A 69,436-nucleotide genomic window follows, 5' to 3' on the forward strand; every position below is an offset into this window, starting at 1 on the left:
GATAGCCGTACTATTAAGAGGAGTGAAACTCGTATCGGAATGCGGTTATCAAAGTGCCACTAGATGCTCTAACTCATTACATATGCATTTAGGATCTAGTGGAGTGCTAACACCCTTGATAATATTTGTGAAAATATGCTAACACATGTGCACAAGGTGTTTGCAGGGTTGAGATGGGTTTGAGTCCCTCTCTCCCTCCCGCCGAGCTTGCGAGGCAGGATTCAGCGCTTTCGGGAAAATAAAATGTCTATTTTCTATTGCGCCGGATGCAAAATTCTTGGTGGTTGGCACATTTGATTAAGGGTGAAGAAGTTAGAGTTGAAATAGAGTTGGTCGAAATGATGCTGGCGTCGGTCTACTGACCGGACGCTGGGTCACTCAGCGACCGGACGCTGAAAGGCTGCGTCCGGTCGAGCTGGCAGAGAGGTCGCCAGTTTCGGTGTTGCACCGGACGCTGGACCTGAGATGCACCGGACGCTGGTTTCTGCGTCCGGTCAAACTGACGGGTCTGCACAGTGGCTAAGGGTTGAGCACCGGACGCTGGCTGCGTCCGGTCAAGGTGGACCGGACGCGTCCGGTCGGAAAAACATGCCTCGGGGAGCTTACTGGAAACGACCGGACGCTGGAGCTTCAGTGTCCGGTCAGTTTTGACCGGAGCGTCCGGTCAACTTCGTAGCCGTTGAAATCTGACGAACAGCGTTTGAAGCTGGTGACACGTGGCATCCATCGGGCGACCGGACGCTGAGGGCCAGCGTCCGATCGGTATGACCGGAGCGTCCGATCAGAGCGCGTTTTGCCCAGTGAAGGGGTACAACGGCTCTATTCGATAGGGGCTCTATTTATAGCCCCATGGCCGGCTCAAGGGACAACTCTCGCTCATTTTCATTGACATAACAACCTTGTGAGCTTAGCCAAAGCCCTCCCACTCATCTCCATCATTGATTCATCATCTTTGTGAGATTGGGAGAGAATCCAAGTGCATTGCTTGAGTGATTTTATCTAGTGGCACTTGGTATTCGTGTTGCGCTGCGGATTTCGCTTGTTTCTCTTGGTGGTTGCCACCACCTAGACGGTTGGAGCAGCGGTGAAGGATCGGCACGAGTTGGTGATTGTTCGTGGCCGCCTTCGGTGATTGTGAGGGGAGTTGTACCTTCCCGGCGGAGCGCCGAAAGGTAACTCTAGTAAATTGCTCGTGTCATTGAGTTATCTCACTTGTGGGTCGGTTCTTGCGGTGTCCAATCGTGTGGACGAGGTTTGTGAAACACCTCTTAGCCGCCGAGCCACCAAGTGTTGGTCGACACAACGGGGACGTAGCGTGTTGGCAAGCACGTGAACCTCGGGAGAAAATCGATTGTCTCTTGTCTTTGGCATTCTCCCGGTGATTGGCTATATATTCATCTTGTGATTGGTTCATCCCCTACACGTCGGTATAATCACTCTACTCACTTATTACATTCTTGCAAACTAGTTGACACAAGCTCTTTAGTATAATTAGAATTGAGAGCTTGCTTTATTATTTATATTCATCTAGTTGAGCTCTTTAGAGTAGCAAGGTTGAGAGCTCTTAGTGAGTAATTACAAAGCAAGTTTGTGTGCCTAAGTAATCATTGCAACTAGAATTGTTGGATAGGTGGCTTGCAACCCTTGTAGAGCTAGAGCAAGTTTGCATTACGCTATTTGTCATACTAATCAAATTGCTCTAGTTGATTTGTAGATTTTTTAAATAGGCTATTCACCCCCCCTCTAGCCATATTAGGACCTTTCAACGGGGGGGGATGATGGTGCGGGCGCACAGACCAGACGATGGAGCAGGTCATGGAGAGGAGATCGCACGGGGAAGGGAGATCACACGGGGAGGTGATCTTACGGCGATCGATGATGTAGCCACAGGTGCATCCATCGGTAGGCAAACGGTGGATGATCCATTGTTGTTGCTTCTCCACTACACGACGTGGAAGAAGTAGGGGCGGCTCGATCGTGCAGGGGCTTGAGGAATGGGGCGCGCGACGATTGTCTCCGTGCAACGACCAGTGACGCGCTTGAGTCCTACCAAGAAGACGCGTTCGATCGTGCAGCGACGAGCGACGATGGTCTTCCGTGTTGGTAGCGCATGCAAATCAGGGTCAAGAATTTCATATTTGTGGCACGAGGGTAGTATGATCGAGCGTGAGACGTGGGCGATCGCTTTCCTTGTTTGAGGCAATTAGGGTCAAGACTTTCCGTGTTTGTAGCGCATGCAAATCAGGGTCAAGACTTTCTGTATTTGTAGCGCATGCAAATTAGGGTCAAGATTTCCCGTGTTTGTCGCAAGAGGGCGGTGCAAAGGTAAGGCGAAACTTTTGTCGCACCAAACGATTGTCTTACTTTTAGTCTTTTTATTAGTTGTAGGAGATTGCAAACTATTTTCAGTTGGCACTGGCCAGGACGGTCTAGATGATTCTAGAGGTGTTGCATAAAGCAATCAAGTGTCTTCCACGTCTTTATGGAAAAAACTAAACTGCAATGGAAAATATAATACGAGTATGTTTCTCCTACTTAAAAATGGAACACGAGTGGTGATATTTATAGTATTTTTTTAACAAAGTGGTACCTTACTTACAAACTTTGCTAAAAATATAACGATGACTCTGTCGTTCAGAAATTGTACCACTACTTTTCATGGTCTTGAAATGATAGATTTCATTCAAAATGGTAAAAAGGTGAAATGATGGATGAAGTCAGTCTGAGTAACCCTAAAGGTCTGTTTGGTTACTTCGGAATGGACACATGAAACAATTTTTAGCTGGAACGATTGTCTAATTTGTATACCATTAATCCGCGGGAATAATTTCTACCCTCATTTCGCACTAACCGAACAGGCCTAAGTGTGGTTATTAGGCTACAAGTCTAGACGAAACAAAAATGAACTAGAAAACAACTAAGCAAGGTTAGGTCTAGTAAACGAAAGAACCGCAACATTCTTTTGCCAACAAAACAAAACAAAGAACACAACTAAATAAGGCAAGCATCTGCCACGTTGTTTTTGGCAGCAAAAGTGAACGTGAAAACAACTAAACATGATGGTGCCTAGCACACAAACACATCTACCACTCTTTTGATAGCAAAATGAATTAGACAACAATGAAACCAGATGTGGCAGCCAAATATACGATCACAAAGCAAAAAACGATCTAAGAGCAACTCCAAAAGAGTTGCTATTCCTAGTATGGAATCACATTTAGACATTTTGTGCTACAAAATAGACTCCAATAGATGTTGTATCTGGAGTTGTAAAATACCCAGCCGTCTATTCTGTGAATCTCGGTGGCCAAAGAAAGCTAGCGAGCACCGCTTGCTATCTCGCTTTCCCGTGTGGATTCGCACACATGCAGCCGGTTGCCGCGCTGTCCTGGCCGTTCCCCGTCGCGAGTCGTCGACTCGCCGGCTACCCTTTTCCGGCACTCCACACGCATGTTCCTCATCACGCTGCCCCGCCCCTTCGAGCTCCTCAAAAAATCACACCGTGGCACTACGCAAGCTTGTCGCATCCGCCATCTGCAGGAGCTCTGCCCTGCGTTGTACGTACTCGTTCCCCATCCTTCCTAGTCAGAACAGTGCCAATCCCTTTTCCAGGCTACATTCGATTTTGATTGGGCGACTCCCCCGAGTGCTAGCCAAGGCCGGATGCACGGGCGTCAAATACGTAGCATGGCCGCTGCTGTAGCTTGGGTGCAATTAGCCAACGAACCGAGCTACCACCGTGATGGTTGTGTCTAGGTGGCCGGTCACGGAGGAAGCAAAGGCCCGGTGACGTTCCGGTGGCGGACTACTGCACCATGGAGCCTCAAAAAAGATGATGTGGTGAGGTATTTAGAAAGGCTGTTGCAGTTCACTTGCTTTTAAGAAGTTTTCTATTTTACATAATGGCTAAATCAAAGAATTTGACACCTATTTTTAGCAGATCTCTTAGAGATGCTCTAAGGTGGCGAACGCAAACTTCAACATGGATAAATGGCTCTTAGACCGAAAACCATGCAAGCGTTTACGGTTTTTGTTTGGTTCACTGCACGAGAAACCATGCAATCGTTTACTGCCTAAATCGGACGCAATCGATTTATTGAAGCTCAGGATCAATTGCAGTGCTATCGGATCTCATCGTAGATGAAACAAACGAAAACTAACGCTATCAGCTTAGTGATCAAACCACTCCGAAAAATGCACCAACCGAACAACATCTAAGCAAGTACAGCGCGCTGAACATATGACACTATTCATCTGAAATCAAATCAACACAACTGAAAAAATAGCTACACGTGCACTTAAAAAAGTTTCTACCTCGAAGAGAGGTTAAAAAACGATACTGAATATGAAAACATCATCATGTTTGAAGATCCTCGCTGCCTATACGAGTGGGCGATTTCACAGATCGACAAGCGGTGACGTGCTTTTCCTTTGGGCGGGCACGGAGTCGGTGACGGGTCGGAAGTGCTAGATTGCTTGGACAAGAGTGTGCAGGCCGACCAGCTTTGGGTGGGCTAGGGGTTGTGGATCTCCGTTTCTTCGGGTTTGTCCTACGTCTACGATGCGAATGGCTCGCTCTCCACAAGCGCCTATGGACTGCCTCGAGGCGCAAGAGGCATGGTTTGCAAGATGACGACGATTGCGCACCAGAGACGGTGGGGCACCTCATCCTGGGTTGCGTCATTGCGAGGCAGCTATGGTTCTCGCTTTTATCGCCAATCGGCCCGGCGACGCTAGTGCCGGAGCAAGAGGACGACACTGGTGAATGGTGGCTGCGGCAGCGAAAGCGCCTGGACTCGGCTGCGCGTCCTATCTTTGACTCCGTGTTCTTGCTCGTCGCCTGGAATCTATGGAAGCAACGGAACGCTGTCATCTTCCAAAGGGTGCCAACATCTGATGTCACGGTACTACGGCAGGAAGTCGCGCAGGAGGGTGAGGGATGGGTCGAGGCAGACCGTCAGGACTGTGGTCGCCAAATTAAACGCCTGTTTGGAACACAGGAATTTTATAGGAATCGCACAGGAATTTCACAGAAATCAGTTTAATTTCACAGGAAAAACGCAGGAATAGGAAAAAAATCCCGCATTCCAAACAGGCCCTAAGGAGTTACTCCCTCAGTCATGTACTACAGTGCATTCTAGCATTTAAAATTTGTCTTCAAATATAATGCATTCTAGAGGATAAAAACCAATTTTATAATAAATACTTTTCATTTATCAATCAATCACCATTAATCATATCGATGATTTGTCCTAAAATTCCTATAATGCACTGTACAACGGGACAGAGGGAGTACGTAATAACGACGGGTGTATCCAGTAGTTAGGGTGGCTTCTCACCACAATCTAAACAGCTTTGTACAAGTTCACCATCGAGAAAAAAATATTTGAAACCGGTTTGGAGGGAGAAAAAAAAAACTAAAATGTACTCCTCGTGTTTGGAACCGTATATCCCCGTGGGGTCACGGTCTCACGGACCACGCATCCCTCCCTTCCCTTCCCCCGGCTCCCTCCTATAAAACTCCACCACCCCAGTCCTGGGCGGCGAGCACGCCGCCATCCACCTGGTCCAGCCGACCTGCCTCCCGCCGCCGCGACCCCACCCCGACGCCCTGTGCCGGCAGCCCCGTCCCGCGGATCGGTTGGCGCCTCCCCTTGCTGCTGGTAAGGAAGCCCTGTCTTCCTCTGCTTGTTTTTTTTTTTTCCTTTCGTGCTGTTCCGCGGTGGATCTCACCCTTCGCCGTGGGTGAGCGCTCGAACCCGACCAAATAAATCCTTGTTGCTGGTACGCGCGCCCCGACCCGTCTAGCTCGTCGCGGATTCATTCGCTGCGCGGGCGGAAGTAGTAGCTGGGAGCGGTTGATGTCCAGAACTTAATTTGTGTTAGGATTTGTAAAAAAAATGTTTATGGGGAAACGGAAAGGTTGTGCGACAGCAAACTGCAGCAGGATTAGGGAATTTCCTGCGGAATCGGCTGGACACACAGATTCTGTTTTAGTGATTATTAGTAGTAGGAGTAGCCTTCTTATGCTTGAATCCGTGACAGAATCACTGACCAGATGGCTGACGGCGAGGACATCCAGCCCCTTGTCTGCGACAATGGCACCGGCATGGTCAAGGTTGGCGCTGCTCCGTCTCACCGGTCCATACAAATTTGTTGCCGGGCATTCACGGTACTGACCCTGGAATGTTGCTTGTGTTCTGTGCAGGCTGGTTTCGCTGGTGATGACGCCCCGAGGGCCGTCTTCCCGAGTATCGTTGGGCGTCCGCGCCACACGGGGGTGATGGTGGGGATGGGGCAGAAGGACGCCTACGTCGGCGACGAGGCCCAGTCCAAGAGGGGTATCCTCACCCTCAAGTACCCGATCGAGCACGGCATCGTCAGCAACTGGGACGACATGGAGAAGATTTGGCACCACACCTTCTACAACGAGCTCCGTGTCGCCCCCGAGGAGCACCCCGTGCTGCTCACCGAGGCGCCGCTGAACCCCAAGGCGAACAGGGAGAAGATGACTCAGATCATGTTTGAGACCTTCAATGTGCCGGCCATGTATGTCGCCATCCAGGCCGTGCTTTCCCTCTATGCCAGTGGACGCACGACAGGTGATTAACTGAACTGAACTATCTGTTTTCATGAATGTACATTCTGCAATGTAAGGTTCTTCCATTCCAGCTGGACTGACCTTTTTGTTCCTGCAGGTATCGTGTTGGACTCTGGTGATGGTGTGAGCCATACCGTGCCAATTTACGAAGGGTACGCGCTTCCACATGCCATTCTCCGTCTTGACCTCGCTGGTCGCGATCTCACAGACAGCCTGATGAAGATTCTCACTGAGAGGGGTTACTCCTTCACCACGACTGCTGAACGGGAAATTGTAAGGGACATCAAGGAGAAGCTCGCCTATGTGGCACTTGACTATGAGCAGGAGCTGGAGACTGCCAATACCAGTTCCTCTGTGGAGAAGAGCTATGAGTTGCCTGATGGGCAGGTGATCACCATTGGGGCAGAGAGGTTCAGATGCCCTGAGGTCCTCTTCCAGCCTTCGTTCATTGGTATGGAGTCGCCTGGAATCCATGAGACCACCTACAACTCCATCATGAAGTGTGATGTGGATATTAGGAAGGACCTCTATGGTAACATTGTGCTCAGTGGTGGCTCAACCATGTTCCCTGGTATCGCTGACCGCATGAGCAAGGAGATCACTGCCCTTGCACCAAGCAGTATGAAGATCAAGGTTGTGGCACCGCCTGAGAGGAAATACAGTGTCTGGATTGGAGGGTCCATCCTTGCCTCCCTTAGCACCTTCCAACAGGTCAATAGTACACTTCTTGCTCAAATACCAAGTTTTCCTATGTTGCGCTAGGCCTTTTTTATGTCGGTATACTAACAGTATGATTCGATGTTTATATTGGCAGATGTGGATCTCAAAGGGTGAGTATGATGAGTCAGGCCCAGCAATTGTTCACCGGAAATGCTTCTAAGCCCTGGATTCATTGTCTGTCTACTTTATTGGGGCTGTTCTTTTGTCGAGGCCTAGCATTTGAGATTGCCGGGGTTCCATTGAGCGATATTGTTGGATTTATTGGTTGCGTCAAAACCATGTACTTTTAAGACTCTTAATATGTTAAGTGGCTGCTATTGTCGACCAGTTATTGATTCATACATTGTGTTTTGGAGTTCGGCTGTGATGGCAAGTTGGTGCCAGTGTTAAAGAGTATTGAACTATCTACTAGCATGTTCTGTAATATAGTTTTCAGGTGACCCGTTATCTTTTCTATTGTACATTCATTCTGGGATGTGATCTATTGACATTGTCCAGTTAATTCATGATTTCTTCCGTAAGCTTTATGTGAGTTTTGGAGTTGTAATCATAACAGCGCCCTTGTTGATCCTGTCACTCAAAGAATAGACCCATTAGTGGCGTCTTGTTACATCTGTTGAGCGTCTTGGACGGCTGGACGCATTGTAATGATTTCTATCATTGTCTGATCTGCCAGTTTGGCTATTTGCTGTCGTAACCAGTGTTGCCAGAAACAGCTAATGGTTTCTGATTCCACATTCTGCTGCTTTGGTTCTGGTACCCAGAAGGCCAGAACATGGCGTGTTGGCAGCACTGATTCCTGAATGCACATTCTGCTGGTTTGGTTCATCTGGTGGTACCGAAAACGTGTCATGTTGGCACCAGTGCTTTTTTCAATGCATCAAAGGCAGGAGCATGTTTCTGTACTTGCAGAACATGGGGTGTTGCTTTGTGAAGAGGAGGGGAGGAGGGGGTCATTGCTGGCTGTAACTTTTTCATGTGCAACCATTGATTGCTTCATGTGATGCCCTTTGGGTTTGTGACTTTGTTCAGATCTGTAGCAGTGTAGCCTTAGATCTTTGCTTATATATGTAGTTGTAGGAGTTGCCTCTCTTTTCTAGTTCATGTGAATTCTGAATTTGTGACGAGTCATTTTCAGCTCTTCTTTTCGTGTGTTCTTTTCCGACTGCTTTTTGTGGATGGTATATGTTCAAGTGGCAGTGTGGCACTGGTTGCTCTCGTGTTTGAGATTTGTGGTGCAGGTTTGCTCGAAGTTGCACACCACAAAGCGAGTGGGATGTGTGGATATGTGTGGAATGGTTCATGCTTGAACTTTATATAAATAGAGAGAGAATACGTAGCCAGCGAGTGGGATGTATGGATATCAGGATATGTCGTGCTTGAACTAAGAGAGAATACGTAGCCTGTCCTTGTTCATGTGATGCCTGTGTCTGTGGCTTGGCTCGCTATCTTTTGTCCAATCGGCGTTGTGTGGCTGATAAAGCGAGCCGTATTTGCTTTCTCCTCCAAATGGGAGACGTGAGGTCAGTCTGGATCAGAGGTAGGGATGTCAATGAGGAATTTCTCTTTGGGGGTAGCTCTTGTCCCCGTTCCTGTTGCTATTTATACAAGGTTATGTGTTGAGTATTTTGGTAGAATTTTAGTAGGTCAAGAGCCTAGTTTAGAGTAAGAGCGAGTTCGGTACATGGGGTAGGCCCCATCCCCCATTTCCGCGAACCCGATGGGACCTAACTTTTTCTTGTTTCAATCCCCGTGAAGATTAAGTTGAACGCATCCCCCTATTGCCATCTCTAATTGTAGGCAAACTCAAGGTTAAGTTAAGCTGAGGTGGCAGATCCAGCTGAAATACATAAACAATAACAAAAATAAAATCACAATATGTTTTTACCCTAATAAAAGTCCAATATACATTATCATATCAAATCAAAAGAAAAAGAAAAACCAACCTGCCGAAAGAAAAACAATGAGAAACAAAAGAAAGTTGGCGTCGGGCATGGCAGGGCCATCCAGAATTCCAGATCCAGAGCCACTGCGCCAGAGTACCAAACAGGCCAGGCCCAGTTGTTCTGGGCCAGCAGTTTTACTCGGCCCAATGACTAAAACAGGTGACGACGACGGCATCGCGCGCGCGCCCGGTGATCTCCGCTTGGGCGCGGCGCCGGCACGTCCGCGTCGGCACCTGAACCCGAGGGCCGAGGGCCGGGCCGCCGGGGGCTAGGGGGGTCTAGCGCCGCGGGTTACCTGGCGCGGCCACCCCACCCAGCTCTAGTGGTGTGGTGGTGGGTCGGCCCCTGCGGCCATGACAACGCGTCCCCAGCTCCCCATGGCACCGCCCTCGTCCCCAGCAGCCACACTCAAGCCGGTGCTGATCCACCTCCTGCGCGGCGCCTCCGACCTCGCCTCCGTCTCCGCCACGCACGCCAAGCTCGTCAAGACCGGCATCGCGTCCCCCCTCGCCTCCTGCAACCATCTCCTCGCTGCCTACTGCCGCTGCGGCGCGATGGGCCGCGCCCGCGACATGTTCGACGGAATGCGGGACCGGAACGTCGTTTCCTGGACGACGCTCATGTCCGGGTACGCCGCCGCCGCCCGGCCCCGTGACGCCATGTCCCTCCTCCGCGCCATGGGGTCCAGCGGCGTGCGGCCTAACGCGGTCACCTTCTCGACGGCCGCCTGCGCGTGCGCGCGCCTCGCGGACGCGGGGCTCGGCAGGCAGGTGCACGCCCAGGCGGAGGTCGCCGGGTGCGCGCGCGACGCCGTCGTCGCCACCGCGCTCCTCGACATGTACGGCAAGGCCGGCGGCGTCGAGGACGCGCGCGCGGTGTTTGACGCCATGGCCGCGCCAGCGAGGAACGCCGTGTCGTGGGGCGCCATGCTCGCCGTGTACGCGCAGAACGCGCTCGGGAACGAGGCGATCCGGCTCTTCGCCGAGCTCAGGACGCGTGGCAGCGGTGGGGTGGCGCCCAACCACTTCATTCTGGCGACCGTCGTGAGCTCGTGTGCAGGCATGGCGCGTCTGGGCATCGGCAGGTGCGTCCATGGCGCTGTCCTTCGGCTTGGGTACGGAAACAATGATGTGATTTCAGTGGCTCTGGTTGACATGTACTCCAAGTGCGGGTGTTACGAGTATTCAAGAAAGGTGTTTGACAGGATTGAACAGCCATCCGTCGTCACTTACACCTCCATCATTGTCGCCGCAGCAAAGTATGGCCGCTGGAGATGCGCGCTTACTTTGTTCGACGAGATGGTAGATCAAGGTGTGCAGCCAAATGATGTCACTCTGCTTGGTGTCATGCATGCTTGCAGCCATTCTGGTCTTGTTGACACCGGCCTTCAGCTCCTCCGCTCTATGCAGAGCAAATACCGCGTTGCTCCATGCCCCAGCCACTACACATCTGCGGTTGACATGCTCGGCCGGGCAGGGCGGCTCGAGGCGGCATTTGAGCTGGCCAAGGAGGCACAGCTTGAAGGCTACGATGCCCTCTTGCTGTGGAATTCGTTGCTGTCAGCTTGCCGGACACATAAGAGCCTAGACCTAGCAACCATGGCTGGCCAGAGGGTGTCTGAGTTCAATAACCAGCAGGATGTAGCAGGTGGGCTGGTAGTGATGTCAAATGCATATGTTTCAGCCGGTCAGATCGATAACGCTGCTGCCGTGCGATCAAGCATGAGGCTGCGCGGCATACGGAAGGATCCCGGGTGCAGCTGGATTGAAGTAAAGGATACCCCCTATGTGTTCTACGCTGGCGCGATATCATGCGCTGGCGCGTGGGCAGGTGAAGTTCTGATGTTGCTAGATGAATTGGAGAGTAAGATGAGGGGGAGAGGTTACAGAGGGAGATTAGGGAGTGCTAGAGTATCTGATGCACATGAAGATGATGAGGAGGAAGGGAAAGGTGTGATGGTTGGAGTGCATAGTGAGATTCTGGCTCTAGCGTTCGGTTTGCTAGTTGTCCCAAAGGGGATGACAATCAGGGTGATGAAGAACCTGAGGATGTGCAGTGATTGCCATGAGGTGTTCAAGCTCATCAGCGGCATTGTTGAGAGGGAGTTCGTGGTCAGGGATCTGAATAGGTTCCACCATTTCAAGACGGGGTCATGTTCTTGCAATGACTACTGGTGATCCGAAATTGTAATCTTAGCGGTCCTGCTGTTCATGGTAGAAAGAACAATGTTAACAGATTATCAGTTATAAAAAAAAAGTTAACAGATTATCTTGCTGCAGATGTTCAGCTGACTTATTTTTGGGTACCACTACCAGAGCATTGGTGAGTGGTTGTAGCATAATCCAACTTTGCCCTGTGTAGTTAACCATGCAAAGGATGGCCAGACTGCACTGTTGGGTCTTGAGAGGGAATCGGTGATCAGAGGAGAGCAAAAGACATAATTAATTTGAGATGATGATATAGCCTCGAGTTTTTTTTTTCTGGTATTCTGATGTATATATATAGACACAAGTCTATGCTCTTTATAGGACTGGCTTGAGTGCTTCACTTGAAAATGCAAACTTTATTTATTACTAATAAGAATAAAGAAAAGGATTACCGTAACATAGTCGACTCTAAGAGTTTTATATCTATCTTATAATTTATAAAAATAGATATTTTGATGAAAAATATTTTCCAATAACTTTTCTAATTGGATCTCCAAATATAAATATTCTCTCTTCCCGGTTTCTCGATAGCTAAAGATAAAGAGCGATGATGATTCTATAGAATAAGCACAAAGATATAGAAAAGCTGCTAGAGGTTACAAAAACATAAAAAGTGATTTTTACTCAAATGACATTTCAAATAATAATTTAGAGATTAATAAATTTTAGAAAAACTCTTAGAGATGCTCTTACGCTGCCAAGGCATTTGCCAATTCCATTCGAACTTTCAAGCGCTGGGGATGTTTGACAGTTCGTATGGTGAAGATATTCAATAGTAGATGAAAGGCTGAAATCAAAACAACGATCTGGCAAACGTACCTTAATTCAGTGTTAGGTTAGTTCATGTGGCGACACTTCAGTTGCCATTGCCTTTGAAAATTTCATTTATGTATCATCCTATCTGTTGTTGCGGCAAACGGGTTATGTGATTCACATTACCCCTCGTCTCTAAATTTGTGTACAAGCTTCTCGCGGTATTTTTTTTTATAGAAATAAAGATTTTTTTGAGAGGGATTTAAAGCTTGTAGAGTTTTGTTGGTGACTAAAACCTGCCACGCCAAAGGTTCGTCGTGCCACAGTTGCTTCAGCAGCTGTTTGGTTCACCGCCACACTTATGGCACGCCACACTTTCTTAGCACTTTGCCTCACATGTTATAGATTCATTTTTGTACCAAACCTTGCCACAAGTGTGGCTTTGATTTTAGTCGCCACACTTTCTTTGACAGCCACTGTCCGACAAGTTTTGGTCACCAACCAACCAGGCCCGCAGTGTTAAGAGTTGAGCCAATTACCATCCGAACCAAAAACAAGTGGTGGTATATGTAGCTCACCTGAAACAAGTGGTGTACTCTCTCCGTCCTGTAGTACAGTACATTCTAGCATTCAAAATTTGTCTTCAAATATAATGCATTCTAGAGGATAAAAACTAATTTTGCAATAAATACTTTCTATTTATCAACCAATCACCATCAATTATGTCGATGATAATGTTTGATTAGAAAATAAAATAAAGATACATGTGTCTTTTATGTTCTCTCTTAATTCATCTTAAAATTCCTGGAATGCACTGCTATACTGTAGTACAGAGGGAGCATGTGTAGACAAAACTCGCCTGAAGATCCAATACAAACCAGGGCCTTGTTTAGATCACTCCAAAATTCCAAGTTTTTTCACTCTCTCTCCGTCACATCAATTTTTGGACGCATGCATGGAGCATTAAATGTAGGTAAAAAAAATAACTAATTGCACAGTTTAGTTGGAAATCACGAGATGAATCTTTTGAGCTTAGTTGGTCCACGATTGGACAATATTTACCAAATAAGACGAAAGTGCTACTATTCATCGGGTTGAAAAAATCTTCGATCTAAACAAGGCCCAGCTAGTTTTATTTATGAAAAGCTTCTAAGTACAAACCAGCTAGCGATTAAAAAATAAGATTACCCATTCCCCGCGAGTCCGTGACCTGGAGCTGGTGGCACGGTTGTTGGAATTGGGATACTGGGGTGGGGTGCGGACGAAGCGCGGCTGCGATTGGCCGGCCGGCCGCACACTCCCGTACGAGCACGCAACTACGGAAGCCCACCGCCGACCCAAAGCCGCCGGATCCTCCGCTCTTTCGCCCACAGCCGCCGCCGTCGCCGCCGCCGCCGTTCCTCCCTAGTTGTTGTACTGGAGTGGAGGTCCGGTCCGACGTTCGGGCGTGGACTCGAGCGGCGCCAAACCGAGCACCCCAAACCCTAATGTAAGCTATCTGCATTCGGATCTGATCTAATTACAAGTCGCCGCCGGTAGTATTTGACTGATTAGGAGTGAGCCCACGGTGTGTATAGATTGACGTACTAGAGACGGGGTTGTGCTGCGAGTGCATTGCTTTTGCCTCTGATAGGGTACTAATTTAACGGCGATTCATTAGAGTCTCGAAGCATAATTGAATGATTTTGATCAGAATGATTCTCTGGATTCATGAGAGTAATTTGTGATCTTGTTGGAGTGCTCACTTAGTCATATCTCATATGTGCAGTCTGCTCAACACTGTCTAGTCTCGACGATTTTCTTCAGGTGGGGCTGGAAAACAAATAAGGAGTGCTCGCACCAATCTCTGTTTGCTTGTACTACATGGTCGTATTAAAAGGGAGTATTAATGGCTGCATGACCCTTTTGAGGGAGTATTAATGACCGCATGATCTTTTCGAGGGAGTATTCATGACTGTGTTATCCTTTTTGGCACAATGGAAGGAAATAACACACCGTCTGGAAGCTTGATGCAAGGAACACCTTACGGTAATTTGGACTTGCATCATCACAGCCATATGCAAATGCCTGCGCCAAGCTCTGGAAACCAGGCTTTCAACCACTCTCAGATGCCCAGCAATTTCCCCATTTGTCTGAACCAGGTTACAGATTCGGATCAGCTGCCTGAGTTCCAATTTGGAGAGCACGGCAAGGTCAGTCACCACCATCACCATCACCAACAGCACGCGAAGAATAACTTGAGTGATGATGAGGAGCATGGTGTGCATGAGGATGCCACTGATAGCCAGACGGGCAAGGGAAAGAAGGGTTCTGCATGGCATCGGATGAAGTGGACTGATTCGATGATTAGGCTTTTAATTACTGCAGCATCCTATACCGGGGAGGATCCAGGAGCTGATTCAGGAGGTGGTAGGAGAAGCTGTGCGATGATGCAGAAGAAAGGGAAGTGGAAGGCCATATCGAAAGTCATGGGCGAGCGAGGCTGCCTCGTGTCGCCGCAGCAGTGTGAGGATAAGTTCAATGACCTCAATAAGAGGTATAAAAGGCTTACAGATATCCTTGGTCGGGGTACTACTTGCAGAGTTGTGGCGAATCCAGAACTTCTGGATGGCATGACTAATCTCTCAGATAAGATGAAAGATGATGCGAGGAAGATATTGAGCTCTAAGCACTTGTTCTATGAAGAGATGTGCTCCTATCACAACAATAATCGGATCAGTTTACCTGAAGATCCTGCACTTCAGCGTTCATTGCAGCTTGCTCTTAAGTGTAAAGATGAGCATGATGCAAGGAAGAGAGCAAGTGGCGATGCTGATGAAGATGATCAAAGTGCAGATACTGATTATGAGGAAGAGAATGATGATGAGCATCCCATGGTGCATGTCAATAAGGGGACCCTACCCATGCATAAAAGAATGCGGTACATGGCTGCGGATATGGAGGATGCAGGTTTCGGCAACTCTTCCAGCTCACATGACTGTAGCAGGAGATCTGACCCCCATAGCATTACAGTGGACATCAACAAAGCTTTTCCAGATGGAACTAACTTGGCTTTGGTGCACAAAGACTTGGCTACACAGTCTGCGGAGATTGAGAAACAGCGCATGGAAATTGAAGTTGAGGCATTGGAGCTTGCAAAGCAACGTCTCAAGTGGGAGATATTTAGTAAGAAGAAGGACAGAGAGCTAGAGAAGATGAGGTTGGAAAATGAACAAATGAAGATCGAGAATAGACGTTTGGAGCTAGAGGTAAGAGACAAGGAGTTGGAGCTTGAACGCAAGCTACAAGGCCATGGCAGTCATGCAATGACATGATAACATCTTTGAAATTGTGAAGACTGAAATGCAGGATGGTAAGCTTAGTCTCCAGTTATCACTACCCATAGAAATATATTTGAGTAACTCATTTCTAATTCCATCACAAAATCCTTGGTATTGATGTGCTGCTAGAGTGCTAGGTGCTATTTGGCATCAAACACTTCACTCATGTAGATGTTTCAGAGAAACGAGAACTTGAAATATTTTGACTGATTTGCACTAAGAGTTCTACTAAACTTAGTGATCGATCTTTGTTAGACTTCTCAATAACAATGCAATCCTCTGTATACTCACATTTTCCATAGACCGGCTATGGATATTTTACATCCTCAAAATGGCAGAAAAGCACAGTAGAGTCTCATCGCGTGTCATGGGCAGTCGACTAACCCTAATGGGCCTCTCATACTACCGACCCGTCCCATGGGCAGCCAGATGACAAGGGCAGGGGCAGGGATAGAAGGGCACTGCCCCTAATAGATTGATATTATTCTTGCTTGCCTTGATTGATACATCCCCTCTCCTTATATAGGGAGGCTTACTTGACTCCTAAGCAAGATGGCTAATCTTATCTCCAACCCTAACCCTGATAGGCCTCTCATACTACCGACCCGGGCCGTAAGGCCTAGCCTACTGTGCATGACATCATGCATTACAAGTACACTTTGGTGATCAATTATAGATGTTTGCTACCAAATTGGTTGGCTAAGGATTGTCAAAAGAACTTCACAATGCTTCTCTGCCTGCCTTGAAGAACTGTAGAGTCCTTCCATGGGGCAATATTATTTTTTTAAACAAAAGTTAGCGTAATTTAATATGCATTTTTTTTTCTTGTTTCAACAATCAACATCCTATAGCTTGACGAACTAACAGTAGTCTGAATTGCTGGAATGTTTGATGGAGTATATAGCACTAAACAGTCATATCATATGTACATTGCCTAATATCCAGTGCTGTGTACATTGCAGACTTTCTACATAACGTAATTCCACAACCAATCGATCAGGAGTTAGGGATTCTGAACTATTCTTGCCAACCATTTGTCAATCTATGTGCTGCCTATAATTTGCATGAAGATAAAAGAAAAGTTTACTCAAGTAACTAAGAATGAAGTCTTAGTACTGCCTATAATTTGCATGAAGATAAAAGAAGAGCTTACTCAAGTAACTAAGAATAAAGTCTTAGTACCCAACTGACAATGATATACATACTACATAAGGAGATTATATTGGCAACCTGAAAAATGACCTATATTCTTTTGTTGTTGTATTTGAAACCTATACTGAAGCACCGTGGTGTATAATGTGAATATGCAGAGTGTGTCCATGGCATATGTCGATATACTGTAGTCGACCACTTCACCTATTAGCTATGTTCTTTTGCTTAGTATAATTTGCGTGGTGGGGAACAAAATTGCCGGCTGAATTTAGCACAGGAACTTCCTCATTATAGTAATACTGCTGTCCATGGCATATGTCTCATGAGTAATCATCCTTACTTTTTTGGTGGCAGGTGTAGACATTTTTTTTAGTACATATAGGAGTTGTTGCAGAAGTAACACCAGGAGTCAGAAACATTTCACATGTAGTTTGCTATCTTTGCTCCATTTCCTTGAGGCAGCCAGGTTGCTCCATGTGCTGATACTTGATAGTGGTGTTACTAAATACCTTGCTTCCACATTTTGGATTACTGAAACGAAGTCTGAAGACCTCAAAGAATATGCTATGGTGCATGCAGACCTTACCTGTCAATTGTCTTGAACCTACACTGTTGTCTGATACCATATGATTTGTGAAAAATGCCAGCATCGCATCATTTTTGCCCCATATTTGGCTTGTTCGTCTTCTTTTTTCAGCCGGAACAATGTTTTTCTCTCACAACAATTCAGTCAGAACAGTGTTTTTCAGCCAGTTTCAGCCAAAATTCTGCCAGCCGAACGGGGCCTTTGTTTTTTTCCCAGCTATTGTACAGTGTCAAGTTTTCCCCAGATTTTCTTACCCTTTTGGTCCTTTCAGGTTGCTGTTGGCATTGATGTTAATTGTCAGAGCAGAGCACTGCAATAAGATTGACTCGCACAACGTCAACCATGCATCTCTTCATGGATTGCAGCCGAGAAGAAATGGTTTTATGATGTCAAGGATGATGATTCTCTTCATGGATTGCGATATTCTTTGTATACTGGAGGGGCAGGATTTTACTGCAACTCCGAAGTCTAAATGGGCGCTAGGCTCTGACCAGTAACCACAAATTATCCAAGTCAATTAACAACAACATGCCACGTACTGTTATTTTTGTTGTAAATTTTCGCGTACAGCTGTAATAAGGCCAGATTGTTCATCCAGAATTTCAGATGCAATTGAGTCTTAGCTTTGTTTCCTTGTATCATTGTGCCATTTTTTGAAAGAAAGCAAACAAGCACAGGTACAGTGCATTTAATTCCATCATATTCCATACCTGTACAAATGGGTCTATCAAGGGCAAACCAGCTGATTAATAAATAAACAAAGAGCATCTGAAGTTCAGATTAGACTAGCTGGTGCCAAGCAAGGAGGCTCACCCAAGATTCCAAGAACTTGTGCTGCTGCTGCGCTACTGCCTCTGCCTCCCAAGTAGTAAGGGGGTGTTTGGTTTCTATAGGAAAATTTTAGTCCATGTTCTATCGGATGTTTGGACACATGTATGAAGTATTAAATATAGACGAAAAAAATAATTAATTGCACAGATTGTGGCTAATTTGCGAGACAAATTTTTTAAGCCTAATTAGTCCATGATTTGACAATGTTGTGCTATAGTAAATATGTGCTAATGGTGGATTAATTAGGCTTAATAAATTCGTCTCGTAAATTAGTCTAATTAGTTTTATAATTAACTCATATTTAGTTCTTCTAAATAGCATCCGAATGTCCGATGTGACATGAACTAAAATTTAGTCCATGAAACCAAACACCCTCTGATACGTAGTCAATGTAGGGAACAACTCGAGAGCAGTAAGATGACAAACAACTGCACCAAATAATCCCGATTTCATCAGGAAAACAAAAACCGAGGTCTTCTGAATAACAACAAATCGACCCCAAAAAACCATTCCTAGCACGGGGGAAAAGAAGAAAACGACTCCAATTCCATGAATGATGGGAAAAGATGCCCACCACCGCCCCTTTCTTACGGTAGTCCGTAAAATGTCGACAGATTCGAGCGAAAAACACCCGCAAACTCGTTTTTGTTCTCCCCACTGTCGCTAAGGGCGTGTTTGGTTTCTACAGATCCTCCTAAAATCTCTATCATATTGAATGATTACACACATGCATAGAGTATTAAATATAGACTAATTACCAAACTAATTACTTAACTTGCGACTAATTTTTGAGACAAATCTTTTAAGTCTAATTAGTCTATGATTTGACAACGTGGTGCTACAGTAACATATGCTAATGACAAATTAATTAAGTTTAAAAAATCGTCTCACAAATTAGCCTCTGTCTATTAGCCTCTGTCTATGTAATTAATTTTATAATTAATCTATATTTAATACTCTTTATTAATATCTAAATATTTAATATAACATAAATTTTAGAAACGGCTAACTAACCAAACACCACCTACAAATTTCGTTTTCACCGGACGGAGCTTCGCGGAAAATTCCCGTCACCTCACATGCGGGGCCCGGGGGCCGCTAGCGTTGTCTGTTGTGGTCGCTCCGCACGTGACGTACACTTGTCCAGCGGCCAGCCACCACCACCACACCCTTGCCTTGTTCTTCCCCTTCCTCCTCCTCCTCCTCCTCCTCCCGTCGGGTCGCCTCCTCTTCCTCCTCCCCCTCCTTTCCTCTCCCCGGGATCCGCATGGCGCCTCCGCAGCCCGCGGCGCTCGGCCGCCCGTAGCCGCGGCTCGGCCCGTCCCACCGCCCGCCGCCCGTCCCAGGTGCGTGTCGCGCGGATCCGTGCCGCCCCCCCTTCCCCTTCCCCTTTCCTTCCTCTTGGATACGGATTCGTGCTGTCGGAGCGGGGACCGGGCTCGCCGGTGGCGGGAATGAGGGTTGTTCAGCTGGGTAGACGCGTTTCGGCTCGTATCGTAGCGGGATTTGGTAGACAGGACGCGGCTTTAGCTGCCGATTTGGCATCGAAATTACTAGCTGTCGATTTGGCATCGAAATTACTGGGGTTTGGGTGGGTGTCGAGAGGATGCTCTTGCCCGAGCATCCTACGGGGCTAGCCGTAGCTGCATCCGCTGAATGCCGTGCATTGCGCTCGGTAATAATCGATTATGTGTGGTGTGGGTAGGCGCATGCAAATCTTGCGTTGTGCGTGATTTTATACGTGGTCAATTCGATGCAGGCGTGGTTGGGGGAACCGAGGCGTACCATACCATGTGTGCTGTTTTGTGCTCCGGCGACATGCCTGGAATTAGTATTGTGGCGTTATTTTCCGCAGACTCTGCTATGGTGTTAAATTTGTATTGGATCTTCAGTGACGCCACTATAGCTTCAATCGAAATAGATGAACTAATGCGTGCACTGCTCGTTCTTGTGTGTTCTTTCCTATTCCATCGGTTCCAAATTGTTACTCGTTCCGGCTCATAGCTTTTGTTATGTACCCATTATGTCTAGATACATAGTTAAAGCTACGTACCTTGAAAAGATAGAACAACTTACAATTTAGAATTGAGGGAGTAATTTATTCTCTCCTCTCTTTCTTAGAAAAATTGTCACACAACCTGCTTTGAGCTACACACCATTTCTAGCTAGGTGTGCTTATTTGATGCATATGGTGGCATGGTCACAAGTCAACTCGCAACGCACAGCAGTTAGCTGAGTGACCCATACATTATTGTTTTTTTTTGTGTGTGGTTGCGATGATTGCTGTACTGTGTTGGCACAAAAGAAATGCAAGAGGATAGGTTCTGCCCCGTTTACATTGACTGATTGTACTAATGTATTTGAGAAATTATATGATGAGCTTCAAATATTGAACAAGGCATGTTTTCAGGGTTGTTGCTTCTCTGTTATTTTGAATTAAGCAGCATTTCTTTAGTCTTACCAGAGAGAAATTACAGAGGATAACACGAGCTTTCTTTTCCATTGTTAGGCAGGCTCATCTTTCCAGTCATTGGAGGACTTTTGATGTTTCAGCGCTTGTGACCTTTAGTAGATGTCTTTCCGCAGCATTGTGCGTGATGTAAGGGATGGCTTTGGGAGCTTGTCTCGAAGAGGGTTTGAGGTGAAGCTTCTGGGCCACCTCAGAGGGAGATCTCATGGCGCTGTCCATGAGCTGCATGATCCAGCCCCGGTGTTCCAGAGCAGTTGTTGGGCTAATTTGCCCCCAGAATTGCTTCGGGATGTGATTGAGAGGTTGGAGGCCAGTGAAGCCACTTGGCCTAACAGGAAGAATGTAGTCTCTTGTGCAGCTGTTTGCCGAACCTGGAGAGAGATCTGCAAAGAGATTGTTAAGAATCCAGAGTTTTCTGGAAAAATCACTTTTCCTGTGTCCTTAAAGCAGGTGACGGTGCTCTCTTTGATCCTTACAGTTTCATTTCCATTTTTGTAAATAATTTCATGTAAGTTATATATACTTTTCTATCCTTGCCGTAACTTGTATTTGGGAAGTGGCATTATTAAAACAAAGAAAACCAAGAATACATGTAAACCACTTTATCTATACATTAATTAATACTGTTTTGTTGGCCATATTCAGCCTGGGCCTCGAGATGTAACCATCCAGTGCTTCATCAAAAGGGATAAATCTACTCAAACTTACTACTTGTATCTGTGCCTTAGCACAGGTAAGCCTTTTTCAAAGCATTATTATACTTCCTTTCTACTTGTTTTAATTTCTTACAAAGCATTACAGCCATCAGTTCTGGTATGATGTTTGTAGTCATTTCAAATATTGTAAGATGAATACATGACCATATTTCTAGTTGTGTAAACCTAGACATGTAGCATTGTTCTTGCGGTATAAAGAGCCATGCTCGAATTACTGTATGTATTGAAGGTACCATTTTACCCCACTATCCTCTAGATTCATGTATGCCTAAGCCTTTGGTACCAGCATAATAGTTGTGCTGTTAGATTATTATTACTTACTAAGTTAATATACACCAATGTACTATACATATAAATCATTTGTGCATGCTTCATGACTGGCACTCTTGACTGCCTATCTAACAAATCTAGAGAGAGAGTCCCCTCATTTTTGCTCTTCCAGAGTATGCACTCTGTTGGCTTTCCAGTAGTTATGACAACTGATATTTTAAAATAAGAATATCAGCTGTTTCTATACTGTCTGCTAAATCTGCATTTCCCACTACAATTTAACCTTAATGAAGTGCCCACCTGCGGGGATTGGGGAACTCTAGAATGCATGGACATAGTCAATCTATCATCTTCATAGCGGTTTGGTTGCTGGAATCCAATAAATTTAGACATTTACGCTAGCCCTGTTGGTATTCTATCACTCTGAGGCTAAAACATAATAGCACTTACCAATACTTAAGGACCTAGGACTGGCATTCTGCTATCAGATGTCAGCCATTTTTTCTGTTTCCATTTCATTCCTTAATCTTTCGATATTCCACTTGCAGGTCTGCTTGGTACTCCTTTTTTTTGTTTTGTCTCTGATGCTATTAACATAGTCTAACCTATTTTCTACAGCTGTGCTTGTTGAAAGTGGCAAGTTCCTCCTATGCGCGAAACGAACCTCCCGTCCAACTTGTACAGAATATACAATATTTATGAATTCTGAAAATTTATCTAGGTCAAGCAAAATGTACATTGGAAAGCTGAGGTACTAACTCATACACTGGCCAAGTTCTTTTAGGAACTACATAACCATTTTCTAGTATGTATGTGTCACTAACATATCTATGGTACTGAACATCTAGGTCAAATCTCCTCGGCACAAAGTTTGCAATATATGATACCCAGCCTCCATGCAATACATCACAACCAGGGAAAACAAGCCGTAGGTTCTACTCCAGGAAGGTGTCGCCAAAGGTCTCTTCCAGGACCTACAACATAGCACAGGTTTCATATGAGCTGAATGTCTTGGGTACTCGGGGCCCTAGGCGGATGAACTGTGCTATGCACTCTATCCCTGCCTCATGCCTTGAGGCTGGTGGCACTGTTCCATGCCAGCCTGACAGCATCCTTGCTCGCTCCATTGATGAGTCATTTGGTAGCATTTCCTTCTCCAAGGCATCTGTTGTGGACCATTCTATGCGTTTCAGCAGCACAAGATTCTCTGAAATCTCAATGAGCAGCCACACGATCAGAGACACGGCATTGGGAGACAATGACGAGTGCAAGGAGAGGCCATTGATTCTCCGTAACAAGGCCCCAAGGTGGCATGAGCAGCTGCAGTGCTGGTGCCTCAATTTTAGGGGCAGAGTGACAGTTGCATCTGTCAAGAACTTCCAGCTTGTTGCCGCTACGCAGCCCGCTGCTGGAGCCCCAACCCCATCACAGGCTACCCCGGTGCCGCCGCCTGAGCACGAAAAGGTGATCCTGCAATTCGGGAAGGTGGCCAAGGATATGTTCACAATGGACTACCGTTACCCACTGTCAGCCTTCCAGGCCTTTGCAATCTGCTTGAGCAGCTTTGACACCAAGCTGGCCTGCGAATAAAGCCGTCATCATGGCTGAAGGACGATGATCTGTTTCATGAAGACGGCGGCCCCAAATTTTGCTGGGCCGTCATTCTGTTGTATGTTGTTGATGCCTTCTTAACTTACCTAGAAAGCTGTGTTTAGCCATTTCCACCTGATCTACAGCTGCTGCTGTGCTGTCTGTCCTGATCGCATTGTTTTCAATAGCTTTGTTCTGTGGAGTAGCGTCTTGGCCTGCCCTTAACTAGCCGGCAGATTTAAATTGTTTTTTTCATACCATGGTTGTATTAACTGATAAGAGAATCTGACATTTTTCGCTTGTGCCTAGCCGTCGTCTGCCTGTGGGATATGCAAATGTGCATCTTGTAAAATTCTGAATTGCTTTGTTGTAAGTCATAGCAATAAAAGAATTAGCTTTCATTTGATAGCCTGCCTGTCTGGGTACGTGTTTCTTCAAGTGAAGTTGTGCAGCGGCGCCGGCGTGGTGAACTGAAGACCACCGCCAGCGGCGACGCCGGCGAGGCGTATAATCTACTTTTTACTTTTCCTTGTTTAAAGTGCTTGTTTTTTTTTTAATTATTATGTGATGCTTGTGTCCGAAAAGACTGGTGCTTTCCACAAAAGAAAATTCAAAATTTTAAGAGGTCAGATCCACTTTACACCCTTAAATAAGCTGTACAGAAATTCTGAATTTTGACATTCAACCAGATATTTTACGTCCTCTAACGGTTAAAACCAGATCAAAATATCTGCTACCATTGTTGTAGGTTGGAAATCATAATTTGACGATAGCTTAACTACGTTAGACTCCACCCAAAACTAAAAAGAATTATGAGCAATGAACATGTATGGGAATGGGCGTACCTTACTGCCATGGTAATTTCAGACTATTACTCAAAAAGTTGTAAAGTTAATAATACTTTCTTCATATGCAATGATACAAACATACAAAGGGCGGGTGAGTTGAAAAGGTAGCATTTTATCCCTATTGATCCTACAGCAGGGTGCCAGGGCTCTGTTCGGCAGGATTTATTTTGGCTCCAACTAATTTGTTATGAGAGAAAAACATTGTTTTCTAGCTAACTCATTCTGGCTGATAATTTCAAGCGAACAGAGCCCTCCAAACACTAGAGGAGAGTTGGATGCCTCCCCCACTGGGGTGAGTTGAAAAGGTAGATGGAGGAGCATTTTATCCCTATTAATCCTACAACAGGATGCTAGATCACACTTGGATGTCTCCGCCACTCAGGGTGAGTTGAAAAGGTAGATGGAAGAGCATTTTAAGCCACTGGAGTGAGTTGAAAAGACAGATGGAGGAGCGTTTTATCCCTATTGATCCTACAGTAGGATGCTAGATCACCCCAAAAACTAGAGCAGAGTTGGATAAATTGGGCACTCTTTGATGTGTCAGAATATAGCTCATCTTCTTGGATTATATGCTCCACCGGCTCTAATATTATTATTCGGTTATGTAATTACGTTATTGGACTCTGAGATATTAGGATCTTTTAGGCTGCCAGCTGGTGAACTTTAGAACACCAAATGCTACTAACTCCGTTTATTAAAAAAAAATACATGAGTCGAGCGGAGCCAGCACAAACTGAGCGAACCAGCAAGCCAGCTAGAACACAAGTCACAACTCACAGGTACTCCCTCGGTCTCTATTTAAATGTTGCTATGAGGTGAGTGTTGCTCAAACTTTCTTAAATTTAATTATGTTTAGCAACATTTATATTTTCAAATGAGTTTATTATAAAAATAAATCTAATAGTCTATCTAATAATACTAATTATGTACATATATATTTAGTTCAAGTTGAATTCTTCTGAAGCTAGAACGACAGTTTGAAACGCGAGTAAAAACAACAGTCGAAATTTGAGAATGTCGGGGTGAGGCCCCGTCTGGCGTCTGTCACAGGGCCCATCTTACCTTAGGCCTCGGCCCATCAGGCCTCAAGGCGGTTTCGCCCTTCCAGTCTAGTAGTACAGCAAGATCATTCATTTCGTGCCCTCCTCGTGCGTGGCAAAAGCGGAAAGCCGGAGAGGGTTTCTCCAAAACCCTCCAACAAAATCGTAACCGCCGGCGGAGGATCGGCGCCGCCTGCGCCGCCATGTCGCAGATCCTCCGCCGCCGCCTCTCCGCCCACTCCCACGGCTGCCGCCGCCTCAGCTCCGCGGTCTACGGCGGCGGCGGTGGGAGGCGGCGTGCCGGGGCCGGGGCCGTGCAGCCGCCGCAGGACGACGAGACCAGCCGGGCGGTGCGGGTGTCGGTGTGGTGGGACTTCGAGAACTGCAACATCCCCAACGGCGTTAACGTCTACCGCGTCGCCCCGCGCGTGTCCGCCGCGCTCCGCGCCGCCGGCATCCGCGGGCCGCTCTCCATCACCGCCTTCGGCGACGTGCTGCAGCTCGCGCGGTCCTCACAGGAGGCGCTCGCCGCCACGGGCGTCTCCATCTCCCACGTCCCAAGCAGTTGCGTGCTCGCACCCCCCGCCTGTTTAATTCTGCTCCATTCCCGTCTTATGATTTCGGGAACGTCTTCCATAATTTCCTTGCCGAATGCGCAGTAGTGTTAAAAAAAAGGATGATTTTGGTGCCCCCGATATGACGATTAATCTATTGCTTTGGCTTTTCCTGCGTTTCTTTATTGAATGTTTTGTTGGCGGGTTGGTGACTGGATATGCATTTTCCATGGTTTGTGAAGTTATGGATGCTAAATTTGAGAGGATCTTGTATTGGGTTAATTTCGCATCTATTGGTCTGTTGATTCCTTAAGTTTTTTTGTTCACAGAGTTTGATCCCGAATTTAGTCGCCTCCTGATCATAGGGTTGTCCATCATCTTGCTGTAGGTTAACAGGTTAGAAAAAAAAACTCAGAAAAGTTTGACCGAGGACAATACTAAAACGACTTACATTTTGGAACGGCAGGAGTAGATGCCATAAGGGACAATGTTAAGTAGCAAAAGTTGCAATTGTACCCTCAATTTTTTATTTTTGCAAAAGTTGGCATCCTCTATATTCACTTGATTTTTAATTCCATTTGGGTTCTGGTTTTTTCTTAATTTGTACTAACAGTGTTGTTTCCATGATGTAGGTGGGAAGAATAGTTCTGACCGCTCTTTTATGGCTGATCTTGTCTACTGGATTGCTCAGAATCCGCCACCAGTTCATTTCTTCCTTATATCTGGGGATAAAGATTTTGCAAACATCTTGCATCGGTTGCGAATGAGCAACTACAATGTACTGCTTGCTTGTCCTAGTAATGTTACCAGTGTACTGTGCAGTGCAGCAACAATCATGTGGCCTTGGGATGGTTTAGTTAGAGGGGAGGATTTGTCACCAAAACGTTTTAACCACCCACCGGATGGTTTACATGGATCTTGGTATGGTCACTACCGAGGAGCCCTTGATGACCCCTCCCTGGAGAAGGAATCAAAGGAACCCATCAAGGTAGCATCTGATCCAAAGCATTTTTCAGTACCATCTGATACCAAGCCTAGCCCAGTCCCTAAATATGTAACAAATGCAATTCTGGAGATACTACGTTCATATCCTGAAGGGATGAGGATCTCAGATCTCCGAGTACAGCTTATAAAGAACAGAATTGATCTGGGTACAGATTTGTTTGGCCACATGAAATGCTCTTGCCTTCTTGAATCAATGCCAGATGTTAAATTAGTAGGTCCTCCAAATGGTGAAAACGAACCATATGCAATTCCTGTCAACAAAAGACTTCTGCAGCCTGGTGACAGAGCCCTTGATGGCCCCTTCCTGGAGAAGGAATCAGAGGAACCCATCAAGGTACCATCTGAGTCCCAGCATTGTTCAGTACCATCTGATACCAAGCCTAGCTCAGTTCCTAAATATGTAACAAATGCAATTCTGGAGGTACTGCCTTCATATCCTGAAGGGATCAACCTTTCACTACTCCGGGGAGAGCTTAAGAAGAAAAAAATTTGTCTCGGTCCAGATTTTTTTGGCCACAAGAAATTCTCTTGCCTTCTCCAATCAATACCAGATATTGTTGAATTAGTGGGTCTTCAAACTGGTGAAGGATATGCAATTGCTGTCAACAGAAGAGTGCTGCAGCCTGGTGACGGATGTACTAAGACCCTTAGCTCAGCTCAATGTAATGTCAGGGAGAATAACCCAACTGGGACAGCACACACTAATAAGAAGCATACACTAAGTTCTTCTCAAAGCATTGACCGGAGCAGAAGCTTCACAGAGACACTAAGTGAACACCCACCTACATTTTCTGTGTTACCTTCCCCATCAAATGGGCTATCTGAGGACCAAAATGAGTGCCCAGTGGCTGATGTGAGTGGGTCGACAGAGTCACCAGCAAAGCACAGGGAAGTTGATGAAATGACTACCCCTGGAACTCCCTCTTCCTCAGGGGTGGAAAATGCTGCTAACAAAGATGGATTCTTTAAAAGGATCTGGACAATGTGGAATGGCCCCGAGAATGTTAAGTCTGAGGTTTCTCAAAATTGTGAAAGCACTTCTGCTGAAGTGATTGATGATTTGCAAACTCCTCTAGAAGAGTGTAATGCTGATCGCCGTACAAAGCTTTTGAGGAGGATCCATAAGACCTCTTCCAAAAATGACCGCTCAGATGGTACTGAGAGCACGGCAGCAGTAAGTGATAATTTATCAATTTCATTAGGTGATGATCATTCTGAAAAAATAAAGAGAGATCCATCAATTCCTGAAAACCCAGAACCAAGCAGAAAACCAGTTGCTGTTTCCATGAGTAAATCTGGAAACAAGGATGATATTTCTGAAATGAATCGGGGCCTGTTTAACTGGGCTTCAAGGTGGTGGACGTTTGGAAAATCAGATGCAGATAGTAGTACAACCAACGTAAATGCCGCTGATGAACCGAAGTCTGACTCTATTGAAGAATTTGAATCTTCAAATGCTCCAACTTATGGAAGTGCACAGCAGGTGGTTCATGAAATATTTAGAAAGCCTGATTTGTGGGCAGTTTTGGAGCAACAGTTATCAGAACCTCTTGGGTCTGAGGTTATTTTGAAAGCAAAGACAAGGTAATCTTTTTCCCCCCTTTAGATTCTAACTCATGCCTTTTGGCTGCCTGTTCTAATTTTTAAGAAGAGCTGTTGTGACTTTGATCTGGAATTCAAACTTCTCCAAATTTGAAGCCAGACTCATGGTGAATGCAATACAACTTTGTTGTTTCCTTTTTTACGTTAGTGGTAACGAATAGAATCTGGTGCTTTTTTGTTAGTAATCATCAACTGCTGAGAAGAAATAACTGTCAACTCTGGTGCATTTTTGTTAGTAATGGCAATGGTCCAAATTCATTCTATAGATTGCTTGGTAGAGGTTTTGTAATTTGTAGGCAGGTACTCCTGTCCCAAAATAAGCGCACATTTCACTTACCGAGGAGTCAAACTTTTTTAAGTTAGACCAATTTTATACAAAAATGTACTAATATTTATGATGTGTAATGAGTATCATTAGATTGATTGTAGAATATACTTTCATAATAAACTTACTTGGAGATACAAATATCGATATTATTTTTATATGTGCATATATTTTGGGATGGAGGGAGTACACTGTACACGTGAGGCACAATTATGCAATTTGTCTTTTACTGTGTTGTTTGTATTTGTAGTTACGTAGAGCATATACTAGGAAGATGACTTCTATATTGTTCCTCATGTCTATTTTAACCCTGTCTATTACTTATGCCGAGCATGTCATGTCCAGAACTGATATCAGAGCAAATGTCATGTCCAGAAATATCAGAGCAAACCAAATCCTCTTTTGCAGTTATCTCTTACTTTCAACAATGGTTATTTTGTTGCATATGATTATGTTTTAAAGCTGTAGAAAGAGAAGAATATAAATGAGGTCCATATACCGATTCCATTATGTGTCATTAAAACTTACTAAACTCAGCATCACCTCACATTTTGAAACTTATGATCAATCATCGCTTGCTTGAGCATTCATCACATAATGATCCTTCTATATGTTTCCTTCTGCAAGTAAAAAGGATTTATGAGATGATATGCAAAATTATGTTTGCCTTTTTTTAATAGAGAGCAGTTTTATATGATCGCTTTTCTTGGCCAGGGAGGAATTGGCACATGAATTGCAGAAGTTAAATTGTTGGCCTTTGAAAGGCCTCCTTGAGAAAGATCTGCATCATCTGGTACATTTGTTAATTTCGGAAAAGAAATGGATTGAAGAAACTTCTTCCAGACTTTTCCCTTTCCGTCTTACCCTCCCTCATAAGAGAAAATGTGTTCCATCGAGTTCCAGCAAATCCAATGGTCTTAGTTTTATTTTTTCAAGTGGGAAGCCACAAAAGGGCAAGTATGTTGATGATAAAAGTAGGAAAAACAAATCTTTCACTAGGGAGGAGATACTATCAGATTGTCACAAGTTGTTGAAGGAGCTTCTTTCTGAGTCTGAATATGGATTCAACATTGGAATTTTCAAGCGTCGCTTTACTCAGAAGTATGGATACGAGCTTGATCACCGGAAGCTTGGGTATCCGGACCTTGAATCACTGTTGCAAATTATGCCTGATGCAAGGGTCAAATTCCCAAGGGTTATGCCTTCAGAACACGGGAACGGCCAGGGTGGCAACAAGGGAAATGGAAACCGAAGCAATGGCGATGACTTGATTTGGGAGGAGCTTGGTCCTGTATCTGCCACTACTGAAACTGCTGCTGCAGGGGTCAACAAGGAAATGTGCTACTGTCCTCCCACTCCTTCAGATGATGAATTCTCGGATAGCGACAGTATAAAGGATCAGCAGCCTAGAAGAAATGCTGAGCAGCAGAGCTCGCTTCTCCAGATCATTGGTTCTTGGAACAGTAGCAAGAGTGATGGCTCTAGCAAGAAACCTCTAGACATTGATGGGTTGGTGGACTGTTCTAGAGGCGGCCCAGGCAATCTTGACAGTATGGCCTCAGGAAAGGCTCAGACGTCTTCAAAACTATTGCATAGGCAGTACTCTTTCGTGTCAGACTCGGGGGAAGACAGTGAGCCGGATAAGCTAATTGAGAGTGTCTTGGGCAGTCTGCAAAAAGCACGGGGCTCAAGGTTGCACAATTGAACATCTGCTGTCATATACAAAAATGTTGGCTCGCTTCGCTTGGCCTCAAACTGAAGCGGTCAGCCTGATACCTTTTTGAAATCCACCATGGTCCTTGCTTGGTCGTCTTATAGCAAACAAAGGCTCCCTTTTTGTGGCTATAATCTCATTAGTCTGACAACATATGCTAAGAAGCTACGGATCGCCAGGAGTTATCCAACAGAGTAACTTTTGTTTTTGCAACAAAATGAAGCTTGTTTATGGCGCCATGGTTTGACTGTTACCAATGGTGACTACGAGCATCAGCCAGCTGAGGCTGGTGAATCAAGTTCATCATTTACTCAGATTAGGCCTTAATAATTGGTATGTTAGCATTGGGTACCACTATCACATCTGGCTAGAGAACCACCACCTGTTTCTGCTTTCTTTTCTGCAGGGTGTTTGTCCGCCCAATTGACACGCCCATTTTTCTTGATAAATTGGTTAACACGGCGGTTTTAGATGGGTGTCCATCAGCAGTGTTGGTATTCCATGGCCATTTTTTTTTTTTTTTTTTGCTACGTCAAATTTTAGTTGTTTCTGTAGTATAGGAAAATATAAAATACTACTATATGCCATGACACATGCTGGTGTCTGGAGGATTATTCTTCTGGAGTCCCAAACAAGACATTCCAGTCAGGCCACATTAGAATGCAGTTGTTCTGTTGCAATGCAATACCATGAAATCCTATCTCTGAAGAACGTTTTTCTGCCTGTTGAGTGCCATCTAAAAAATGTTTGTTCAGTCTGATTGTCTCTGCGTTTGCCTTTGGAGCCTGTCAACTGCTATGCTACAGGAATCGATGTGAGCCAGATATGGCCCCGTTCGCTTCGCTGAAAAAATAAGTCGAAACACTGTTCTGACTAATTTGTTATGAGAAAAAAATACTGTTCTGGCTGCTGAAAAGTACGGATTATAAGAGAAACGAACAGCGCAAGGCATCCTAACCTGGCAGCATCACATTCACAGGAATCAGGTGGATATTTATAAATTTATAAATAGGGGTATTCATTCATGTTCACTTTGAATCCTTGTCCAACTTTCCATCCCCTTTAATAGTCGTGCCAGCAATAAAATATGTAAGCTAATAAGCTCACGAAAGCTGCTGGGCCTGAGATTATAATAACAACGGATATTGTAGCTTGTAATCGGATCATCCAAGGAACTAGCCGGAACCCCGCGCGTTGCCGCGGGCAGAGCAGACCGGAAAAAAGGCAAATTGTATGGTGCAGTCACAATTGGGGGCACTTATTAACAGGATGGCAGCAATTTGGTTGAAATAACAGCAGCGATATCGAATTGATATCTGTAGTAGCTAGAGATATGTTCCTGAATTATAAGTGGTGCTAATCAGATGAAATGTCAACAATCTAACATAACAGTGAACTTCTTCAGCTAGCTTGGGTTGCTGTTTTGAGTTTATATATTGCAGGCAAAACAAAGAGTCCAACTCCACTAAAACGTGGTAGAAAACTAATGGTTTCAGGTGGAAACCAAGCAAAGAGGTGTATGTATAGTCGAGCTGCTAGGCAAACTTGTGCATGATTCGAGTTCCCTTCAACGCAGAAGTGTATGCGTATTCCGGCTGCAAGGTCGCAGCCAATAATTTTACAGCTATGGTTCTCGAAGGCACTTGTGATGTTGCTCCTACATGGCTGCATACAGAGTGGATGGATGAACCCATAGAAAGGGGGAAAAGGAGTCAGTCTAAAAAATGTTGAAAACATCTCTGAATGATTTCGAGCAATAATTTGCAGAGCAGGTTTTAATTTTTCTCTTATCCCGACATTTTCAAAGTTATATATTAATAGTAAGTACTCCCTGCATAACAAACTGTAGGACTGTTTTCCTTCATAATACTAACACTCTGGATTCGAAGGAGTACCTTTCAAAACGAAAATATGTTCGTGCAATGAAGATTGTAGAAGTAAACTGAATGTCATAACACATTCTGTCTTAGTTTCTGAGTTGACGCTCTCCATCGCATGTGAGAAAATAGAGTTTGGCTCTGAATGGAAATCAGGTACACATGTGTTGAACCCATCTGTAACAAAAGGGAAAGACATGTTTATTGGCAGGCATTTTGTGAGCGCCAAGCTCTGGAGAGGTAACAGCGCAGCTCAATTATATAAAACAGAAGTGCAGGCTGTAAAATTTACCTGTGTGTGTTGCGCGATGATCACACTTTGACTGTTGCAGCACCCTGTACACACATCATCTCCGTTTGGTCCTCTCCATCAGGAAGTGGACATATACTAATTTTAATGAAAGGCAGTTAAGGGAATTGGACCACGTTGAGGGAAATTTCGAAGAAGAATGTAGCATATAAGGGAAATTGCAGAGCATAACTACATGTAAGATAGGACAACCTAGGGTAATGGCACATGAGGATCGATCAATTGGAGCAGAGGCTAATCACAAATTAATTGGGAAGCATGCCTATTTCTCAGACCTATGAAGAAACACATGGCATGGTATGAAATGACATCAAATTGGTGAACTGACAAAATATTTGGTGGAACCAAGCAATCCGTAAACGCACCGGTGTGCAGTAACTCGTCGACATCTGATTCATCTCTAGAGATAGCTGAACAATCCCCTGCAAACCAATTTTTGGTTGAGGGCAGCCATAGGCCCGATCTGGATCGAGGCTGACAAACCCCTGCAATCCCAATCTTCATCAGAGCACGGATAAACAGCTGAAACGGAAAGTACATATAAAGGAAAAAAAAAACACAGAACCTTGAACCATCCTGCACGCGGCTCCTGCAGGGCCGCCGTCCGAGCCGGGCGCGGAGCGGAGTGGCGAGGGAGACGAAGGGCCGCCGAGGCTGTGGACGCGAGGACGCGGCGACGTCGGGAGGGGAGGGGACCGCGGCCGGGAGCGCGGGCGTGCTGGGGGGCGGCGCCGGAGGCAGGTGCGCCGCGCGTCCGGCGGTGGAGCGGGCGAGGGTGCGCGAGAAGCTTCAGGAATTGGGCCGTTCGTGCTCCAAGCGCCATCGCCGCCGTCGACGCCCACCGACACGTGCAGGCACCGCCGCCGCATCGGACAGCACAGGCGGTGGTAGATCCGGCCACCGCATCGGCCCCCGTAGGCACCGGGGGGAGAAAGAGGAGACGCGTCGTCCGTGCAGCCACGCGGCGGCATCCACGCGCGCCGCTACCAGGGGAGAGGAAGCTTCGCCGGTCATGGAGAGGAAGATAGAGGCGACGAAGCGGGGGGCAACCGGCGGAGGCGACGAGGCGGCGGCCGGGGAGAAGAAGAGAGAGGCGACCACGCGGGGTAGCAGGCGGAGGGACGCGGGGGGAGAGGAATCGCGGAGAAGGTTCGGGACGGAGGGAGAGAGGAGGGGCGAGGAGAGAAAAGGAAGGATCGGACGGCTGGTGCTGGAAGCGGAACAATCGGACGGTCCAGGAGGGCGAACTGTTCTTGGAACAGGGATCTGTGAGAACGGGCGGAGGGTGTAGTGTTCATCAACAGTGTGATTGTGATTGCTTATGGCATCGATCAACGGATAGTTTCGTGTTTGGTTTTGTTTTTGTTAACTAACCGTTGCTTGTAAACTAAATCAAATCCACCTGTAGATAGATGGCATATCAAGATATTATCGTCCTGTTCGCTTAGGCTTGTGTGACTTATAAACCGTATTTTTTCAACTAATCAATAGTATTTTTCTCTCACACCAAATCAGTCAAACCAACCCAAACGAATAGAGCGTATATATGGGACTAGTAATATTTGCTAGTACGTCATCACTCACCGAGTATAGAGGTTGGTTTTTTTCGTCCCACCCGTCCACCGACAGGTGGCGCGTGGACCTCTCGTGCTATGACGAGATATTACAAACAGTTTGGTAGAGTTTTCACTTTTTGATTTTGAGCTTTATTACTCTGTGATAGATTCTATAATGAAGTGGTTCTGACGTGGAGCAGAGAAAAGTGTTTTTTTATAGTATAAACAGTTTCTCGAGGAGTTAAACAATTTAAATTTTGACTAAAGTTGTATGAAAAAAATACACATTTATAACATAAAATAATCATCTTTAGATTATTTATTATAGAATATATTTCCGTAGTAAATTTTATTAAAAACATAAATGTTAATACTATTTGTTATAAATTAGATAAAATTTAAAATAGTTTGACCGGCACGAACCACGTAATTGCAAAAAAAAATTTTGGACGGAGGTACTAGGGGCCTGTTCGGCAGGACTGAAAAATACTGTTCCGGCTAATTGTTGTGAGAGAAAAATACTGTTCTGGCAGGATGTAAACAGTGATTTTGTGAGGGCCAGAACCAGCCAGCCGGCCGGCTTAAAGCCAGCCGAACAAGCTCTAGGAAGATTTCTGTGGAACACGGAGAGATGAGGGGTTATCTGTACCTACCCTCTTAATAAACAGCACTGCAAGTAGCTTACGGCTTAAGGGTATCTATCTCCGTCGAGGAGGTTTTGCTTGCTACGCAAACTCTCAATGCAGATTTTCAGGGACAGGGAACTTTAATGACCGTCGCGTTAATAACGTTCGTTGAACCGGTGTCAAGCGACGATCGTGCATAGCGGCATAGCGTAGCGTAGCTTTCGGGGGCATCTCCGTGAAAACGATCGACCGGCTGTTCTGTTGCTGTGTGCGTGTGCGGTGTGCCGCTCTCGGCTCGACGGCTCTCGCTCGCTGACGGCGGCGGACCCAGGCAAAGGCCATGGCCAAGGATAGAATACGACCCGACCCCCGCTGTGGCTCTGTCTCCGCCAGCCACCAGCACGTGGGACCCACCAGCAGAAGCGGACGAACGGAGCGTCCGTACGCGCACGCAACCGCCACGTGCCTGCCGGAGGGAGACGGGTTCAACTGACATAACTGCCCCCACCTTCCCTGCCTGCCTCTCCAGTCTCCCCTCCAGCGGGGGCGCGGGGCCACACGGGTCAAGCCCGGGCGCCGATCGCCGCGGACCAGCGCTCGCTCTTGCTGCCCCGGAAACCCCGGAACTGCCCTGCCCGCCCAGGCTGCAGCCTGCAGCGGTGGTGCCGGTGTAGCCGTGTAGGTGGAGTGGAGGAGGGCATTTCCGTCTAGGAAAAGTTCCCGGTGCCCCGCGCGTGGGCTGCTGCTACGTGCTGCTGCCTGCTTGGTGCTGGGCTCCGCCCTTCTGGAAGCGGCGCAGAAGCGTCCGCTCCCGTGAGGCGTGGGGCCCGCCCTGGGGAGAGGGCATGGGGACCAGGTCCCTGGTTCGCGGGTCGCCGGGTCGGGGTCGGGGGCTACCTTTGGGTCCCACACGTCAGGCGCAGCGCGTCGCTGCCGCGTGTGGCCTCGGGGTGCCCGTGTCCGCGTTTCGTTTCACTCGGTTTTGTACTGCCCCTCCCACCCCACTCTACAAGAAGAAAGAAACTCACTCGGTTTGTTTAGGTCCCAGCACTCATGATAACCGCGCCGTTTAGCCTCGCTAATCGCGCTTTTGCCACGTCACAAACACAAGGCATGTAATGTAGGTAGCGTGATGTCGTTGGTCTAGTTTCATCTGCACTTAATACTATGTCACGTAAACTTATCTGAGAACTTTACATAAAATTATATATTGAGGGTATATGATGTGACAGTTATGCGAACAATCACGCCAAACTTTCCACTAACAATGATCAAAGGCCAGTCTCGATTCATAAACTAAAATGGTTTCTATGTTCTTTAATTAAGATACGATTTTACAAGATTTGATAAGTATAGAAACTACGCCATAATTTCTAGATTAGAACTGCTCTGAGGAGACTAAGGGGACATAATATATTATAATTTGTCACAGTACACGTTGCGGGCATTCTAAGAGTATTCTATTTTTTTTTCTCCCCAAAACATGTAGTTTTGCAACTCCTACAAAGATATTGAGAGGAAAAAAGCCATCTCCAAGAGTTTCAATAATGCTGAATACAATTTTACATCAGGAATCATATGCTACTCCTAAATTATCCTAACCACTTTTATATATTTCTTCTCTCTCATACATTTGCATTAGAAATCCTTTTCTACTCCTTATTCTTTCACACACCCTTTCACCTTTAGATTGACCGATCGATACGCACGGAAAAGCAGTATCCGTGCGACCGGGACTACACGCAAAGTTACGCGCGACGGTGGAGGATTTTCAAGTGCTTAAATTTTAGGAGTATGGATTATGAGTTGTTGAAGAGATGTTTTATCTCATCTTACGAAAACCAAGTATTAAGAAGAGAAATAGGGGTACTCTTGGAGATGCTTTGGCTAATTTGTGAGCACACATTACATACTATTGCAAACTTAATTAAACATCTTATCCGCTTTCTACACATGAACCGACAATGTATAATCGTCATGTTCTTCAGCACCATTTCAGCAGTACTTTTTAGCGAACAAACAGTGTTTTCCACTCACAACAAATCAGCATAAGCATAAGTCAAAATTCAGCGAAATGAACATGCCCAATAAAACAAACTTTTCCCTAAGCATCTCAATTGTGCATGCTGCTCCAAGAGAACAGAGAACGGTTCTCTGTTCGGCTGATGGTTTCTGCGGCCGATACTATTTTGTTGTGAGAGAAAAAACACTGTACCATGTGTGATAAGCTGGGCTAATAAATTCAAGCGAACAGATTTTTATACTATGGTAGTGCCAAATTCAGTAGTAGTTTTCCAATAATTAGGTACTAGTTGGAAGCAAGGGAGCATAAAAGGCCCTGTTCGCTTCTTTTATAATCTGTTTTATTCAACTTGTTTTTTTAATCGGAATAATATTTTTCTCTCACTATAAATCAGTCAGAACAGTGTTTTGGCTTATTTTTTCAGCGAAGCGAACGGGGCCAAAGACATTATCAACGACGTGAGATCGACTAATATATAGCTGGAGCCACATCACAATCTTGCACGAGATACTGCATGTCTATCTATATAATGCCCCACCAAACAAAATGGAAAAAAATACTAGTATTACAAATTTACTATAAGAATAACATGTTTGCTCCGTTAGCTGCTAATAGTTAGCTCGCTAATAATTCATAGCAATATTAACTCCTACTAGCTAGTTTGAGTCAACAAGTGAAATAGTTATTAGTCGAATATTGAACTAACAATTAGCTAAACTATTAATTAGACCTGTTAGAATTAGTGGCTAACTATTAGCTCTATCTATAAATCTAAACATGACTTAAAGTCAATGGTAAACCTATACACGTTACAGCACATTACCAAATGACCTATTTTCAATTAGAAACTATTTATAAGGACTGAATGGCAAAACAAACACAAAAAAAAACGTGAACGATAAAAGCGTATGCAACGACAACATCCCTTCCAAGCCCAGAAGAATTTTCAGCAGCAAACCAGGCTATAAATAAACAAGCAGATGCAGTCATGCAGACCCCTCCCCTTCCATTTGCAAGCATCACGCCTATCTCCTCTCCTAAAATTAACTAATTATCCCGCTTAATTTAACTAATCACCACCCTAATCTCGCGGCCTCATATAAAACCTCCCCACCCCACCCCACATCCCATCGCCAACGAGCCTCGCCCTCGCCACGCCACTAGCGGGCGCGCACCCGACAGCCCGCGAAGCCCGCCCGCGCTCGCTTGCCCAGGCGAGAGAGAGAGTGACGAGATCCGCTCCGGGCCGGCGGCGAGCAGGATCGCCGGACGCCGGGCGATGCCGGTGACGGACTACCAGGGCTCAACCTCCTCGCCCTTCTCCTTCGGCCGCTCGCTGCTCTCGCTGCGCAGGGACACCACCGCCATCATGCCGTCGGGCGAGGAGGCCGACCTCGAGGCGTTCCAGCGCCACGTCGCGTCGACGCTCGCGGAGCTGCTGCCCGCGGCGGACGCCGGGACCGGTGCCGGCGACGCCTCCGCCGCCGCCGCCGCCGCGGCGTCGGGCGAGGAGTTCCTCTCCGCCGCGTGGATCCGCCGCCTGCTGGAGGCCTTCGTGCTGTGCCAGGAGGAGTTCCGCGTCGTGGTGGCCCAGGCGCGGCGCCGCGCCGGGGCGCAGCTGCCCGCGGCCGCCGAGAGGATGGTGGCCGAGTTCCACGAGCGCGCCGTCAAGGCGCTCGACGTCTGCAACGCGGCGCGGGACGGCGTGGACCAGGTGCGCCGCTGGGAGCGCCTCGCCGACATCGCGGCCTCCGCGCTGGGGGCCCCCGGGGAGGTCCGCGAGGGCCAGCTCCGCCGCGCGCGCAAGGCGCTCACAGACCTCTCCGCTCTCCTCGTCGACGACGCCGCCGCGGCGTCGGGGGCCGGCGGCGTCGCCTCCTTCCTCTCCTCCCACCGCAACCGCTCCTTTGGCCGCGCGCGGGCCTCCCCGTCGCGCACCGCGGGCTCCGCCGCCGCGGCATCCGCGACTGCCTCCCACTTCCGCTCCCTCTCCTGGAGCGTGTCCCGCACCTGGTCCGCCGCGCGCCAGCTGCAGGCCATCGGGGCCGGGCTCGCCGCGCCGCGCGCGCACGAGGCGGGCCTCGCCGCCCCCGTCTACTCCATGGGCTGCGTGCTCCACCTCACCACCTGGGCGCTCGTCGCCGCCGTCCCTTGCCCGGACCGCGGCAACGCGCTGCAGGCCCACCACCTGCCGGCCGCGCCGCCGCGCGCCGCGTTCCCCTGGGCGCCGCCTCTCCTCGCCCTGCAGGAACGCCTCGCCGAGGAAGGCAAGCGCAAGGACAGGCGCCATTCCTGCGGCCTGCTCAAGGAGATCCATTCGCTCGAGAAGTCCACGCAGAAGCTCGCCGAGGCAATCGACGCGGCCCCGATCCCGCTCTTCGGCGACAGGGAGAACGACGTGCGGGAGGCTGCCGCGGAGCTCGCCGCCGTGTGTGAAGCCATGAGGGACGGCCTGGAGCCGCTGGAAAGGCTGGTGCGCGAGGTGTTCCACCGCATTGTGCGCAGCCGTGTCGATGGCCTCGATTCATCCATGCACAATGCCGACTGATTTGATTCGCCCCGCCCGCCGATCGGAATTCTGCCTGCAATTGGGCAATGTGGCGACCCTAGGTAGCTTTTCTTGCTTCTTGGTTTGCTCGTTTATCTTCTCTGGTCATATTGAGTACGTATATCTGTATCTTCTTGTAAAGAAGGGATTTGAATGTGGCCATCATGATGTAAAGATGGCTGCTTAGTTCCCATGTTTTTGATGCTGCATTTGGTATATATATAATATTTCACCTAATTTTTGTTAGCCATGGTGTCCGATTAATGATTAACCTGCTATGTTCTACTACTTCTAGAGTTCTACAAGATCGTTCAGAAATGTGACATTTGATCTAGTTAAGGCCCCGTTCGCTAGTCTGAAAATTGGCTGAAACTGATTGAAAAATACTGTTCTGATTAAATTGTTGTGAGAGAAAAACACTGTTTCTGCTGAAAAAAAGAAGACGAACAAGCTAAATATGGGATAAGCCGTTCAGGGCCTAAGATGGAACGAGGGGAAAATAGTTTCCTCCTTTGATTGAATTTGCTGCATAAAATCTGAGATGGTTGGCATGTTTTGGTTGCAAAGATTTTATTTTGGAGGTTTTTTGCCCTGTTCGTATGATATATAAGCCGGCTGGTTTCGGCTGATTCAATAGTGTTTAGTGAGGGAGAATAAGTTGAAATAAGCTGACCCAGCTGAAAAGTAGTTCAAGTGAACATGGCCACAGACATGTGATCTTTGAACTTTGATGTTGTCGGGTATCGATATTAGAGATACTCAAAGTAAGCAAGTTAGCATCCACGCTGACTTCTCCGGATGGCTCGAGACATATTAAAAGGTCTCGCACGACCCTAAGGCCGCGGGCTTCATCTCGTCCGACCTCAAGGCCGCGGGCTCCGTCTCGCCCCTTTAGTGCGGGCTCCGTCTCGCCCGACCCCAAGGACACGGGTTCCGTCTCGTCCGACCCCTTGGGTGCGGGCTCTGTCTCGCTCGACCCCAAGGACGCGGGTTCCATCTCGTCCGACCCCTTAGGTGCGGGCTCCGTCTGGCCCGACCCCTTGGTTGCGGGCTCCGTCTCGTCCGACCCCGAGGACGCAATTTTTGTCTCGCCCAACCCAAGGACGCGAGTTTCGTCTCACCCGACCCCTTGGGTGTAGGCTCCGTCTCGCCCGACCCCTTGGGTGTGGGCTTCGTCTCGCCCGACCCCAAGGACGCGGTTTCCGTCTCGCTCGACCTCGAGGACGTGGGCTCCGTCTCGCCCAAGGTCGCGGGCTCCATCTCGCCCGACCTCGAGGACGCGTGTTCCGTCTCGTCCAATGGGGACCCATACAGCCGCCAACCACTCTAGGTCCAAGCGTATGGGCCTGGGTCAAAACTCTGACGCCAGGGAAGAGGCTGGCACACCTCGATGTAACCCGTGGCCTTGACGGACGATACCTGGGGATTCACATCAAGAACAGTGTCGGATGTGCCGGTGTTGTTCTGCCTAATCCTCGCATGGACGCTGAGAGGCGCGTCAATTCACCGCAACGTCCGTCAGGACAGAGTGGAAGGCCATGACCGGCAGATAACACCAGCGCATGGCGCCAGTGACGAATAGGGCCGTGACATGGAGCCATCTCTATCGACATCTACAGGATCAGCGGGACCCGCATAAAGAAGAAGAAGGACCCGGCGACTCTAGATGCCTTCTTTCTCTCGTTCTTCTCATTTTTCTCTTCTGTAACCCACGCTTTCCCTTCGCCTATAAAAGGGGAAGCAAGGCGCCCCACGCTGGGGGGGATCAGAACACAAGAGCACGATACGAGCACATGACTGAGCGGCAAGCAAGCTCTCAGCACCCGTTCACTCCCTCCACTAGAGACTTGGGATTCTCGCCCTCTCTCGCCTGTTTGTAACCCTACTGTAAATCAAATGTCGGTAACACGAGCAGTAGCGAACTAGACATAGGGACGTTCTGCCCAAACCGGTATAAACCCTTGTGTCCTCCGAGCACACCATCCGAGCCAGACGTGCAAATACAAATTTACTCGTCGGTGGTCCAAAAACACCGACAGTTGACGCGCCAGGTAGGGGTTTTTTACGCGTCTTGATGTCCACATCAGGCCTCGGATGGCTAGTCACAGCGTCAGTTGGGTCCCGGGCGTGCACGTGCGCTTTAGAAACCTGGACTTCATCGTTACGACATAGGGAGAGTTGGCGTGGGTTCCCACCGCCGTCCAACCTCTCCACTCCACCGGCCTCAACGCGATTGAGGAGCTGTATGCACCGGAGGCCCATGCCCCCGGGAGCGACTAGCTCCTCGGCTTCGATTACTGGAGGCTAGAGCGCCGGCTCGACGCCTTCCTAGGACCTCGACCGTCCCGGGAGGACCTACACCGCCTCACCTTCTCGTTCACCAACGTCATGACATGACTTGTCGGAGGAGAGCCCCTCTCCCTAGAATACCTCATCCGGAGCACCCCGACAGCGCTCCTGTTCGGTCTACGCCACGCCACAGAGACCATCGACCACCTTGTGGCGCAGTGTACGCCCCCATCCCCTATGAACGACCTTCTCGCAGGAGAATCAGAGTCACCCTCTAACTCTGACTCTAGCAGGGGGAGCCATCACCCTTCGCGAGAATGTTTCATGGCAGGTACCCCCGAGGGATACATCGAAAGCATCCATGAAGGAGGTGCTACCGCAACAGATGACCTCGACGAGAGGTCGAGGAGGACACAAGGGCCCCACCTCGCTTGCATTTAAAGTAGCTGAGGGTGTGGCACCAAGAGCTCAAAGAAGCACGACTCTAGCTCGAGCAGGAACGCGTGGAGCTCAAGCACCACAGAGACGGTGGGCGTGCATGCGCCGCAGCCCGCGACGTGAACCGAAGGATCATCGAGGATGATGAAGCCCTCCCACACTTCACCCAGGCAAGTCAGAACATCGCTGCCGTGGCGGCCTTGCTCCGGGGGCTTTCGGGGCTCGTGACACTCGAGGATCAATGGGCCCATCATGAGATTCACACGCTACTCGTGCGTGTGGTGGCACAGTAGGCCAAGAGCTCGCTGTCCTAACGACATGAGCTTGGCGCTAGCAAGCGTGTGCCCTCAGAGCGACCCGACAGGGACGTGTTAGTCCATTAGGCGCAGCGAGGTGGCAGACCGCGCATCGTGGCCCTGGCGTATGAGCGTCTTGGCCTCCACCGTGACGCGCACGACACCCTAGATGCCCGTAGGCATGCCCACAATAATGAGAGGGAGGAGGCTAGCCGTGGCTACCACCCTTATCATGGCGGACGCTAAGACAGCGGTGAGGACTAAAGCCCGAGCCCTGACTTGCTAGGACCTCAGGCCTTTGGCCGACACATCCGTAACGTCGTCTTTCCACCACGGTACCGACCGCCGACCAACATTTCAAAATACTACGGGGAAACAAACCCTGGACTGTGGCTCGAGGATTATCGACTTACTTGCCAAGCCGGTGGAGTGGATAGTGACAATTTCATTATTCACAACCTTCCATTGTTCCTAGCTGATTCAACGCGAACATGGTTGGAACCCCTTTCGCCCAACTAAATCCAAAGTTTGGCAGACCTAAAAGAAATCTTCGTGGGAAACTTTCAGGGCACATACGTGCGTCCTATGAACCCATGGGATCTCAAAAACTACTGACAGAAGTTTGGGGAAACTCTTCATAGGTACATCCGGTGCTTCTCTCGGTAGTGCAACAAGTTGCCCGATGTCGCCGACACCGACGTCATAGGAGCTTTCCTGTCTGGGACCACCTACAAGTTCTTGGTTCATAAGCTAGGACATAAGGGCCCACGAACCACCAAGGAGCTCCTCGACATTGCCACTAGCCATGCCTCAGGTGAGGAGGCGGTCGGGGCAATTTTTGACTGCCCCATGGGCAAGGCAAAGTGGGACGAGGACGCCGGCGAAGGCGCCTCCAACTGCCCCAACAAGAAGAAGAACAAGCAGGGTTGCAAGGGCTCACTTATGGCCACTGCCGACCACAAGGGGGTCAGAAGCCCATCGAGGGTACCCCGGACCACTTTGAGAAGCTGCTCGAAGGGCCATGCCCAAACGATGCTTTCCTCATCAAGCACCTGTACAAGAACTGCGTCCTCATGAAGCGGTTCTTGTCCGGAGGCTCCAACAAGGGGGAGCATAGGAAGGAACCTAAGTCGACCGTAGACGATGCCGAGGGGAAGGACGGTGGATTTCTAACGCTAGATAGCTGCCTCATGATCTTCAGAGGGTCGGTGGCCTATGACTCCAAGCGCCGTCAGAAGCTTACGTGCTGTGAGGTCTATACGACCGATCCGGTCGTGCCTTCCTTCCTCTAATGGTTAGAGCCTGCCATAACCTTTGATCAGAGGAAAGCGTCCCGTAGCAAGAAAGATACCCGCTTGTGATCGATCCGATCATCGGCACGAAGCGGCTCACCAAGGTGCTGATGAATGGAGGCAGTGGCCTCAACATCATGTATGCTGAAACGCTCGATGCCATGGGCATCGATCGATCATGCATCCAACCGACCAAGGCATCTTTCTATGGCATCATGCCTAGAAAGCAGGCCGTGCCACTTAGGCACATCGATCTGCCTGTTATCTTCGGGAATCTGACCAATTATGGGACAGAGACCCTTACCTTCGAGGTGGTCAGGTTCCACGGGACCTACCACACCATCCTAGGATGTCCATGCTACGCGAAGTTCATGGCTGTCCCCAACTACACCTATCTAAAATTGAAGATGCCGGGTCCATGTAGGGTCATCACCATTGGCACCTCTTTCTAGCACGCCTATGAGTACGAGGTTGAGTGCTGCAAACACGCTGCGGCAATTGTCACCTCCAAAGAGCTTGCGGCCATCAGGAAGGAGGTCGTTAAAACAGCATTCGACCCCAAGCGGTCGGCTGGGTCTTTCGAGCCTGTAGAGGGCGCCAATGAGGTGCTCATAGACCCAATGGCTTTGAGGGCAAAGTGGTGCGCATCAGCACCATGCTTTCCTCCAAATAGGAAAGCGCGCTCACCGACTTCCTCCGTGACAACAGAGACATCTTTGTGTGGAAACCTTCGGACATGCCAGCCATTTCGAGAGAAGTCACCGAGCATGCCTTGAAGATCAGGTCAAGCTCCAAGTTGGTGAAGCAGCGCCTGCATCGTTTCGATGAGGAGAAACATGGGGCCATCAGTGAGGAGATTACGAAGCTTTTGGCAACCAGGTTCATCAAGAAAGTATACCACCCTGAGTGGTTAGCCAATCCCGTTCTTGTACAAAAAAAGAGTGGGAAATGGAGAATGTGTGTTGACTACATGGGTCTCAACAAAGCGTGTCCAAAGGATCCATTTTCTTTGCCATGCATAGACCAAGTAGTCGACTCGAGCTCAGGGTGCGAAACCCTTTACTTCCTTGATGCGTACTTTAGGTACCTTCAAATCACGATGAAAGTGTCCGACCAGCTCATGACATCTTTCATCACCCCATTTGGATCATTCTGCTACATCATAATGCCATTTGGCCTAAAGAACACGGGGGCTACGTGCCAATGCTGCATGCTCAAGTGTTTCGGGGATCTCATCGGGCAGACCGTTGAGGCCTATGTGGATGACATTGTGGTCAAGTCCAAACAAGCTGACCAGTTCGTAGCTGACCTAGAGCAGACCTTCATGAAACTCCGAGCAAACGACATCAAACTCAACCTCGAGAAGTGCATTTTCGAGGTCCCAAGGGGTATGCTGCTGGGTTTTATCATCTCCGAGCGTGGCATCAAAGCCAACCCGAAGAAGATCTCAACCATAATGAGGATGGACCTAATTCATAACATAAAGGGGGTATAGCGAGTTACAGGGTGCCTCGCCGCACTCAGCCGCTTTATCTCACGCCTCGGTGAACAGGGTCTCCCCCTCTATTGGCTTCTAAAGAAGGCCGACCGCTTCAAATGGATGCCCAAGGCCTAGGAGGCACTTGACAAGGTCAAGTAGCTCCTGATGAAGGCCCTAATCCTGGTCCCCCCAACCGATGGGGAACCGCTTCTGCTCTACATTGCGACCACCACGCAAGTGGTCAGGGCCGCCCTGGTGGTATAGCGAGAAGAAGGGGGACACACCCTCAAAGTGCAGCGTTCGATGTACTTCATTAGCGAGGTCTTGTCTGATTCCAAGACTCGCTACCCCCAAATCTAGAAACTCCTTTACGTTGTCCTTATCACTAAAAGGAAGTTATGTCACTACTTCGAGTCGCATCCGGTGACGTTCGTGATGTCCTTCCCTCTCGGCAAGGTCATCCAAAACCAGGATGTCATAGGAAGAATCGCGAAGTGGGCACTTGAGTTGATGAGTCAAGGCATTTCATATGCCCCTCAAACAGCCATCAAGTCCTACGCATCGCCATTGAGTTGGGTATCCGACGGCTTGATGTCTAGGGTGATTCCTAGCTAGTCATCGACCAAGTCATGAAGGAATCAAGCTACCACAATGCCAACATGGCTGCGTATTGCCGAGAAGTTCGACAGCTAGAGGACAAGTTTGACGGTCTCAAGCTCAATCACATCCTGAGGCGTCTCAACGAGGTGGTCGACACGCTGGTGAAAATGGCATCTGGCCGAGAGCCGGTGCCGACGGGCATCTTTGCCAACGATCAGTACAAGCCCTTGGTCCGCTATGAGGAGCTAGAATAGACCGGTGACGGGCCGCCTGCCCTAGGCTTAGGGGCTAACCTGCCAGTGGCTCCATCCGACCCTAAAGTCATGAAGCTTGACGAGGATCCAGCGACAGAGTCCAACCCTCTAGGCGACTGGAGGACGCCTTACCTCGACTACCTCCTCTGTGAGGTGCTACCGATAGACAAAACGGAGGCTTGGCGGCTCACGTGTCGCGCCAAGTCCTTTGTCATTGTTGAGGGCGAGCTCTAGAGGTGAAGCCACACCGAGATCCTATAGCGCTGTATCCCCATCGAACAAGGGAAGCAGTTGCTGAGTGATATCCACAGTGGGGTCTGCAGCACCATGCCACGCCAAGGACCCTGGTCGAAAACGCATTTCGACAATGCTTCTACTGGCCGACCGTAGTAGCCGACGTTGAACAGATTGTGCGCACCTATGAAGGGTGTCAATACTACGCTTGGTAGACTGTAACACCTCGGGTGTTTAAATGTTAAAATCTGACATGTCATCATATGCATTGCAAGGCATTTGGCATTTGGTGAAAACTTTGATGTGCATTTACTAAAACAAGTTTACATTTGTGTAATGAGTGTTGAATTGTATTGTTTGACTCAAGTTCAAAGTTTGACTGGGTTTTGAATTTTTCGAGAAAACCCCGCGTTTCAACATGTAAACCCTACCCTGAAAATCCATTTCAAAATCTAAGCATATTTTGGGGTTGGGCCCAAAAGCAAAAGTGTAGAGCTTGGCAAGTTATACAAAGTTTGTTTTTGGAGTTTTTCAAGTTGTTTAGAAAATTTTTGAGTAAATCAAAAAGGCGTAATTCGGTAAATTTCCCTATTCAAATTCAAAAGTTCATTTCAAAATCTAGACCGAATTAGGAGATGGTTATAAAAGCAAAGTTGTTGAACTTTTGATTTTGAACAACTTTTATTTTTGGAGATTTTTGAGTTGTTATGAAAATTTGAGAGTAATTTGTGAAATTTGGCGAATGGCAAACTTGTAATTTCTGTGAACAGTACTCACCGCTCAGGCTACACCGGCGGCGATCTTCGGCTTGCTTCCAGTCGCGCGCGTGGCCGTCTGGGCGTCGCGTTGGCGCGCTGAAGGCTGCGTCGTGGCTTCCTTGTGCTTCCTTGACTGCCCTATAAAGCTCTGGAGCCGCCGTCGTTCTTCTTTCTTCGCTCTCTATTTTTCCCGTCGCCGCTGCTCCATCTCCGGCGAGCCCGTGCCGTCGTTGTCGTGCTCCACCGTCGCTGTTAAGCTAGTCCCAGCTCCGCCTGAACCTTGCGCATCCATCTGACCCACCAATTTGGCTTGTCTTCACCGGGAACTCGAGTTTCATCGCCTTCTTCCTCGCGGCCGGTAACCTCACCGTCGCATGCGCATCTTCGTGGCCAGAGTCCATCGGTGAGCCGTTGCCCTTGATTGATGTCCCTTTAGCTTCGTCTCGATGCCGTAGTGCTCATTTCACTTTTGTTTGGCCGTTTTATCCACTGCAGTCGCTGGCACACCGTCACCGACGATCCTTGCTCCGCCGCCGTTGCTGTTCACGTCGACCCGTGTCTACGTTACTTCTCCGGCCTTAATTCTTGCTTGAACGTGTTCGTGGTGAGCTACTGGACCTTCCCATGCCCTCTGTTTCCCCGTTTTCGGCTTCATTTCGCTGGCGTAACGTCGCCGAGCCACCGCATCCGCCATGGCCGACGCCAAGCTCGTAACTCGTAGTAATTTGTCTAGCTAGTGCCTTCAGTCGATGCGCCGTGATGATGTGGTCATTTTGGTACCTTGACCGTCGCCTTTGGGCTCACCGTCGGTGAGTTTGCGCCGGTCAGCGCCGTCGTCGTCGTAGTCAACACGCGGGAGGTAGAAGATGACAGGTGGGGTCCAATGTCAGTGACTCAGCGTTCAAATAGGTTTTTCTATTTTCAGATTTGAATGAATAGTGTATGTTTTTGTTATTTTTGTGTAGATTTATTTAGAGCTCCAAAAATTATGAAAATTTTTGTGTGACTTCTCTGAGATGTATAGTATTTAAGAAAAATATGAAATAATGTTTTTCAGTAAGTTTTAAATGTGATAAAAATTGCTCAATTTATTCATAAATGGATTTCCAGGATTTTTCTAGGCTTATTTATTTATCCAAAAATTATGAAATTTGTTTTGCCACTTAGTTATCATGTAATGAACATGTACTAAAATGTTGGACTCAATTAGAATAAGTTGATTTATTTCATAATTTTGAACTAAATAATTAATTCATAAAAGCAAATAGTAACCTTTAGTGATTTAGGTTTTGTTTGAAATTTTGGATTGAGTTATGACCTTGGGTCATTTGTTGTTAATGATCCTTGGCAGTTGATGTATGTGTTTACGAAAAAGAATTAGTTTGTTTGACTTGCAACTGTACCGCGAAGGAAAGTTGTATTCAAATTATTAATTTTTCATCCCTCATCGAGCATCATGTTTCGAATTCCGCATCATGTTAAACATGGCATTGTTATTACGTGTAGTGAACGAAGGTGAAAACGTGGTAGTTAATCAAGCTGTTGAAGAGGTTAATTCGTCTGTTGAGGTCGGGTCAAATACTTGTGTAACGTCGCAGGAATCGAACTTTTCCGTCAACGAAGGCAAGCCCCGGATGCATACAACCCTACCTTGTGTTTTATAAATTAATTTCGCTTTTGCTTTCCGTTACTGCATTAAGTGATTAGGAGTTAAGTAAAAGCCTAATTGTTGCATTACCACCCTTGTTATTCCATATTTACCATATTACCAGTTTTAAACTCGTATATGCCTAGTTTTGCTTAGCCATGCGTAGAACGATGAAGGTCGGGTAACTACCTGCCACCTGCAAGTTACAAATGGAACACTGGTTAACTATGCTAACATGTGATATGGGAATGTGGAGTAATAAATCTAGACCGGGCGGACTCGATGAGTGTGAGCCACAAGATATGGAGGTCTTGTGAGCGGGTTCTTTCCGCCTGTGTCGATTAAGGCACGTCCGTTGTTGAATTGCATGAGGTGAGAATTTGTAGTACTAACCACATACTCCGGTAAGCCTGAACTTGGCAATTCTATTACGAGAATGGCTACTCGCGCACTGGGAGTGGAGAGATGGCGGGAATAGCATGTACCCTCGTGGCTGGAATGTGGCCGGAATTGAGGTGTGCTGTATTCTCGGGTGGCGCGGACCCGTTCTTGTTTTAGAGGATCCGAGGATAGGTTGATATATGTGAGTCGGGGACCTGCATATGTCGTGTGGTCTGGAATCCCCAGCTGGGCTTAATCGGTTCGAATCGTCGTTGCTCCTCGGTTATGGAGACTCAACTCACTGTTCATCATCGTAGAATTAATAACCAAAACTTAAGTAAGGTTTGTGAAGATGTTGGATATGAAGTTTCATGATCTCAGTGCGGATCGTGTCAGCTTTGTATATAATTCTAGAGAAGTTTTCTATATAAAGAGTTTTATTAAAAGAGCTTTTACGCAAAAAAACTTTGATCATTGTTAAAGCTATACCTTGAATCCCTGAGCCTGCATTACTGAGTTTATCAGTTTAGATTTCGGATAAGTCTTGTTGAGTACCTTTGTACTCAGGGTTCGTTGACCCCTTGTTGCAGGTGAGCCTCATGAGCAGATCTATTTTGGATCGTGCTGCATGACTATCGTTCGTTCTGACGATGAGAATTAAATGTGTGATCCTTGGGCAGGATGTTTATTTTGTGTGTTAAGTATATGTTAATTATGCCACTCCACTACTACTATGGTTTGTAATAATTATGGAACTTAGTTTGTAAGGTTTGAAACAACTGGTTTGTAAACTATGTTATTGTAAGACTTCCGCTGTTTTTACTCTGGTTTTGATATTTGAATAAATGTTGTAATACTGCAATGACTCTGTAACGTGATCCTGCTCGGAAATCGTGGATGATTCGGGGTTCCCCGAGGACACCCGACAGTCTTTTTAAGTTATTGGAAACATATGCATAAATATCAAAGGTCGTCGGACAGTGACAGGTGCATGTGGGCCCTATAACTTAGGAGGTTCTGCCACAGAATGGTATCAGAGCATTCGTTACAAGGTTTTGCTGTATTGTTTTACGAAAACTTCAAAATGAATTGGGATGACTAAATTTAACTTGATAATTTGGTTCAAATTGCTTCTGACTTATCTTAATTCTTTCTCACCATTCCCTATTTGATTAAAATGTTTTGTGTGGTGGAGTAGTAATTATGCTATGCCCTATATAAAAATAAATGTTGTTTATATGCATTATAAACTTTGATGTTTTTGTTTGTAAGAACGATTCATGCATCATGAATAATTCACTCGTTACTTCCTTCACCTCTTAGTCTGGAGTTAAGTAGTGAGACTGGTTTGAGGAATGTAATCCATCTTAGCTACTCTTTGGATTTTGATCAAATGGTCTTACTTGGATTAAATTGGTTTCCTACAGTATGGCTCGTGCCAAGATGACGCCCCGTAAGTCCACCGGACCCAAAGGAGTTCCTCGTCACCAACTTGCCCCTAGAAATGATGGTGCTAGCAGTAGCAGTACTAGGCCTGATCCTCAGGCAGAGATACAGAGGATTTCCGTAGAGTTAGCACAATCTACTAGAGATAGGGCTTTGGATGTTATACAAATAGGTGAATTACAGGGTCAATTGAGGCAGCTCACCACCGCGCATAGGAACTGCGAAAGTATGTTAGTTCGTACGGTGGAGGGAAGAAATGAAGCTTGGCACAGGGAAAATGTAGCTAGGGCTAGAACTCATGAGCTAGAATTCTATGTAGAAGATTTAGAAGAACATAATACCTATCTACATGAGGAAGTTCATAGGCTTAGCAATCTACTGAATCCAAATCATGAGCCTCAAGCTGATGCCATGGACCCCGGTGTCATCCTTGCCGATGATGATGAATCGGGAGAGGAAGAAGAAGAAGATCCTGAAGAATTAGTAATGATCGATGAAAGTGATGATGAAGGCGGTAATAATTCCGGAATGGATACCGAGCCTGAAGTTTGAAGAAATTGAGGAAAGGAGGAGAGTTGTATAATAGTAGCTTTAGTTAAGTTATGTAGTTCTGTTTTCGTACCCGTAGGTTTGTTTGTACATTAGTAAGCTCCATGTAATGTGTCTAGAGTAAGCTATGGTACAATTCAATAAAGATATGTGAATAAAGTTTGGTTTGTTATGAGCAGATGCGTCGTACACGGGGTTCGTTTATTCCGGGAACTTCACAAGATGAGGACGGTATTCCTGATCCGCCACCAATTCCAACCAATTTAGCTGATGCTATAACTGCACTCGTCAATGTGACGGCTGAAAATTCTCGTTTGCTTCATGAGATGGCTCAGAGTAATCAGAATCAGATGTACGGAAACCGTGGACGCCACCATAACCGACAGGAGGCTACATATGTTGATTTCACAGACACAAGACCCCCAGTGTTTACCAAGGCAGATGAACCATTGGAGGCTGATGACTGGCTTCGAACCATGGAACAGAAATTTGACCTTATCCCATGCACAGAGTATCAGAAACCTACGTTTGCCGCCCAACAACTTAGAGGAGCAGCAAGTGCTTGGTGGGCAAACTTAGTGGCTATGCAACCAACTGGCATTCCAATAACTTGGGCTGAGTTCCGTACAGCCTTCAGAGCCCATTATATCCCTGAAGGAGTAATGGCTATGAAGCTAGATGAATTCCTTGCTTTGAAACAAGGAGATCAAAGCGTGATGCAGTATGTGGGAAGGTTTAATCATCTGTCCCAATATGCATCCGAACATGTCAATACCGATGTCAAGAAGAAGAGGTGGTTTATGAGAGGCCTGAATACCAAGTTGCAGACTATGATGACCACTTGCACCAATGTCACTTATCATGAGGCAGTAAATATTGCAATTGCTTCAGAATCAAAGTATCGGCAGCACAAGGAGCTCAAAAAGAAAAAGAGTGTGCCGTCTGGATCTTTTGGGGGAAATCCGAAGAGGCAAAGGGTGATTTATCATCCAGTACATCATAATCGTCCTCCTTATCGTCCGCCGCAGTTCCAAGCCGGGCAACAGTCAAATGTCCGTCCTACTATAACCTATCCGAGTTCACAGTCAACCAATGCTCCTGGTGGCAATACTCCAACATCCCAGGGTCACAACTATCCGTGCTATAATTGTGGAAGGACTGGTCATTTCTCCAGGGAATGTCCATATCCTAGGCAGGCTAATCAAAATTATCAGAAGGCTCCTGCCAATCAACAACAGGGTCAGGCACCAAACAAGAATCCCAATCAGAATGCTCAGAAGGGCAAAAATGAGAGGAAGACAGGACGGGTGTTCTATATTCAAGCTGGAGAAATTTCGGAAGGGGAGCCAGTGATGATGGATATGTTTCCTGTTGCCAATCACCCTGCAGTTATACTTTTTGATTCTGGCGCATCGCATTCATTCATCAATAGAACATTTGTCATGAAGCATGAAATTTCGATTGGGGCAACAAAGGAAAGTTTCTTTATACAGTCACCCGGGGGACGTCTGTGTACTAAGGAGATGGTATACCAGGTACCCGTAAACCTGGGTGGGCATATTTTTCCCACTACCATGATTATCCTTAAGGATCAGGATATAGATGTAATCTTGGGAATGAATTGGATGTATCAGCATAAGGCTGTTATAGATGCTTTGAATAGGACCTTAAGAGTGAGTTTGCCTGATAGTAATTCTCAACTTCTTATCCAACTTCCAACCCTAAGAAGATCAGTGAGTAAGATTTGTGCAACTGTTGTCAAAGAGATTAGAGATATTCCGGTAGTGTGTGGATTTCCGGATGTGTTTCCTAAAGATTTACCTGGTCTACCACCTGATAGGGATGTACAGTTCAATATAGAGTTACAACCTAGAATAGCTCCGATTTCTCGGAGAGCTTATAGGATGCCATCTAAGGAATTGGCTGAGTTGAAAACTCAGTTACAAGAATTGATTAAGAAAGGGTTTATCCAGCCTAGTTCTTCACCTTGGGGATGTCCGGCAATTTTTGTGAAAAAGAAAGATGAGACCCTGAGGTTATGTGTTTACTATCGTCCATTGAATGAAGTGACCATCAAGAATAAGTATCCATTACCTCGGATAGATCTGCTTTTTGATCAACTGGCCGGAGCCAAAGTTTTCTCCAAGATAGATTTGAGATCAGGATATCACCAAATCAAGATAAAGCCTGAGGATATTCCCAAAACGGCATTTACCACAAGATATGGGTTATATGAATACTTGGTAATGTCTTTTGGTTTGACAAATGCTCCAGCTCATTTCATGTATCTTATGAACTCAGTATTCATGCCGGAGCTAGACAAGTTTGTAGTGGTGTTTATTGATGACATTTTAGTATATTCCAAGAATAAGAAAGAACATGCAGAACATCTCAGAATTGTTCTGACCCGCTTGAGAGAACATCAACTATATGCCAAGTTCAGCAAGTGTGATTTTTGGCTTAAGGAAGTGCAATTTCTTGGACATGTCTTGTCAGCCGAAGGAGTTGCAGTTGATCCCAGCAAAGTGAAGGATGTGCTTGATTGGAAACCGCCAACCACAGTTCATCAAGTTCGGAGTTTTCTGGGTTTGGCGGGATATTACCGTCGGTTTATTCCAGACTTCTCAAAGATATCAAAGTCCATAACTGAATTGTTGAAGAACCAAGTTAAGTTTGTCTGGTCATCAGATTGTAAAGAGGCTTTCCAGACTTTGAAGAGACTGTTGACTACTACGCCAGTGTTAGCCCAACCTGACATCGAGAAGCCGTTTGATGTTTATTGTGATGCTTCAGGTATTGGTATTGGATGTGTGTTGATGCAAGAAGGCCGAGTCATTGCCTATGCATCCAGGCAACTTAAGCAACATGAAGAACATTATCCGACTCATGACTTGGAGTTAGCGGCTGTGGTTCATGCTCTAAAGATTTGGCGGCATTACCTGCTTGGTAATACGTGTCATATGTATACAGACCACAAAAGCTTAAAGTATATCTTTACTCAGTCAGAGTTGAACATGCGACAAAGAAGATGGTTAGAACTGATTAAGGATTATGATTTGGAAGTACATTATCACCCTGGTAAAGCAAATGTGGTTGCAGATGCTCTCAGTCGCAAAAGTTATTGCAATTGTTTGACAGTGAGAACAATAGGTTTGAATTTATGTCAAGAAATGGAAAAGTTGAATGTAGAAGTAGTTCAACAAGGAAGTTTGACCAACATAATTGTTGAAGTCACTATTCGAGATCAAGTTATTGTTGCTCAGAAGGAAAACAAGGGTATAGCCCATATTAAGGAAAGGGTCAAGAATGGAAAAGCGGAATGCTTTAGCATTGACAATGAAGATGTGTTGTGGTTCAAGGATCGCCTGGTGGTACCAAAAGTTCCTGAGTTGCGGCAGTCAATTCTAGATGAAGCACATGCTACTAGGTTATCCATTCATCCGGGAAGTAACAAGATGTACCATGATTTGAAGCAAAGATTTTGGTGGACTAAAATGAAAATAGAGATTGCCAGATACATAGCAAAGTGTGATACTTGTCAAAAGGTGAAAGCTATACATTTGAGGTCTGCTGGTGAATTACAACCATTACCTATTCCATCTTGGAAGTGGGAGGACATAAGCATGGACTTTATTGTTGGTCTACCCAAGACATCAAAGGGATTTGACTCAGTATGGGTTATTGTAGATCGACTCACTAAGTCAGCGCATTTTCTTCCAGTCAAGACAATATATCCTACGATCCAATATGCCAAAATGTACTTAGCAAGAATCATGAGTCTCCATGGAATACCCAAAACTATTGTGTCAGATAGGGGTACACAGTTTGTCTCCAACTTTTGAAAACAATTGCATTCTTCGTTGGGTACTAAACTTCTGTACAGTACAGCTTATCATCCGCAGACTGATGGACAGACTGAAAGAGTCAATCAAGTACTTGAAGATATGTTAAGGTGTTGTGTCCTTAACTATTCCAAAAAGTGGAATGAATGCTTACCTTTAGCCGAGTTCTCATACAACAATAGTTATCAGGAAAGCATTAGAATGGCTCCATTTGAAGCACTCTATGGTCGTAGATGCAGAACATCATTGAGTTGGTCTGAGCCTGGAGAAAGAAGATTCTTTGGAGTTGATCTTGTGAAAGAAACAGAAGACAAGGTTAGGCAAATACAGAGTAATTTGAAGATAGCTCAGTCCCGCCAAAAGAGTTATGCGGATAGACGACGGAGACCATTGGTATTTAACAAAGGAGATTTTGTATATCTGAAAGTATCACCAATGAAGGGAGTTAACCGTTTTGGTGTTAAAGGAAAGTTGGCACCCCGATATATTGGACCCTATCAAATTTTAGAGAGGTATGGAAAAGTAGCATATCGTTTGAAATTACCTGAACATCTTGCAGCTGTGCATGATGTGTTCCATGTTTCTCAATTGAAGAAGTGTCTCCGAGTGCCTGAACAAAATGTTGAAGTTGAAGGAGTGGAACTAGAACCGGATTTAACTTATTCCGAATATCCTATCCGAGTGTTAGATCAGAAAGATCGTGTTACTTGAAGACGGACAATCAAGTTCTATAAAATACAATGGAATCAACATTCAGAAGAGGAAGCTACTTGGGAATCAGAAGATTACTTGTTAGAAAAGTTTCCCGAATTTTTAGCGTCAATATAGAATCGAGTAATGTTAGTTGAGCTCGGTGGTACATATTGTGTTTTGTAAAAGTAACCTTAGCTGTTTTATGGACAGAGTTTGTATGTGTTCTTGCGACACATTTTCTTTTCCATTACATACCCTATGGCTTTGAATCTCGGGGCGAGATTTCTTTTAGGGGGAAGGATTGTAACACCTCGGGTGTTTAAATGTTAAAATCTGACATGTCATCATATGCATTGCAAGGCATTTGGCATTTGGTGAAAACTTTGATGTGCATTTACTAAAACAAGTTTACATTTGTGTAATGAGTGTTGAATTGTATTGTTTGACTCAAGTTCAAAGTTTGACTGGGTTTTGAATTTTTCGAGAAAACCCCGCGTTTCAACATGTAAACCCTACCTTGAAAATCCATTTCAAAATCTAAGCATATTTTGGGGTTGGGCCCAAAAGCAAAAGTGTAGAGCTTGGCAAGTTATACAAAGTTTGTTTTTGGAGTTTTTCAAGTTGTTTAGAAAATTTTTGAGTAAATCAAAAAGGCGTAATTCGGTAAATTTCCCTATTCAAATTCAAAAGTTCATTTCAAAATCTAGACCAAATTAGGAGATGGTTATAAAAGCAAAGTTGTAGAACTTTTGATTTTGAACAACTTTTATTTTTGGAGATTTTTGAGTTGTTATGAAAATTTGAGAGTAATTTGTGAAATTTGGCGAATGGCAAACTTGTAATTTCTATGAACAGTACTCACCGCTCAGGCTACACCGGCGGCGATCTTCGGCTTGCTTCCAGTCGCGCGCGTGGCCGTCTGGGCGTCGCGTTGGCGTGCTAAAGGCTGTGTCGTGGCTTCCATGTGCTTCCTTGACTGCCCTATAAAGCTCTGGAGCCGCCGTCGTTCTTCTTTCTTCGCTCTCTGTTTTTCCCGTCGCCGCTGCTCCATCTCCGGCGAGCCCGTGCCATCGTTGTCGTGCTCCACCGTCGCTGTTAAGCTAGTCCCAGCTCCGCCTGAACCTTGCGCGTCCATCTGACCCACCAATTTGGCTTGTCTTGACCGGGAACTCGAGTTTCATCGCCTTCTTCCTCGCGGCCGGTAACCTCACCGTCGCATGCGCATCTTCGTGGCCAGAGTCCATCGGTGAGCCGTTGCCCTTGATTGATGTCCCTTTAGCTTCGTCTCGATGCCGTAGTGCTCATTTCACTTTTGTTTGGCCGTTTTATCCACTGCAGTCGCCGGCACACCGTCACCGACGATCCTTGCTCCGCCGCCGTTGCTGTTCACGTCGACCCGTGTCTACGTTACTTCTCCGGCCTTAATTCTTGCTTGAACGTGTTCGTGGTGAGCTACTGGACCTTCCCATGCCCTCTGTTTCCCCGTTTTCGGCTTCATTTCGCCGGCGTAACGTCGCCGAGCCACCGCAACCGCCATGGCCGACGCCAAGCTCGTAACTCGTAGTAATTCGTCTAGCTAGTGCCTTGAGTCGATGCGCCGTGATGATGTGGTCATTTTGGTACCTTGACCGTCGCCTTTGGGCTCACCGTCGGTTTGTTTGCGCCGGTCAGCGCCGTCGTCGTCGTAGTCAACACGCGGGAGGTAGAAGATGACAGGTGGGGTCCAATGTCAGTGACTCAGCGTTCAAATGGGTTTTTCTATTTTCAGATTTGAATGAATAGTGTATGTTTTTGTTATTTTTGTGTATATTTATTTAGAGCTCCAAAAATTATGAAAATTTTTGTGTGACTTCTCTGAGATGTATAGTATTTAAGAAAAATATGAAATAATGTTTTTCAGTAAGTTTTAAATGTGATAAAAATTGCTCAATTTATTCATAAATGGATTTCCAGGATTTTTCTAGGCTTATTTATTTATCCAAAAATTATGAAATTTGTTTTGCCACTTAGTTATCATGTAATGACCATGTACTAAAAGTTTGGACTCAATTAGAATAAGTTGATTTATTTCATAATTTTGAACTAAATAATTAATTCATAAAAGCAAATAGTAACCTTTAGTGATTTAGGTTTTGTTTGAAATTTTGGATTGAGTGATGACCTTGGGTCATTTGTTGTTAATGATCCTTGGCAGTTGATGTATGTGTTTACGAAAAAGAATTAGTTTGTTTGACTTGCAACTGTACCGCGAAGGAAAGTTGTATTCAAATTATTAATTTTTCATCCCTCATCGAGCATCATGTTTCGAATTCCGCATCATGTTAAACATGGCATTGTTATTACGTGTAGTGAACGAAGGTGAAAACATGGTAGTTAATCAAGCTGTTGAAGAGGTTAATCCGTCTGTTGAGGTCGGGTCAAATACTTGTGTAACGTCGCAGGAATCGGACTTTTCCGTCAACGAAGGCAAGCCCCGGATGCATACAACCCTACCTTGTGTTTTATAAATTAATTTCGCTTTTGCTTTCCGTTACTGCATTAAGTGATTAGGAGTTAAGTAAAAGCCTAATTGTTGCATTACCACCCTTGTTATTCCATATTTACCATATTACCAGTTTTAAACTCGTATATGCCTAGTTTTGCTTAGCCATGCGTAGAACGATGAAGGTCGGGTAACTACCTGCCACCTGCAAGTTACAAATGGAACACTGGTTAACTATGTTAACATGTGATATGGGAATGTGGAGTAATAAATCTAGACCGGGCGGACTCGGTGAGTGTGAGCCACAAGACATGGAGGTCTTGTGAGCGGGTTCTTTCCGCCTGTGTCGATTAAGGCACGTCCGTTGTTGAATTGCATGAGGTGAGAATTTGTAGTACTAACCATATACTCCGGTAAGCCTGAACTTGGCAATTCTATTACGAGAATGGCTACTCGCGCACTGGGAGTGGAGAGATGGCGGGAATAGCGTGTACCCTCGTGGCTGGAATGTGGCCGGATTTGAGGTGTGCTGTATTCTTGGGTGGCGCGGACCCGTTCTTGTTTTAGAGGATCCGAGGGTAGGTTGATATATGTGAGTCGGGGACCTGCATATGTCGTATGGTCTGGAATCCCCAGCTGGGCTTAATCGGTTCGAATCGTCGTTGCTCCTCGGTTATGGAGACTCAACTCACTGTTCATCATCGTAGAATTAATAACCAAAACTTAAATAAGGTTTGTGAAGATGTTGGATATGAAGTTTCATGATCTCAGTGCGGATCGTGTCAGCTTTGTATATAATTCTAGAGAAGTTTTCTATATAAAGAGTTTTATTAAAAGAGCTTTTACGCAAAAGAACTTTGATCATTGTTAAAGCTATACCTTGAATCCCTGAGCCTGCATTACTAAGTTTATCAGTTTAGATTTTGGATAAGTCTTGTTGAGTACCTTTGTACTCAGGGTTCGTTGACCCCTTGTTGCAGGTGAGCCTCATGAGCAGATCTGTTTTGGATCGTGCTGCATGACTATCGTTCGTTCTGACGATGAGAATTAAATGTGTGATCCTTGGGCAGGATGTTTATTTTGTGTGTTAAGTATATGTTAATTATGCCACTCCACTACTACTATGGTTTGTAATAATTATGGAACTTAGTTTGTAAGGTTTGAAACAACTGGTTTGTAAACTATGTTATTGTAAGACTTCCGCTGTTTTTACTCTGGTTTTGATATTTGAATAAATGTTGTAATACTGCAATGACTCTGTAACGTGATCCTGCTCGGAAATCGTGGATGATTCGGGGTTCCCCGAGGACACCCGACAGTCTTTTTAAGTTATTGGAAACATATGCATAAATGTCAAAGGTCGTCGGACAGTGACAGGTGCATGTGGGCCCTATAACTTAGGAGGTTCTGCCACATAGACCCACCTGCCGACCCAAGCACTCCAAATGATCCCCATCACGTGGCCGTTCATGGTTTAGGGGCTCGATCTGGTCGAGCCTCTCAAGAGGGCGTCTGAGAGATATACGCACTTGCTGGTTGTCGTAGACAAGTTTACAAAGTGGATAGAGGCTCGATCGATCTCCACGATCAAATCCAAGCAAGCTGTGCTATTCTTCCTTGACATCGTCCATCGCTTTGGAGTCTCAAACTCCATTATCGTGGACAACAGCACGTAGTTCACCAGGAAGAAGTTCCTCTGATTCTGTGATGAATACCATATCTACGTCGATTGGGCCGCCGTGGCACAGCCCCGCACGAACAGGTAGGTTGAGCGCGCGAACAACATGGTCCTACAAGGCCTTAAGCCTAGGATCTTCAACCGGTTGAACAAGTTTAGCAGATGATGGGTCGTGGAGCTTCCCGTGGTGCTCTAGAGCCTAGGGACGACCCCTAGCTAGGCCATCAGCTACATGCCATTCTTCATGGTTTATGGTTCTGAGGCTATCCTCCCTACCGACCTCGATTATGGAGCGCCGAGGGTCAGGGCATACGACAAATAGGGAGCTGAGGCGTCCCTCAAGGATGTGGTAGAACCGCCCAAAACAACACACCTTCGGAGGCGCTTGTCTTCCACAGACACTAAGCACCCCAAAAGTAAGCTACACCAGGCGGTTCTGTCGAGCACAACCTAAGGGAGAACTCAAACAATCCATGTTTTTCATCTAGAATCTGAAAGTGCAATCAAGCCTTAATTGTGGGTATTGGTGATAATAACCACACATTTAGAGAACTAATGGGATTTATCAAGATGACAAGCAGAGAATTTATATTCGAGGATGCTACATGAAACGAAGGAACCCCCAATTACAAATGTAGATGGCTTCAAACTCAAAGGAGGTTTAAATTCTTTTATATATTGAATTTGAGTATAGGAAAATTTGTACTATAAAGGGGGCACAATGCTTAAGCTAATATATGCTACCTAGTGCTCAAATAACCATATGCATCCTCAGATTCACATGGTGCTTGTGTAGTTGCTCTTGTAATTAGTTAGCTTGTGTAGCTCACTAGTAACCTTCTTGCTTGTGTAGCATAGAAGTAGCTCCCTTGCGTGGCCAATTTGGTTTGTGTAACCTTATTAGTCACATTGCTTAGTTTGTGTAGCTAAGTAATTGTGCTCTCTAATTTGGCATCGGTTGCCTTGTTATTGAGCATTGCTAGTGAGCTTAGGAGCTTTGTGCTTTAGCTTATTAGAATTGTGTAGGAGCTCCCTAGTGTACAGAATACTAGTGGCATAGGTTTGTGTGACCTTGCTCCTAGAATCAGATAGATGAGCTCTAGCTAGCCCGACACCTTTGTTGCCTAATTAGGATATTTATAAGGTACTTGTGAACTTCGATAGAGGGATGTAGTCTTGGCTAGACCGATTGTTTTAATTCCGCACTTGTTTCAGTTAGCTGGCGTGATTAAATTTAGAAAGGACTATTCACCCCCTCTAGTCCGCCATCTCGACCTTTCACCAAGTGCATAGCAAAAAGGATAAGAAAGGACGCTGGCCTCGATAGGACCGGCGCGTCCGATCAGTGAAAGCAGAGACCGTGCGGTCTTAGTCATGTGACCAGACACTGGCGCGAAGAGTGATCAGATGCATAGGGCCTGCATCTGGTCAGACTGATGTAGGCTAACGTAGGCGGCGCTAGAGTTGGCGCATAGGCGTAGAGCTGATCGGACGCTGGTCTGCGTCCGGTCGGGCGTGATCGGATGCGTCCGGTCACAAAACAGAGGCTTGGGGAGCTCTTTGGAAATGACCAGACTCCAGCGTTGCAGTGTCCGGTCATCCACACTATGCTGCGTCCGGTCATCGTGTGATCATTGGCGCACAAAGTTACCATTGAGATTGGGTGGCTCCGATTGGACGTAGAGCGACACATGGATGGCATAGCACAATCGGACACTGGTCTACGTCCGGTCGTGCAGCACCGGACGTGTTCCATCGCAAAATAGAGGCTCTGTGAGCTCTCTAGAAACGACCGAACTTAGGCGTAGCAGCATTCGGTCATCCCCACGGTGCATCCGGATGCAACTTAACCATTGAATCGGGCACTCAGCATTTGAAGCTAGGGATGATGTGGCAGCCATCCATTGACCGAACACTGGGAGGTTGCGTCCAGTAGATCAGATCGGCGTGTCGGTCATCCGGGAAAAATGTCCAGTGAAGGGGTAATGGCTATTTTAGCCTATGGGGCTATAAATAGAAGTTTTGGTCGGCCTTTCGCAAATAGCTTAATAGAGCTGAGCACCCTTGAGCCTTGGAGGCTTGTGTAGGTGTGCTTGGGAGCCCTCTAACTCACTTGAGCTTGATAGTGTTCATCCGATCGAGTGGGTAAGCGATTCTAGTGCGATTGCATCATGAGATTGCATTGAGTGGCACTATGTGATTGAGTTGCAAGCAGGTGGTGCTTGTTACTCTTGGAGGTTGCCACCTTCTAGATGGCTTGGTGGTGATCTCCGTCGAAGCCCACAAGAAGCTTGTGCGGTGCTTCAAAGAAGAGCTTTGTGAGGGCCATTGTGCGCGCTCCGCGGGAGCCACGAAGAGCAACTCTAGTTGAGTGTGTCATTAAGCTACCCTCACTTTTAGGGCAGGTTCTTGCGGTGCCCGACATGCGGGCTTGGCGGCTGATGCCAATTAGCCGCCGAACCACCAAGTGAGCGGTCGACACAACGGGACGTATTGTGTTGGCAAGTACGTGAACCTCGGGAGAAAATCATCGTGGCAACATTGTTCTTCCTGTTGGTTTGCAATCCCCTTACCCTAAGCTTGTAATTACTTTCATATACATTATGCTTGTGTAGTTGCTCTTGTAATTAGTTAGTGTTGGGGACCTAATACTGGGGTACCTAAGGAGGTGGAACTAATAACCATCGAACGTTAAAAACTTCTAGATGGACAAGGGCGTCGCTATGTTTCTTGCCCGAATGACGGGAGTTTGGTTCCACCTCGCCAGACGCCTTTAGGCCAGCTTTGCCTCACCCGAGGGCTTAGGGATAGACTCCGCCTCGCCCGACCCCGAGGGCCAGGCTCGGTCTCGCCCAAGGGATAAGGGCCAGCTTCGCCTCGCCCGAGAGCTTAGGGATTGACTCCGCCTCGCCCGACCCTCGAGGGACAGGCTCAGTCTTGCCCGAGGGACGCCCATAGCACTGCTTCCTGCTCTAACCCCGTGACTCTGACCCCACGACCGGGACTCACAGGAAGCCTGCTCACCGCTCTTCTTCGATCGGCGCACTGAGGGCCAACTGGAGCCATCCGACCGGGGGCTCCCCATTCAGAGGGAACCAGAAGACGTGCGGAGAAAGGCAAGGCATGGCTCATAAGTCAAAACCACTATACCAGAGTCCATACCCTATGCCCCAACAGGAAAAGTACTGCTAGGGAATGATGGGATGGATGCTTTAGACTCTTCCAGGCGTAGCAGAGCCTAAATAGTGTTGTGGGCGTGTGCTCTTTGCCCTATAGAGTTGTGGGCGCCGCCTTCAGCCCTCGGGCATGGAACCCGACATAGACATACGACAACCACTATGGTCCAGAAAAAGACTCGCATCCTCCACAAATGACGGATATGCTATCACCACGATATGATCCCAAGGGAGCGGCACCTGCTTCATGGCCCCTCGGGTCCACCAGATCGGAGTATTCGCTTCAGCCTCTGGATGCCCCCTCTGATCAAAAGGCTTTGCCCACAGCACTACTTCCTACTGCAACCCCACAACTCCGACCCTGTGATCGGGGCTCGCAGGAAGCCTGCTCACCGCTCTTCTCTGACTGGCGCACTAAGCGCCGACTGGAGCCATCTGACCAGGGATGCCCACTCAGAAAGAACTAGAAGGCGTGTGGAGAAAGGCAAGGCATGGCTTATAAGTCAACACCACTGTACCAGGGACCATACCCTGCACGAAGCAGTGCTCTGCAGCCACCCTAACATAAAGTATTGTAGGGGCCGCTAGAAACTCCCATATGGTAAGCCCCCCGTATGTCTCTAGACATTGATCGCGGTATGGGCTCCAGGATTTGCCATACCGGGTGAACATAGCACGGCTCCTCACATGCCACTAGGCATCAAGAAGTATCTTGCAGGTACCGGTGTCATCCTTCCTGAAAAAGATAGCTCGACCTCCCATGCACATCCGACATCCAACAGCAACATCGACAGTATTGGGGGGCTTCAACCATTATCCAGTTTTCATCACCGTAGGTAGCAAGACTTAGAAATATCTGTACTCTCCCCCTCTCACCTGTAAAGATATCCCCTTCATCTATAAAAGGGGATGCACTCCCTCCCCCGAAGGGGGATTGATTTTCTAGAAGCCTAGACTCACTAGATCGACATCAACGTTCCCAACCACAGGACTACCAAGTTCCGACCGCGACCCTTCCGGTCGGAGCCGACCGACGCTTGATGGACTCTAGACCGACTCTTGATGAACAACACACATCACACACAGTCAAGCTGCTATCAGGCTCTTGACATCCTTTCAACCCTTCCATCAGAGACTTGGGACCAGTCCCTCTCTCAACCATTTGTACCCCCTACTATAAACCATTTTTGGTGCTAATAACACGAGCAGCAACAGACTGGACGTAGGGACATTCAGCCCAAACCAGTATAAATCTTGTGTCCATTAGTGCACCATCCGGGCCTAACACGCATAACTATAAATTTACTTACCGGTGCTTATTTAAAACACCGACAGTTGGTGCGCCAGGTAGGGGCCTTTGTGCATTCCAAATCAGGGCTCGGATGGCTAACCATGCAATCAGCTAGGTCTTGGGCACACACGTGCGTTTCGGTGACCTGGATTTCATCGTCACACTAGGAGGAGAGCTGGTAATGGCCCACGTGGCCGTCCAGTCTCTCCCTCTCATCAACTTCAGCTACCGAAGGCTTGAGGGCCAGCCCGGCGTCTCCCATGGACCCTAGTCGTCTAGAGAGGCCCCGCGCCACATCACACTCTCTCTGGAACACTCCACACAGCGTGCCTCGATGGTGTTTCCGTTCGGCCTCTGCAATGCTGCGATAACCGCTGGCCACCTTCTAGCACTATGCATGGTTTAGCCGCCTACGGACAGCGAGTTCGTGGGGGCAATTGAACATGATCCGGAGACAGTCCATGGGCTCCTCATGCAGGAACCAGAGTCGTCCTCTAGCTCTGACTCCAGCGGGGGGAGCCATCACCCTTCCTAGGAATGCTTCATGGCGTAAACCCCTGAGGGGCACGTCCAAAGCATCTCTGGAGAGGAAAGCCTAGACTTCGTCGCCGACTGACTCAGCATACTCCACCTCCGCGAGGAGGCTCACGACCCAGCACCCGTCGAAGGGACGTCCTCCATCGACTCCAGGACGTGCGACTTCGATGATGCGGCATCTGCGCTTCATTCCGAGCAAACTCTCTACTCAAACCCCGCTTTCCCCTATGGCCTTACGTCTTCCATGGATGCATATGCCCGGGGGCTCTGAAGGATGCTCGCGCCGCCTGCTCTGTCATCCGAATTCATGGGAATGGCGAGCTATACCCCCACTACAGACTTTGAGCACCTAGGCTTAGGAATAAAGTCACCGACCAACCTCGACTGGATGTAGGGCACATTGCCTAAACCAATATAAATCCTGTGTCATTGAGTGCTAGGCCACCTCCGATCACAACGTACAACAAAACTATAAATGTTTACTAGTTGGTCACTTTCTGCACTGAAAGTTGGCATGGCGAGAGTGATGGCTCCAGCATCGGTGACATGACACCTAGCCATCGTCCGTCTTGGGAGTGCGCCATGACGAACCCTCCAGGACACCCATCGACGGAAGCAGAGTCCTTTCGGACCCATGCCCCGCCGGGCCCTCACGTGGAGACCCCCGAGCTCACATGTGAGCACGAGGAGGATCTACGACGATAGTGGCCGCATTAGCCGCCAACTGCACCAACGCACCCGGTGCACCACGCTGCACCCTATGCGCATGGACCGGCGGGTGACGATCGGGGTCGTGCCCGTCAATCCCAGCGCGACGCTCTGGTTCAGGGGACCAACCCCCCATAGTTCGCTCGGGCTAGCCAGAACGTTGCTGCCGTGGCAATGCTCCTGCGTGACCTGCTCGAGCCGAACGACCCTCGTGGATGAGCAATCCACTAGAACCACCGGGCACTGTTGGAGACCGCCGCCATTCAACAAGTGAAGTGCTCCGTATCATGACGTCGACTCATGACCTCGCTCCCCATCCGGGGAACAAGGACGCAGCAGATGGGGCACTACACCCTGTCATCGCCACAACCACCGATTGTGGCACAAGAAGCCACAACCGCACCTCACCTCAACTTGATGACCGCCCCATGCCGACCGCCTATCTATGCACGGCTCGGGATGAACCGAGACACGCACAGCGTCGACCGGAGTCCTAGCCCTGACCGCCTAGGACCTTGGACCTTTGTCCAACACCACCAGCAAGCGCAGGTCCTACCGCGCTTCAACGGAGGCCATGACAAAGGTAAGGCCAAGCGCCAGGATCAAGACTAGGGCTCCTCCACGTAGGGGGAAAAAGAACAGAAAGGATCGCCGCCAACCGACTAACTTTGCATCGGTCGCCGTGGCCGATCATGCGAGCACGCAGCCCCAGCAAGACCCTCCGGGCCACTTCCACGATCTCATGGAGCGCCCATGTACCAACCACGACTACCCTATCAAACACCTCTACAAGGATTGCTAGCTCCTCAAATGTCCACTGAGGTAACCGGCAGGCCAAAGGAAGAAAAAGGCGAGGAAGCCATGACCGAAGAAGGGGGCGCAGCGGACAAGGATCTAGACGACTGGAGCACGAAGGGATCCGACCAGAAACCTACTGACTGAAGGACAACGACGACGATGCTCTCTCTGAGGACCTTGGTACAACTATGTCTTTTCTTCTTTTCCTAAGTTTTAGTCTTACCTTTACTTAGCGAACGCTCCCGTAAGAGCACCCCGACCCGAACACTTTTCAGCTCGGGGCGCTCGGGGGGCTCCACTAGGGGGCTCTACTACCCCTTTGTTTTTGTTTTTACCTTAAAAACTCTTTTGGTTTTGTATGAAGAAACTCCTTCCTACCTGAACAAAAGGGTAGTTCGTTCCTATGTTTTACCTTACGTAACTTTGCTTTAGAACACTCCGACTGATCGCACCCCGCCTTTTCCTACGGCTACGACCGGCCGAGCCTTGCGGGCCACGCCATGGGCTCACAAAGTTGTGACCTATGGAACAAATGGGCATGTACGAGATAGAAAGAAATTTAAAACAAAATTATGCTAAGGGAGAACTAAGGAATGAAAGGGAACAAGCTTCCCCGAATGGAGCAACTCCTTCACAAAAACAAAAAACCAATTGCAGTCATTAAAACACACACGAATATTTTATAAAGGGTTTCCCCCATGAACTTAAACTTTTTACATTTACTAACTACTTGTATTTAAAAAAAGGTATTAAATCAACCCAGCAGCATCTGCTGACGGCGTGACCGATGAAGGCACAGGCTGCTCGCTCTTCGGCAGCACGACGTTTGACCCGGGATCCCTTGAGGACCAGCTTCCACGCCCGGGCTCGCCCAGGAAAATAACATATATTCCATGGGGTGGCCCAAAAAACTAAAACACAGTAGGCCGGAAGGATAGTTCAGTCGTCGACCAGAAGGTCTACCTGTAAGAACAGGCGCCCGCTCATCAGCTTCTTCGGCCCACCTCTCCGACCGGAGTACTCGCTTCAGGCACCAGCCGTCTCCAAGCAGTCTCTCCAATCGGAAGGCTTGGCCCAAAATGCTGCTTCCTGCTCTGACCTCGTGACTCCAACCCCATGACCAGGGCTCACGGGAAGCATGCTCACCGCTCTTCTCTGACCGGCGCACTAAGGGCCGACTGGAGCCATCCGACCGGGGGCTCCCTGTTCGGAAGGAACCAGAAGATGTGCGGAGAAAGGCAAGGGGCCGCTAGAAACTCACATACGACATCGACAATACAAGTACAATCTCTGCTTAGTTTTACTACATGTACTACTACGGCCGCCGCGCCAAGCTCTCCATCGGCAACATCCAGGCATGTACACGGGCCAGTTCGTCTACTGCGGCCGCTGCACCACGCTCTCCATCGGCAACGTCCGGGCATGTACATGGGCTAGTTCGTCTACTGCGGCCGCCATACCACGCTCTCCATTGACAACATCCCACCGCGCCACGGAATCTTCGAAGGCACCGTGTCGGCGAATGCGGTGCCCCTCCACCGGGGCATTCAGGGACTACGCCATCATCATCAGCTCCAACCCCGACAACAGCATTGGGATAGGAGGCGCTTCCCGTCGAAGGAAGGCCACAATGAACGACGGCAAGGTCGATGATGCTCGGCGCCCTCCAGTGCCCCACCTCCATCGATGGCGGTGGTACGCCCACAGCAAGGGCGGCTCGCACCATCTCATCTATGTGGGACGACCTCTAGCTCAACATCGCGCTTCGGATTCACAAGCAGACCTATGAGTTGTTCTCTCCCTTGCATCACCCTCTCTTACTCAGGAACCACTGCATTCAGTGGAAAGGAAGGAGAAGTGGTGGTGGCTCAGAGGCTGGCTAGGAATGGGGCGAGAGCTCCTCTACCCCTTCCTATTTAAAGAAGGGGCACAATAGTAGAGGAAAGGCAAAAGGCCCATGGAACAACCCAACAACAGAACCTCCCTCCAGGGGGAGTCCAACAGGCCCCCTAGGTCAATCGGGCGACCCAGGCAAAACAACGAATGAACGACCAATTGAAAGATAAGTACCCCTGTTTACTTACTTTGAGTATTAAATTCTTTACTGGGCCTCTGACCCCAACAATGGTAGGGGCACAGACATCACTCGGGGGCTACCAAGGGCACATGTTTGTTTAAACACCCTCTTAGCCCGACCCCTCCTTACGTTTGGGAAACCAAAAGCATGACGTGTGGGAATACAACGATGAGTACAACTGGACGAACCACCAGACCCTAGCCTTAGCTCCTGCCTTCCTAAAAGGAGTTTGGAGGGGTCCGCCTGTAGAGCCCCCTTTGGGGGGAAGCTGGCAGATCATTTAAAAGTCAATCGTATGGCTCAGATTGCCACCGAGAGACGGAAACAAAAAATCACGATACTTATGTAGGTTACGCTGGCCTCATCACAAACGTCGAACCCGAACCTAGCACGGAGATGTCTGGTAGGAGCTTCCCATAGCTCATACCACCAAGGTAACATTACCGACCCCTGCTTTTGTCTCGATTAAACTATATGTTAAATTCATGCATTCAAACATTGCATATGCAAACCCTTGCATCTCAACACTTCATGTCACGTCACGAAGCGGTAGCCGCCTCATTCAATATGAGCGATGCCTGACCAGGGTTCAAAGGCCGGCCCGTGATGGGCTCGAGACCGCCTCATGTCAAATAGAGCCAGGGGAGAAAAACTGAAATGAGCCCCAGCGGCCTTGCCCGACCCCGTTCAGAAGCGGACAGGGACATCTCGACCTTTCTTGTTTGATTCTAACCTCGAGCTAGACCCATAGAATCTCTGTCACGGAGAGGCCAATGGGCCGCCTGAGCCCAATGAATGGCTCAGGCATCTACCGGGAGGCGGATTCAGAAGTAGTGGAATGCCACATGAGGGCTCTGCCGACCCCATCGGCGAATGATGGATCCAGATTCCACATGAACATACCCGTTAGCGAGCTCATTGAGCATGACACTCGAGCCATCGAGGCAAGTGTCATCAACTTAGCCCCTTCGGCCACGAAAACCGAGGACGGGGTAGCGCGTGAAAACATGGCTGACCCCTAGCAGACCCTCAAGGGCTCAGGGGATCGAGCCACTCGATCCAAGATCAAGAGACTGAGGTTCGATGGCTGACCAGTGAAGGGTCCGGGGCCACCTCGCGTCGAACAAGAGCTAGAGGAGAAAACACAGATGAGCCTCAACGGCCTTTGCCCAACCCACGTTAAGGCGAATAGGGTCATCTCAACCTTCTTGTTTAATCCAGCCTCTAGCCGAGCCCATAGAAACCCCATTGAGGGGGAATCTGTTGGAAGGTGGGCAAAGGAGTAACAGAATGCCCCCC

General features: G+C 47.4%; 6 protein-coding genes and 1 long non-coding RNA gene across 12 annotated transcripts; 6 read left to right on the plus strand and 1 right to left on the minus strand.

Moving 5' to 3' along the window:
- The first annotated feature begins 5,523 nt into the window (after positions 1-5,523).
- On the plus strand, positions 5,524-7,842 carry LOC136503296 (actin-7-like). Of its 2 annotated transcripts, none has more exons than XM_066498423.1 (5): positions 5,524-5,663; positions 6,046-6,118; positions 6,209-6,602; positions 6,699-7,312; positions 7,416-7,842. In XM_066498423.1, the coding sequence occupies exons 2-5, from the start codon at positions 6,059-6,061 to the stop codon at positions 7,479-7,481; spliced, it is 1,134 nt and encodes a 377-aa protein (XP_066354520.1). In that variant the 5' UTR covers positions 5,524-5,663; positions 6,046-6,058; the 3' UTR covers positions 7,482-7,842. The 2 variants fall into 2 exon arrangements, with proteins under 2 accessions (XP_066354520.1, XP_066354521.1); XM_066498424.1 differs by having other exon boundaries at positions 5,534-5,663; positions 6,059-6,118.
- Positions 7,843-9,450: 1,608 nt separating this feature from the next.
- LOC136503287 (pentatricopeptide repeat-containing protein At4g15720-like) lies at positions 9,451-11,533 on the plus strand. Its single transcript, XM_066498415.1, has one exon. It carries the CDS (start codon positions 9,621-9,623, stop codon positions 11,442-11,444), a length of 1,824 nt encoding a protein of 607 aa, XP_066354512.1. The 5' UTR covers positions 9,451-9,620; the 3' UTR covers positions 11,445-11,533.
- Positions 11,534-13,416: 1,883 nt separating this feature from the next.
- Positions 13,417-17,976, plus strand: LOC136503289 (trihelix transcription factor GT-3a-like). Of its 3 annotated transcripts, none has more exons than XM_066498416.1 (3): positions 13,417-13,716; positions 13,996-15,579; positions 17,557-17,976. In XM_066498416.1, exon 2 carries the CDS (start codon positions 14,204-14,206, stop codon positions 15,539-15,541), a length of 1,338 nt encoding a protein of 445 aa, XP_066354513.1. In that variant the 5' UTR covers positions 13,417-13,716; positions 13,996-14,203; the 3' UTR covers positions 15,542-15,579; positions 17,557-17,976. The 3 variants fall into 3 exon arrangements, with proteins under 3 accessions (XP_066354513.1, XP_066354515.1, XP_066354514.1); XM_066498418.1 differs by having other exon boundaries at positions 14,034-15,579; XM_066498417.1 differs by lacking the exon at positions 17,557-17,976 and adding an exon at positions 17,054-17,543.
- Positions 17,977-19,273: 1,297 nt separating this feature from the next.
- LOC136503293 (tubby-like F-box protein 14) lies at positions 19,274-23,535 on the plus strand. 2 transcript variants are annotated; one of them, XM_066498420.1, is made up of 5 exons: positions 19,274-19,462; positions 20,626-21,036; positions 21,232-21,319; positions 22,191-22,323; positions 22,421-23,535. In XM_066498420.1, the coding sequence occupies exons 2-5, from the start codon at positions 20,689-20,691 to the stop codon at positions 23,160-23,162; spliced, it is 1,311 nt and encodes a 436-aa protein (XP_066354517.1). In that variant the 5' UTR covers positions 19,274-19,462; positions 20,626-20,688; the 3' UTR covers positions 23,163-23,535. The 2 variants fall into 2 exon arrangements, with proteins under 2 accessions (XP_066354517.1, XP_066354516.1); XM_066498419.1 differs by having other exon boundaries at positions 20,630-21,036.
- A 1,643-nt stretch (positions 23,536-25,178) lies between these two features.
- LOC136503282 (uncharacterized) lies at positions 25,179-31,000 on the plus strand. Its single transcript, XM_066498408.1, has 3 exons — positions 25,179-25,614; positions 26,237-28,193; positions 29,251-31,000. The coding sequence occupies exons 1-3, from the start codon at positions 25,254-25,256 to the stop codon at positions 30,239-30,241; spliced, it is 3,309 nt and encodes a 1,102-aa protein (XP_066354505.1). The 5' UTR covers positions 25,179-25,253; the 3' UTR covers positions 30,242-31,000.
- A 318-nt stretch (positions 31,001-31,318) lies between these two features.
- On the minus strand, positions 31,319-33,643 carry LOC136503301 (uncharacterized). 2 transcript variants are annotated; one of them, XR_010770752.1, is made up of 4 exons: positions 33,003-33,643; positions 32,420-32,935; positions 32,146-32,304; positions 31,319-31,915 (listed from the first exon to the last, which is right to left on the minus strand). It is a non-coding gene; the product is annotated as an uncharacterized lncRNA (long non-coding RNA). The 2 variants fall into 2 exon arrangements; XR_010770751.1 differs by having other exon boundaries at positions 31,323-31,915; positions 32,420-32,922; positions 33,003-33,637.
- Positions 33,644-37,672: 4,029 nt separating this feature from the next.
- Positions 37,673-39,427, plus strand: LOC136503294 (protein BYPASS1-LIKE-like). The gene has a single exon (XM_066498421.1). The coding sequence runs from the start codon at positions 37,922-37,924 to the stop codon at positions 39,188-39,190; it is 1,269 nt and encodes a 422-aa protein (XP_066354518.1). The 5' UTR covers positions 37,673-37,921; the 3' UTR covers positions 39,191-39,427.
- The last annotated feature ends 30,009 nt before the right edge of the window (positions 39,428-69,436 follow it).

The sequence above is a fragment of the Miscanthus floridulus genome, chromosome 14 (assembly GCF_019320115.1).
Source record: "Miscanthus floridulus cultivar M001 chromosome 14, ASM1932011v1, whole genome shotgun sequence".
NCBI classification, from domain to species: Eukaryota; Viridiplantae; Streptophyta; class Magnoliopsida; order Poales; family Poaceae; genus Miscanthus; species Miscanthus floridulus.

Excerpts from the sequence above, each read along its gene's own strand:
- LOC136503296 (XM_066498423.1), top strand. The coding sequence starts at position 6,059 with ATGGCTGACGGCGAGGACATCCAGCCCCTTGTCTGCGACAATGGCACC. Across the intron at positions 6,603-6,698 it reads TGCCAGTGGACGCACGACAG|GTATCGTGTTGGACTCTGGT; the intron begins GTGATTAACTGA and ends TTGTTCCTGCAG. Across the intron at positions 7,313-7,415 it reads CCCTTAGCACCTTCCAACAG|ATGTGGATCTCAAAGGGTGA; the intron begins GTCAATAGTACA and ends TTATATTGGCAG.
- LOC136503287 (XM_066498415.1), top strand. The coding sequence starts at position 9,621 with ATGACAACGCGTCCCCAGCTCCCCATGGCACCGCCCTCGTCCCCAGCA.
- LOC136503289 (XM_066498416.1), top strand. The coding sequence starts at position 14,204 with ATGGAAGGAAATAACACACCGTCTGGAAGCTTGATGCAAGGAACACCT.
- LOC136503293 (XM_066498420.1), top strand. The coding sequence starts at position 20,689 with ATGTCTTTCCGCAGCATTGTGCGTGATGTAAGGGATGGCTTTGGGAGC. Across the intron at positions 21,320-22,190 it reads GTATCTGTGCCTTAGCACAG|CTGTGCTTGTTGAAAGTGGC; the intron begins GTAAGCCTTTTT and ends TATTTTCTACAG. Across the intron at positions 22,324-22,420 it reads ATGTACATTGGAAAGCTGAG|GTCAAATCTCCTCGGCACAA; the intron begins GTACTAACTCAT and ends CTGAACATCTAG.
- LOC136503282 (XM_066498408.1), top strand. The coding sequence starts at position 25,254 with ATGTCGCAGATCCTCCGCCGCCGCCTCTCCGCCCACTCCCACGGCTGC. Across the intron at positions 25,615-26,236 it reads CATCTCCCACGTCCCAAGCA|GTGGGAAGAATAGTTCTGAC; the intron begins GTTGCGTGCTCG and ends TCCATGATGTAG. Across the intron at positions 28,194-29,250 it reads ATTTTGAAAGCAAAGACAAG|GGAGGAATTGGCACATGAAT; the intron begins GTAATCTTTTTC and ends TTTCTTGGCCAG.
- LOC136503294 (XM_066498421.1), top strand. The coding sequence starts at position 37,922 with ATGCCGGTGACGGACTACCAGGGCTCAACCTCCTCGCCCTTCTCCTTC.